Raw genomic sequence first — 72,089 nt, forward strand, 5'->3', positions numbered from 1 at the left:
CACGCGTATCACATGCTCACGCACCATATATGCTCACGCATATCACATCTGCACGTGACGTATCCGCGCGTGACGCATATCACATGCTCACGCATATCACATCTGCGCGTGGCGCATCCGCGCGTGGCGCATATCACATGCTTGTGCATATCACATCTGCGCATGAAACATCTGCGCGTGAGAATAAAGAGAAGACCTCGCGCATCCTCAGGATAGGCGCATATCACACATGCACATAATCAACCTCGTCCTTATCCAAATCAGGATAAGGACAACCTTGATTGTGCACGTCAGACAACCTTCCAGAAGGTATCTTTTTAAGGAATAAGAATATGCTGATGTTGACAGCTGCCAATGAAAGGTGGACAACTCAGCAAAACCCATGTGCAATTAATCAATGAAAAAGCACCAGGTGTCCCAAGGACACGTGGCGCAAAGCAATAGGAAGAGGCCAAAAAAGCCCTAATTGGGTCTGAGCCCAATCATTGGAAACCCTAGCACTATAAATACAACATCAACTCCACAAGGAGAGGTATGCCCTATTACATAGTATTCAGCTATATTAAGCAATACACTCCAATTTCCTTACTCTCAGATTATTATCTTCTCCTACAAATTCTTATTCTCACACCGGAGGGTTACCCCAAAGAGGACCCCTCTGTCCCTTTCTGAGGGGTAAGTTTACGGTGCTGTTCATTTTGTAGGTGGAAGAATCCAGATTCCAGAGAACCATCGGTGAAATAGCATAATCACACCCGAGGAAAGTTGATCGTCTACCAGTGAGCCGATCCACATTTCTTCATCTATAAATTAGAAGTTTAATGTTTTCTCTCTCTACGTTTTGTGTGTTCAACCACTGACTCAGTCACTCACCAAATTAAACTCTTCTATCCTTTGAGACTAATTTATAGCCAAGAGGATAAGATGACCAAGCGTGACACCCGGTAAATATCAAAAACATGGAAAAAAAATTCGTACATTATAAAATTTATAAATTATATATTTTGAGAATAATATATGATTTATAATGCGAAAAGGCTTAAATATTAATTTTCGTTTCAATTCCTTTGGAGTTTGCGTACACTGTGTGCTTACACCGGCCTTATGCCAAACTTAACGATCCAACACCTAATATAGCTAGTTTTATACCCGTCCGGTGGCCGGGTAGTTTAATATCATAATGTCATACTAAATGTAGGATTCAAATTTGTGTTCAATAAATTCTTTTGGGTTGGATCAACAACACACGGTGTTAAAATAATGCGTTCAAGGGTACAAGTTGGTGTTGGGTTTCAGTGGTGATCAGTTAAAATTTTGTTTATTAAAACCGGTTCAATAAACGTGGTTAATAATAATTAATCTTACTAATTATAGTTATACGCAGCGGAATATATATAATTAATCAGCACCGAAAACTAAACCCGACAGGATCCGGTTACGGACAATACGAGTACAAGTTAAAACATTAAATATAAACTAACAATATATTTAAGTTTACCTCAGTTAATAATTAACCGGTTGAGACATCGAAGGCTAACGAATCGAGCTAGGTGACACAACGAGATCCAACGACCAATCAGTGGCGATGCACTACGGCAACGGAAGTGGTGGTGGTATCTGGACAGCGGCGGCGGCGACTGTGAGGGGCGACGGCTGGCTTCGATGGCGCCGGTAGGCGCCGACCACAAGCGGCAGCGGTGGCTGGACAGCGCCGGTGGTCGGGCAGCGGCGGTGGTGCAGGTTGGCCGCGATGGGGTGGAGGAAGAAGGGAGATGGACTTGTTGATTAGCTTAGGGTTAAGGTTATGTCCATAACATCATGTGTTTATATAACCTATAATTAGGTTTAACTAACTTAGTTAGTTCTAAACCCAATGGGCTAACAAGTCCACTTCTTGCTCCAAAGCCCGTACCATGTAATTTCATTAATTAAAGTATCTAACCGGTTAACTAACTTAAGCGGGTCAATGGCTCGTTACCTCACGGTGTAACTCTTACGGGTCATAACCCGGTTGGCCGTATTGACTTACCTGAACCGGTCCATAATTCCAACAGTCTCCCACTTGGACGGTTTCTGGTTAAGTTACTCAATACTGATAGCTAGCGGTGCTCTAGCTACACATAGCTGCCCCCAACAGGTTATAACATTTTAAATTCATTAACCAAAATAATGGACACCAGCTGACATGACTGGTGTACCTCGAAATAAGGCAGAGCATAAACTCAAGTGTGACCCGGCTTTTATGCCAGTCATACAAAAGCGCAGCGTAATGGGGGCGGAACAAGCTAACGCGTGTAGAACCCAAGTCAAGGAACTCCTTGACGCGGGCATCGTACGCGTTAGCAGATATCAAACATGGGTTGCAAATCTCGTCATGGTACCGAAATCTAACAAACAATGGCGCATGTGTATAGATTTCAAAGACTTAAACAAAGCATGCCCCAAAGATTGTTACCCGTTACCCGAAATTGATCTTAAGGTAGATTCGTTAACAGCGTTTCGCCTTAAATGCTTCCTTGATGCGTATAAGGGGTACCATCAAATCCACATGGCCGTTGACGATCAGGACAAAACCGCATTTCGGACGCCCGATGGCACATTTTGTTATCAAATGATGCCATTCGGACTTAAGAATGCCGGGTCCACATACCAACGCCTGATGGACAAAGAGTTTCATGCCCAAATTGGGAGGAACTTGGAAGTCTACATGGATGACTTGGTCATCAAAAGCCATGAGCCAGAAGCGATGTTGAAAGACATCGAAGAAACTTTCAACACGCTCAGAAAGATAAACATGAAGCTCAATCCGAGCAAGTGTTCCTTTGGGATGGAAGAAGGGAAGTTTTTAGGAGTCATTGTTACTAAAGATGGCTTCAGAGCGAACCCTGAAAAGGTCAAAGCCATTATCAAAATGGAATCACCTACTACCATCAAGCAAGCTCAGACACTGAATGGACGACTAGTCGCACTTAACCGCTTTTTGGCAAACCATGCGGATAGATCGTTCCCATTCGTGTCAACATTGAGAAACTGTTTAAATAAAACGCACTTCCGCTGGACACCAGAAGCGGAAGCAGATTTTCAGGAAATTCGGTCACGCTTGATTGAGCTCCCAACGCTCACAGCACCAGAAGCGGGGGAGGAATTAATCCTATACCTTTCCGCCACAGATAGAGCAACCGGGGCAGTCCTGCTAGTAGAGCGAAAAGGCATCCAGATGCCAATCTACTATGTTAGCCGTGTCCTAACAGACGTAGAAACCCGGTACTCTACCCTGGAAAAATTAGTCTTAGCACTTGTACAGGCTTCACACAAGCTAAGACGATATTTCCAAGGTCACCCAATCACCATTCTCACCAACTTCAAACTTGCAAACGTTCTAGGCAAACCCGAATTGTCAGGACGCCTAGCCAAATGGGCAATAGAATTGGGAGAATACGCGATAAAGTACAAGCCAAGACCAGCCATAAAAGGCCAGGTCTTGGCCGACTTTATTGCAGAAGTCCCCGCTTCGCGGGAGAAAGAGTGCCAGGAGGAGGCTCAACCCTCTCCAGCACAGGACATCCATGATGTCTGGCGACTCTACACTGATGGAGCAGCCAGCAACGAGGGTTCAGGCGCAGGGTTGAAACTAACCAACCCAGCAGGCCAAGAATACACTTACGCTATTCGACTGGATTTTCCAAGTACGAATAACGAAGCGGAGTATGAAGCATTCTTGGCCGGGCTGAGAATTGCGCGTAAGATGAGAGTGAAAAACTTGGATGCCCACGTGGATTCCATGTTAGTAGCCAACCAAATAAACGGGACGTACACGGCCGTGAACGACACAATGGCCCTGTACCTCGCACAAGCAAAAGCCCTTATGCGCGATTTTAACGATTGTAAAGTCATATACATCAAGCGTAGCGAAAACAAATCTGCGGATGCGTTAAGCAAGCTTGCATCATTAGCCTTCACCCACTTGGGAAAGGACATCCGCATTGAACTCCTTGGAGCACAATCAGTCCCGCACAAGGAAATCTGTGTCATCCAAACCGGCAAAGAAACATGGATGAGACCAATAATAAATTACCTTGCGGCGGGTATACTACCAGAGTCAAAAACACAGGCAAGAAAAATACGCTGTAAAGCACTGAACTATCAACTCATCGATGACATCCTTTACAGACGTAATTTTCTTAGTCCACTCCTAAGATGCGTGGACAACCAAGATGCTGGCTACCTCCTAAGGGAAGTGCACGAGGGCATCTGTGGAGTACACGCAGGTCCACGCGCTGTTGTAGCTAAGCTAAACAACGCGGGATACTTTTGGCCGGGGATGCATACGGATGCGCTGGCATACATCAGAAAGTGTAGGTCTTGCCAACTCTACGCACCCAACACGCATCGCCCGAAGAATGAACTTGTTCCAGTCACCTCTTCATGGCCATTTCAGAAGTGGGCCATCGATGTGACAGGCCCGTTTCCCACAGCAGCAGGGAACGTTCAGTTTCTAGTGGTAGCCATCGACTACTTCACCAAGTGGATAGAAGCAAAACCCTTAGCCCAAACAACCGCAAAACATATCAAAAAATTTATTTGGGAATTTATTATTTGTCGTTTTGGACTTCCCCAGATTTTGGTGAGCGATAACGGCACCAACTTTGCCGACAAGAAGCTACAAAAGTGGCTGGAAGAACTTCAAATCACCCACACCTTTACCTCAGTGGCGCACCCGCAGGGTAATGGTGAGGTGGAAAGAGCAAACAAGAGCATCGTTGACGGCATAAAGAAAAGACTATTGGAACACAGATCCGGCTGGGTGGACGAAGTTCCACACGTCCTTTCGGCAAACAGAACGCTGAAAAAGGCAAGTACGGGAGAAACCCCGTTCAGCTTCACTTATGGCACTGAAGCCATGGTCCCGGTCGAAATTGGTCTACCCTCACCAAGGGTCTTGATTCAGCCAGAAGACAATGATGCAGAAAGACGGTTAGACCTTATGCTAACCGAAGAACGCAGAGACTTAGCCGCAGCGCGTGAAGAGAATTACAAGCGACAAATGCAAAAATACTACAACACGAGGGTAAAACTCTGCAACTTCAATGTAGGAGACTACATATTGCGTAACAACGAGGCTTCGAACCAAGAGCGCCCAGGAAAGCTGGTCCCGGTCTGGGAAGGACCATACATTATCAAAGAAGTTTTGGGAAAGGGCACGTACCGGCTCGAAAGGCTCGATGGCACCCCCATCCCAAGAACATGGAATGGAGCTCAATTACGCAAATGTTACATGTAGATCAATTCCAAACTTATAAAGAAAAGGCCTAGAGCCACTTCTAATGGAAATGATTCTCCTTTATCACATTGTGTTGATAGCCTTACCTTTATACTTATGAACTTTCCACACTGATATCCCGGTATTCACCGCATAAATAAGTGGGAAAGTAAGTCGTTGCGTGTGGAAGGCGGAAAAACCCGCATAAACACAAAAAAACGTAAAAATTTCTAAGGAAAAGATGAGGAAAACCTTCACGCAGGTCAGTTATAGGTGAAGTTTGGTCATCCCACTAAATGAAAGTGATGGTCCTACCCGCACAATCATGATAGAGGAAACTGAATATTAACCTATTGACAACCACGCGTCGAAAGGTTAACTTATTCAAAACACTTAGAAAATTTCCAAAAAGATGAGGAAAACCTTCACGCAGGTCAGTTATAGGTGAAGTTTGGTCATCCCACTAAATGAAAGTGACGGTCCTACTCGCACAATCATGATAGAGGAAACTGAACATTAACAACCACGCGTCGAAAGGTTAACTTATCCAAACTACTCAAGAAATTGCTAAGTTAAACTAAAATATGCGTGAAACAAAGATTCAAAAATAAGAGGGAATATACCCCCTTACCTTGGAAAGCGAGAAACTATAAGACGAGTGCGGGTACAGTGTCAAGGCAAAACTCTTCACATACTTAGCACTTACAGGGAATCGAAGCTAACAAGATACCTTGGTAACCAAGAAACCGTAAGACAAGTGCGGGTACAGTGTCAAGGCGAAACCCTTCACATACTTAGCACCTGCAGGGAATTGAAGCCAAGAATACCTTGGAAATCAAGAAACTATAAGACGAGTGCGGGTACAGTGTCAAGGCGAAACCCTTCACATACTTAGCAATTGCAGGGAATTGAAACCAAGAAGGATCTTCTGGGCCATGCTTGTGGAAAGGGAAATAACATCCCCGCATAGCGGGAACGTTGAGAACTAGATTGTTTGAAGCTCCAAGATGGAATTGGTTGTTTAACATAATTGATCACTATGTCTAAAACTACCAAAACCTCGTGGAGAATCTACACAAGTGAAACTCAACGCTCCTGACTTGCGAGGAGGTTACACACCTACCCGCATCATACCCAAAGATCAAGCAAAAAAGTCGGGAATTTCTGCACGTGACATTAGGAAAACCGCGGGAAGAATCCCCACGGAAAACCTTAAAACTAAAAACCCTTTTCAAAACCCCTTGCTTAAGTCCAAAAGTTCACCTCACTTATTAACAATTCATGAAAAGAACAATGGACTGGGGGGACTTGAAGAGGTAGGTCCCAGCAGAGCTCAGTTGAACCCGCAAGACTCACCTTGAAGAGGGACGTCTGCGCAAAGACCAACTGGATCCGCATGACCCACCATGCTCAGAGAGATGAAGACCTTACGCGCAGTACGCCAGCTGTTCCCGCAGGAAAAGCCTTCCAATGGTAAAGTACCCCGCCTGTTCCCGCAGCTACGGATACAAGCCATCAGGGAAGGCTACCTGCACTAATAGTAAGGCTACACGCACAAGGCACTAACTCTTAATAATTCAGTAATGTCACCTGAAGAAGGAATGAGCAAGGCGGGAATACTCCTGCCCAAATGAGCCAGTCCGTACGCTTCTGGAAGATCTTTTGTACTAAACCTGCCAAGGTATGGACAAAATAGACAAGATCTGACCAAAGCAGCCCATGAACCAATCACAGGGTGACAGCTCACCGACAACAGTACGAGGAGGAGCACGCTCTAGTACAAAATGTCACTATCAGCCGCTGCCTACCCACCAACTCCCATCGTGGCACGTACACAGCCCATGGTTGGTGAAAAAGGAATAGTACACAGCCGGCCATGTCACTATCAGCCTCTGCCTACTCACCAACTCCCATCGTGGCATGTGCGTAGCCTGTAGTTGGTGGAAAAGGAATATTATACAGCTGGCTATACCTGCTTGGAAACCTACCTTCGGCTATAAATACTCCAACACCTTGGAACGGTATCACATTTTATCACATATCATCTGATATTATCTTATCTAGCTATTTCTCTTAATATAAACTTATATTCAGAGCAATCTAGTCTGATTCTCACGCCGGAGGGTGGTCACAAGGAGGTACCCCCCATTCTCAGTGACGAGCTCACGGTGTCTGTTTTGCAGGTCATCAGAAGAATAACCATCTTTGCCTGACCTAACCCTCGTGGGAAACATCTACTTAACCCTAAGATTATCCTTAATCTGCCGGGGTCACTTAGTGTTTCTTCACACCTCATATTAACTCGATCTCTCTCCGGAACCACCACAAAATAATATAATGGGCAAGACATCTAGATTCTTCAAAGCATTATTTAACTTCTTTAAATCCGACCAACACAAACACCCCTCTGACACACGACCACGTCATCATCGTTACTCCGATCAAACTGCTTATGGTTGTTCAGCCGATCATGCCATAGCTGTTGCTGCCGCCACCGCTGCCGCAGCTGACGCGGCCGTTGCTGCAGCTCATGCTGCAGCCGAGGTGGTGCGTATGACCACCAGAGCCGTCGGCGGTGACTCCGATTATGGTGTTTCCGGCGAATGGGCCGCCGTTAAAATCCAGTCTTACTACCGAGGTTATCTGGTAGGTAATTAGTATATAGTATTAATAGTTTTTTTTTTTTTGGTAATAAATTTTAATATTTTGATCAGTTAGTTTTTAAAATAATATATATATGTAGAACATTTTTTTATAGATGTATATTGTTTATTGTTTTTGCCATAACGACTTTATTTATTTTCAGTGGCGGATCCAGAATTTTTTTCCGGGTGGTGCACTACTTTTAGACGTTTCTATTTCATGGAGTCGGGTATAAAAAAAACCGGGTCGGTTTAAGGTTCGGGTCGTTTCGATGGTTCGAGAAAGTTCATTACATAATAAAAATACGATAAAATAATAAAAGAGACACCGTCATTAGAAATTAAAAACTAACAAATTAAAACTAACAATCTAACAAACTAAAACTAAATTTAACAAATAACTTAACAATCAAGAGCAATTAACATTTTACAAGAAGTCAAGAATAATTAACATTTAACAATGGATTGTGAATGTAAACTTACCTTCAAAGTGGGAGGATTAGAGGATTCGAGTAAGAGTAGGCAGTGGCAAGAGGACGGCTGAGTGGCTGACAGAGTGAGGTTGCCGACGTTCCACGATGGTCGGAGTGACGAGGACGAGTGGCTGACGGAGTGAGGATGCCGGCAGTCAGGGGCTGAAGAGGGTCAGGGGCTGGGGACAAATAAACAACTTAAAGATCAATTAATTTTCAAATGACTTAGTTTTGGTATTCAAAAAGCTTTAAATTTCAATATATATATATATATATATATATATATATTATTACGAATACGCAATTCATAACAAGAAAGAACAGACTAGTTTCTATGTCATCAATCTAGTTTGATAAGTCAGATCTAGAAGCTTCAAGTTCACGACTTGTAATTTACCTATAACAAATTCCTTAGACTATTAATGAAAAAAAAGTGAATTACCAGATGAGTTATTGTTGGCTGAGAAAACAAAAGGCTTAGGCTTATTGTTATCCTGAATTCGGTCTTTGAATCCCTGGAAGTCAGCTTCGAAGTCATCTGATGGTGGTGGCCTTGAGAAGTAATAGTTTGATAAATTGGAATCACGGAGAAGATCTGCGGCGGTTAAACGACGAGACTGGGGAGGCGCTGTGTGGTGTTTTGTGGACTGGTCACTGGTTGTGTTTATTATAAAACCCTAACTAAGTAAAAAAAATGTTTCAAAAACCAGAATTGAACCTGTGACCTCCGGGTTACAAAACCAATAGGTTTCCAGCTAGACAAAGGCTTCAAATGTTTGTAAGGTGGTTCCTTTCTAATTTATAAGGTGGTTCCTTTATTATTTTCTATATATAAATACACTATTATTTCAAAACTCGGGTGGTTCCTCGGAACCACCCGTTTTCACTATAGATCCGCCCCTGTTTATTTTAGTTTTTCTTTTTCGGTTGTTAAAGCGAGTGTCGGTATAAGGCTGATACGGTAACCAACTAATACCGATACCGACCAACATCATGTCTTTTCCTCGCACGGGTTGAATACCACTATTTGTAGGTATTAAGTTCACTTTTAATTGAAATGACAATTATTAAGTAATATAAATATAATCTCTTTATAATTTACAATAATACAGGGAATATATGGTACCCTATTGTATACATAAAAATATAAATATAAGTAAATAAAACTTATATATAGATAAATTCAATCCATGTCTTCCAACACTTAAAACAAACGGGTCTCTTAATACATATTTATTTCGCACCTCTTTTTAGACGAGAACGTCAGTCTACAACAAGTAGTGAAGTGAAACTCAAGTTTACCATAAAATTTGCCAAACTATTTGTTTGTTAATCTTTCAAGGGTATTGTTGTTACTTGCGTGTTTATTTTAGTCAAACGTCAACGCACGAGGTACGTAATTAAATATTGGTCGGCCGGATGAGTTCATACGTTGTTTAAGTTACAAGATCCAATGCCTAAAGTACATGCTTGTATTTCAAACAAACAGCTCAGCTGAATGTTGGAACCTAAAACTAGAGGTGCACAAACCGGTTTTTAAAAAAACCGGTTCGGTTATTAACCGGACCGGTTTTTTTTGGCCCAGAAAAAAACCGGTTCGGTTAATAACCGGACCGGTTAATAACCGGTTTTTTGCTGTCAAAACCCTAACCGGTCTAACCGGTTAGGACCGGTTTAGAAACCGGTTAGAACCGGTTAATAAACCGGTTTTTTTATTAACCGGTTTTTTTTATTATTTTTTTTTTTTAAATTTCGCGGTTTCAAATACGAATATTTGTTTTTTATATTTTGTATATAATGAAGACCATTATTTTTTCACAGTATAAACAAACCGGTAACTACAAGGCAAAACGGACTGACCGAAGCCATTCTTTGCTTTCGTTGTTAGGGTTCTTTGCTTGGAAGATGAGTATGAGTGTGTGTTGGTGAATGTGTTTTCAACAAACCAAAGATTAAAAACACATAACTTTCATTTATAGTTTTTACATTAAAAATACAAACATTAAATCGTTATCGCATATTCGTAACTCAAAAATACAAACATTAAATCATTAACACTGAAGAAATCTCTGCCAAGAACTGTTGTTCATGATTTAACTCAAAAATACAAACATTAAATCGTGAACTAGCAGATGCTCCTGTTGTTCCCAATCGCAGTTTGTTCATGATTTGCCTCCATGTTTGCTGTTTCTTTAACTAAATTAGAAAAATCCAAATCAACAAGTAAATAAGAGCACATATTAGGAAAAAGAATGCTTAGACACGATTACATGAACAACTTACTGTTTCTTACTCATGATTTGCCTCCATGTTTGCTGTTTCTTTAACTAATTTTCTTCGCTACCCGATCCCGAGCTATTTCTTAGGTAATCGTCGTACGCGGCTTCTTCATCGGTCATTGGTTGAGTGTGTCCTTCATTGACCTCGTCTTCATACAAGCCCGCTTCATACTCCATTTCCCCCTCGAGTGAGCGTTAATGTTGTGCCCTATCTAAAGAGTCCAAGTAATCCTTGTAGCAAATCGACATCTCTATAGCTGGTGCAGTGAGTCAAGTCCTCCTAATCGATATAACCCTGCCAGAAACAGAAAAAGCAGACTCCGAAGCTACCGTGGAAGCTTGGACCGTTAGTAAATCTTTGGCCATGGCGGCGAGGATCGGAAACTCATCCTCCTTACCTCTCCACCAAGCCAGCAAATCAAGACTTCTAAATTCATCCGGAGTCATGTGTTTCACAAAGTTGGTACCACCATACCTTCCAAGTTCACTGCTTGAGGTGTTTACCTTTTGACGTTTACCGGCGTCTTCCCAAATCATGTAGTACATCCCCATTTCAAGGTCGGTTTGGGATTGGGATTGGGCAACAGCTCTTAACGAGTCATGAATTTGGGAAGACGACCCGTATTTTGTAAGGTAGACATCATACATGTTTGACAAGGTGGTGTTGAAAGCATTCTTTAAAGTTTGGCTATAATAGGGGTTTTGATCGTCGTTTAACCCTAGCTCATCACAAATTTTTTCTATTAAAGCTTCAACACCACCAACATTGATGCAAGGGTTTAACGCAGCAGCACATGTCAAAACAGCGGGTAGTTCTTGAAAATATTTTCTAAATTTTTCTTTCATTTTTACACCCATATCAAAATAAGGTGCACCCCTACAATGAAGTTCACTCAACTTTGTACACATGACAGCAATTTTTGGTAAAGCAATGGGGCTTGTTGGATAGTAAACCCCGGATAAACTAGTTGTGCAAGATTTAAAAATTTGAAGGACCTCCGTAACGATCTCAATCAATAACCAGTTTATAGGATCGTACGGTGCACATTTACCCCTACTTGACAAAATTTGATGAAACGCAATTAATGATTCTTTTTGTTGGATGGCTTTCTCAAACATATTACAAGTCGAGTTCCATCTTGTTGGACAATCCCAATTTGGCCCCAACCATTGACAATTAGCTTCTACACAAAATTTTTTGTATCTTGAAAATGTTTTATTGTTGCTAAAAACATCTCGTAACATTCTTTTAAAATTGTTTCTTTGCGTTTCGATCACGTTTAACCCATCTTGCACGGCCAAGTTGATAATATGTGCAATGCATCGGCTATGAAAAAACGCTCCATCACAAATTGGTTTATACTTTAATTTTAAATGGCCAACCGCGACCGTATTGTTGGACGCGTTATCAAACGAAATTGAAAAGATTTTATGTTCAATCTTGTATTGTCGAATGACTTTATCCAAGATTTGAAAAATATTTCTACCCGTGTGCGGGTAATCAAACAATTGAAACGCAACGGTTCGTTTCATCATTTGCCACGACTCGGGGTCAACCCAATGAGCCGTCACACAAATGTATGAGTCGGGCGAACCATGAGGTACCGACCACACATCCGTTGTTAAGTTTACACCAGTTTGTAAGTTTGAAAAGTATGAAATTAGTTCGGATTTAGCGTTTTTCCATGCTTTAAGACAATCTCTTCTAAGGGTCGAACGACTTACGTGTTGGTAGCGTGGTTGAACATAGTTTTGCATCATCTCCGTGAATTGAGGGTTGTCGAAGTGGTTGAAATGAAGTGTTTGTTGAATCACAAAGTTTGAAAACTGTTGACGTACCGCTTCAAAGTCGTACGTAAACACCGCTCCTTGATTCGTCATCTCCGGCTGCGAACTACTTCCCGATTCGTCCTTCAAGGCCTTGCAAAAGGGCCTTTGTACATGCGCTTTTAAAGTGGAGTTTGCATCTTTGCCATAAAACTTCAAACAATGTTTGCATCGAGCTTTTTGGCTACCGTTAGACATTTCGCATAGGTCGAAATGTTGCCAAACATCATGGTTTCGTTTCGTGGGGATGACCCGAACGACCGTTTCTCCCGTGTTCGAGGCACCCATGTTGACGGATGAAGCAGCACTTTGGGAGGCCATGATAATCGACTACGAAATAAGAGTGGTATACTCGAGTATGAAATAAACGACTACGAAATAAGAGCGTATGGAGTGGTAATGTGGTATAATTGAGCGTGAGATAACAAAATAATCGCGTATGAAATAAACGTTTAGAGCGTTTGGAGTTGTATAATCGAGTGTGATCTAACCAATACCCAACCTAAACTATATATAGATGTTTGTGGGGGTAAAATGGTAAAAAAAAAAAACGGTCCAAAAACAAAAAAAACGGGCATATAGCCGTTATAAACCATAACCGGTTAATAAAAAAAACCGGTTTTTTTATAAACCGGTTAACCGGTTTTTCCATAACCGGTTAATAAAAAAAACCGGTTTTTCCATTAACCGGTTCGTTAACCGGTTTTGGATCTAGAACTTGTAACCGAAAGACAAACCGGCGGTTTCTAAACCGGTCAAACCGGTTTTTAAAAAACCGGTTTTCGTAAAAACCGGTTTTCGTAAAAACCGGTTTCCGGTTTAAACCGGTAAACCGGTTCCCCAACCGGTTTTTTTGGCCATCTCTACCTAAAACCTTTTATTAATTGTGTTCACATCATGGTTCATTTATTTGTCGGTCTGGTTTTCAACTTTACATTGTTGGGGGTCCTTGGATGCAAATGTACCACCCATGTAGCGTAAAGTACAAGTATTAATATTATCATTTATTGAAAATGAAAATGTAGGCTAGGAAAGCGTTACGGGCGTTAAAGTCGTTGGTGCAGCTTCAGGCACTAGCGAGGGGTCAACTTGTAAGGAGAGAATTTGTTGATGATTTGAGACGTTGGCAGGCTGTGGTCCGAGCCCAGGCTCGAGTCCGTGCATGCCGGCTCCAGATGACTGATTCACCCTAGTCAGTTACCAAGGTTGCTTCTTAGGCTGAGGGGTGTGGGGGGCTCTAATGGGGGCTCCAGTGGGGGCTCCAACCAATAATATTATGACGTGTGGCAGAGAGAGAAACTGGATAAGGGGGGTGTTGGAGCCCTCGTTGGAGCCCCTGGCCCTGGTATGGGGGGCTTTAATGGGGTATAATTATATAGGAAAAATATTTTTTTTTTGGGTTTGGTCGGCTCCCAACGGTCAAAAAACCATCAAATCCCGTGCTTTTCTCTCTCTTCTCCCGCTAACCAGCTTGCGCCTGCATGTTTTTCCGCGCTAGCGCCCCGTTAGCGCCCCGGTGGTGTGGTGTTAGCGCCTGGGGGCGCGAGCGGAGGGGCTCTAGTGCCCCCGTTGAAGCCCCACACCCCTCAGCCTATATCCACACAACTATCATATATTGTACTATTATTGCATTTGTGCCCAGGAAGGGCTGTTAACAAGCCGAGCTCAAGTCATTAATTTTAGTGAGCTAGAGGCTAGAGCTCAAGCTCAGCTACTTAAAAGCTTGAGTGGCTTGTTGAGCATGCTTGTTATTATTATTATTATTATTATTATTATTATTATTATTATTATTTTCTTAACGTAATACATACAAAATTTATAAACAAGAGAATGTGTATGGTTTTTAAAAATTTCGGGTTTAATCAAAGTATGCCAACTAGCTGAGCCAACCCTGGCTTGCGCTCGGGTTGTTTAGAAACCAAGCACTAGGTTTTATATCTATAACATAAATTACTACTTGTAGGGGCCTCGTACACCCGAAAAGTTTGAGCACATTTATCGATCCAGGGTTATAAAACATAATCAACCATCGATACTAAAGGTGTGTCATTTGTTTTTATCCAATATTTCAAATAAATATGATACACACACATATCATTTTCGTAGGTTGTTAACATTAACAATGTGCATGCTAATCTTATGCAGAATAACCATGCAAACTTGTATGACGATCATACCGAAAAAATCCTTGAAATGGACACTGCAAAATCCCACATGAGACAAAGAAACCTCTTCCAATCGGACCAAATAAGCTACAGTCAAAGTCAAAGTCTGACCACTTCTCGCGGGTCAACGATCCACCCATTGGGCCCGAGCCCAAATGGTTCATGTGAAGTAATTTCCCTAACTGGCCCATTAACATACTTCCCTCATGATATTGATGTATGCAATACCCAAAATAGCCCTCCGTTTTATGCGAATTCTTCAAAAAATGGGTCGATGGGGATGGGGCCGTTTACCCCCGCCACGGCTAAAAGTGACAGTTCAAGAAGTTGTCTTAGTGGCTACTCGGACCACCCTAACTACATGGCGTACACAGAGTCCTCACGGGCTAAGGTTAGGTCCGTAAGTGCACCAAGACAAAGGCCGAATTTGGAGTTTTCTAACACTACAAAGAGGTACTCGGTGTATGGGTATGGTTCGAGTGGTGCTCAACGAGGCCCAAACTCGAGGGATAGTTTTGTGAGCAAGGCGTATCCGGGATCGGGCCGGCTTGATCGGCTCGGGATGCCTGTTGGAGGTATCGGGTTTCGTGAGAGTGAGTTTAGTGGTGGTTATTGGAATTAGGAAGTTATGTTTGTTGTTGCTAGTTGGGAAGTGCCATATGAAAGCTATGATGGCCATTTTGTAATTTTTGGTTTCTTTAGGGGTTGATATGAACTTTTCACTAATGTAAGGGGTAGTTTTTGAATTATGAGATGGTATGTTGTATATCATTTCCATACCCCAATCGCTATCAAACGCTAATGTTAACCACGTTCAATATCATTTCAATCTATTTTTTTTTTCTTCTCTTTTGACCACGTTTAGTTTAGTTTCGTTTCAATCTTTGTTTTTTTCTTTGTGGGTCCAGTCAATACCCTATCAACAAACATAATAAACAAACAAAAATAAATACTTTATTTCATCATAGGTTAATCAAACCAAAGTTTCAAACGGTGTTTGCAAACGGTGTCTGATCTCTCAAACAAATGAGAGATAGTCGGTGAAGACATACAGAAAAAGAACAAAGATCGAGAAATGGTGAAGAAGAGAGAGAAGTCGGAGTATAATTGGCTGGGGACAGTAGCAGGGATTTTTATATTATAAATAAATAAAAAAAGTTAGTCACTGTAGCTTAGCTACAGTAGCACCGGCCACTTCCATTTATATTATAGGTTAATTGATTGGATTTTGTCCAAAAGTAATATTAAAATATAGATCAATGAGTCTTTACAAACGGGTTAGAAAGTAGATTAACTTAAAAGGGTCATAATATTTCAGATAGAAACCCATAGAAAGTACTTGGACCGGCTTGAGACCGACCTGTGCCAATAATTAGTGTGGGTCTGAGTCCTAGAAAAATTTTATACAAACGATGTCTGGTTGTTTCATTCCAAACTTAGCAACTTCCGAGAAACCCAAAGATGAGTAAAAGAACAATCGTAAAACCAGTTATAGTGTTCAATTTATCAACAACAATCGATACCAGTTATAAATCGCTAGGCTTCTTTTGTTTGCTATACATTTATCAACAACAATCGAAACTAGTGTTCAATTTCGTTGGTTCCTACTATTGTGATTGAGTATTGAATGCATGCTTGATTATATGTATCTCATGATAGTGTTACTACACGTATGGTAACGAAATACGTATCTCGTAAATATTTTGTAATGGTTTTGCAATCTTTAAATGCTGGTATGGAAACATGGAAGGAGACTAAAACTTTGAATACCTTTTAAACAATTTCAGCCACATGAGAATTTGTTTCTTGATGATTTCTTGATATTCTTATTGTGAAATGTTGATGAAAGATTACCTTTGTGAATTGTGTTCAAATTTGAGGATTATGTTCATAGTTTTCTATTTATTTTCAACTAGTTTTTTTAGTTGGCGCGTTCCGCCGGGCAGTTTCGATCTCTTTTTGTACCTGTCGCGTTGCAGTGGTGCACTAATATGGATTCGGTTAGTATGGGTTAAGTTCGTTAAAATATCAACACTAAACTAAAAAAAATAATATGTATGTTAACGCAGAAAACAGTAGCAACTTTCGTATAGATAAAATTAATATACTAAAAAGTTCGTAACAGTAACGATACTTTCCCGCGCGTGTTGCTTGCCAAATTTGGTTGGTAAAACCCGGTCATTGCAACGACGAGTCAACACAAATTTGGCCGATACTAACTGCCTTCGTCCATAACTAAACATAAAAAATAAATTTGTCAAAATTAGCATATTGAAAATCAAACCCAAAAAAAAGTAGTGGCACTCATATAGTGTATTATAAAAAAAATAACATATTTAAAACAATGTGTATTCAGTTGGCAAAACCAGGGCGTTGGTTAAACACAAGTGTTGCGACCGCAGGTCGAGTAATACACATTTACTCGAACCGCAGGTCGAGTAATAATCAAATCATGTCAAGGTATTTCAAAAATTATCCTTATAAAAGTTTTACAGTTTCTCTCGATGATGTGTATATCATCACTCTAAACTGTGATTATATGAACTTTTAAGAGTAAAATTTTGATAAAAGTATGGCTAATTACATCTAACTTATCTCCCTTCTTATCAAAATATTTTATGATTATACCACGTTCAATCCGACTATATTAGTCCATACGTAATAAGCATAACTCCATGCATTTTTCAATCCATCGTGGATTTTTTTTCATCTTGGACAAATTATACTTGTGCATTCACTTTTTCAGGATTTTTGCTCCACAAACTTGCTCATTTAACAAATCAGTTTTTGTATCACATACCAAAAATCCATATTGTACCATAGCTTTGTTTATTGAGATATTATACTCATCATGTACATTATCTTCTATATGTATTGTGACATCTGCCCTGATCCGACCCGACCCAGGTACCCGTTTCCCTTATCCGATCTCTTTCTTTTATGATTTAATATTTATTTATACTTATATTTTACTTTAATAATAATAATATACTTTTCCTTCCCGCCTCTTTCTCTCTCTTTCTTTCCGCCGTCCCCTCCCTCTTCCTTCTCTCATTCCGCCTTCTTTTCGCCGTCCCGCCCTTAAGCCTTGTTTCCCTCAACTCTATGCTTGTCCTTTGGTTCTTTCCGCCTAAGGATGTCTGCAGCTCCACGCGCCAGACTCCTTACATGGAAGCCTGCGTGAAGACATCTTGTTCCTGCGATGCGTGAAGAGAACTCTTCTCGCAGCGCGCTAAGAATGCATGTTCTTCCCGCAATGCGCTAAGAATGTATGTTCTTCCCGCGATGCGCTTAGAATTCTAGTTCACACAGCACGCTAAGGATGTGATTCTTCCCGCAGTGCGCTAAGGATTGTTGTGCCAGCCTTCGCGCTCGCGCACTCAGCCTTCTCGCGCTTAACCCTTGTATCTTCTGTTTAAATCTAGCCGTTTGCTTTTGTGTTGTCTTATCTTTTGAGCCGTTGACCTAACCCATCTAATGTCTGAATAGTTACTTTCGGCGCAGCATGCGCACCAACCCCATTGGTTGACAGATAAAGTGACTGACATAATCTTTTGAGATCTGCTTTTGCCATGCTTGACCAGTACCTTTATCTGATCCGCCCATGCTTTTTACTGTTCCCTGTCAGCTTTATCTTGCCCCCTGCAGCTGCCATATCTTTTGATATCTTTACTTTTCAGAACTTTTTACCGTTGATATCTTTTCTTTTACTTTTTGAGATCTTTTCCCCTTTTTCTAGGGTTTATGTCTCCTAGGGTTTCTCTATAAGTAATAATAATATTTTCCTAACACTTCACACACAAAACACTTAATCTCTCTTATTATCTCTTCCTCCCTTTTTGCTCTCTGCCGTTGTCCTCCTGCCGTCTCCTCTCTTGCCTCCGTCTTCCTCCTTGTTCTTCCCTGCTTTTCCGGTACTATATATATATTATATATAATAATTTACTTATTAATTATGCTAACTTATAATCAAGACTTAAAACAGATCATTAAAACAATAATCTTACTTATAGGTTAACTTGTGCTTGTTTAAAGTTGGTTCTTGCTTTATCTTACACCGCATCGTTTATCAGGTGAGTTATCTCGTATCTAATCCCTTTTTATTTTAAATGCTTTGGGATGTTCATGTGTTCATACAAAACTTGAGTCTTAAACTGTTTATGAACTTTAGTCGCGCAGTATCCCATGTGTTGAGGACGTAGACTTGGCTGTTTATTTGTATGTGTGGATCATTAACCGTATGGACGGTCTATTCCGCAGTTTTCATGGTACCATTAGATGAACACGGGAGAACATTCGTTTATGATTTTCTCTTTTGTTACACTTGCACAGTTAGTCTTGTTTGTGAGCTCAATTGTGAGCACTGGCAGTCTTGTCTCTTAGAGTTGGTCCCGATCAGATTACACCCTTGTTGAAAACCAGACATACACATGTTGCGCGCAGATTTATTGTTATCTATGTATTGTATTAAACTTGATTCCTCACCAACACGCAAGTGTTTGACGTTTATTTTAACACATGTTCAGGTTTGCAGTAGCTGTTTTGGAGCTTGTGGACACATAGGACGTTTTTACTTTTGGACCTAGATTAAAATGTATCAAGACAAGTTAATGTTGTTTGAATGTTATAATTTAAAATATATTGATTTATGTTTGATTTATGTTCTATATTTTCCCCGCTGCGCGTGCGCGATAAAATGTGTATTAATAAATATTGACACCAATAGTGTCACGAGTAATGAAACAATATGTGGCGCCCCGATGTATAATCCGCCTTTGGTCGGGGTGTTACAGATTGGTATCAGAGCTCGTTGACTTTAGGATAGGTGGTTAGACGTAACGGCCTAGAATACCTAAGAGTCCCTTCTCGCGCATGAGAGAAATCTCATGTTTGCGCGCTTATTGTTAATTACTCGTTATTTATGAATATGCTCGCGCTTGCGCGGTATATGATTTTATGTTTTATTTCGCGATATTTCGATTTTTGTCGAATTTCGATTTTTATTGATTTTTCTTACATATTCGTTTGTTGGGTTTGAAAATCCGAAAAGTCATGGTGATACATGAATAGTTGATTTTCAATTTCCATTTACGATTATGTTCTGAGGTTGGAGACTTGAAAAGTCATGGTGATACATGAATTGTCAACCTCCAATACTCATTTTCTTGTATGTTTTATATTGAAGATTGAAAAGTCATGGTGATACATGAATCGTCAATCTCCAATACTCGTTTGCTCGTATATTTTAAATTGGGAATTCGGAAAGTCATGGTGATACATGAATTGTCGATTCTTGATTCGAATTTGTTACCTTTATTAAGTCTGCATATGGGGTCATTTATTTTACTTTAACTTTTGATAGCATCTAACTCCGTGAAACCAAGCTTTATAAAGTTATACTTTGCGATAAAACCAAGATATTAACTAAAATTAACTTTTATAGAATGCCTCCGCTATCTCGCCGATTTCAGAGAAGAGAAGCCTCGCGCATGCGTAGACAGCAACGTTCCCAGGAAATGGCCGCCGCAATAGCCCAAGCTTTGAGCCAAAACAATACCAACACCTCGAGTTATAACATTAAGTCCTTTAATGCGGGTAACCCTCCGAAGTTCACAGGTCTTGAAGGAGCCACCGTGATGCTCCAATGGCTCGAAAAGATTGAAAACACTTTCCTCCATACCCAATGTCCCTCAGAAAGACGAACCCTATATGCTTCCAGTGTCCTGGAATCCAGAGCGCTTACATGGTGGAATGGAGTAGCTCATGCGCGTGGCGCAGAGGCTGCTTCTAGCATGACATGGGAGGAATTCAAGGAGATTCTTACGCGAGAATTCTGCCCTCCCAACGAAATTAAGCGCCTGGAGGAAGAATTCTGGAACTTGAAGCAATACAGCGGTGAAGCGCGCGAGTACGCGACGCGCTTCCACGAGCTAAGCTTACTGGTCCCTCACCTTGTTACCCCTTCACGCCGAGCAATCGAGAAATTCCTTGGGGGTCTCCCCATGGAAATTCAAGATTCTGTATGGGCCAGAAACCCAGTTACCCTCTCTGACGCCATTGAGTTGGCCGCTGTGCTCAGCGACAACCATGTCAGAGCAGGAACTCTGTTCCTGCGGGGAACTGAGAAGACCAAAACCACCAAAACTGTCCCTGAACCCGCAGAAACCAAACCAGAACCCTCAAACCGTAACAACCTCAAGCGCAGGCGCAAGGCCTATGCGCTTACCAACCCGCCCATTGTCCAGCAACCCGCTTACCAACCCCCAGTTTACGCGCCTAACCCACTATCAGCCTACCCAACTCCCCCTATAGTCCACAACTATGCCTTAACCAATCCAGCACTCCCTGCCCCGCCAACTAAGAAACCTTACACAGGAAACCATCCCTTTTGCCCAACCTGTAGATCTCACCACCCAACCCAAACCCCGTGTCGACTTTGTAACCGATGTGGCCGTACTGGTCACACTGCTGAAAACTGTAGAGTCCTTCCCGCAAATCCAATTGCGCCAACACCACCAGTCTACCCGCAGAACCCACAATCAATCTACCAAAACCCACGACCCAGATCGTGCTTTAACTGCGGTGATCCCAGTCATTTCCGGAACGCGTGCCCGAGACTGCAAGTGCAAATCACACAAGCGAATCCGGTGAACCAGATTTCGAACCAAGTGACGCGCGGACGAGCTTTTAACATAACCGCGCACCAAGCGCAAGCGAATAATGACGTAGTTAATGGTACATTTTTGCTTAACGGATTTTATGCTTCTGTACTTTTTGATACTGGCGCCGATCGAAGTTTTATTTCTCGCGCCTTCGAGCAGAAGCTTGCGCGACCGCGCAACGATTTAAAAGAAGATTTTTCAGTTGAATTGGCTAACGGTGAAACTGTTTTAATTAACTCGGTGATTAAAGATTGTACGCTTAACCTTAACGAAAACGATTTTCTGATTGACCTCATCCCTATGCCTCTTGGAAGCTTTGATGTTATCATTGGTATGGACTGGCTCTCGCATAATCGCGCCGAAGTTATTTGCGCCAAGAAATTGATTCGCCTACCTCGAGAAAATGGTGATCTTTACATCTACGGCGAAAAACCCTCCCGCGGTCTTAAACTTATGTCTTGCGCCGAAGCCCAAAGACTCATGCGGAAGAAGTGTATTGCATTTCTAGCCCATGTGGTTAAACCTGTTGAAGAGAAGAAGCTTCGCGATATCCCTGTTGTGCGTGATTTCCCTGAAGTTTTTCCTGATGATCTTCCTGGTATCCCTCCCGCTCGTGAAGTCGAGTTCCGTATTGATCTTGTCCCTGGTGCTTCCCCCGTGGCTAAATCTCCTTACCGTCTTGCACCCGCTGAGATGCAAGAATTGGCCAGCCAACTTCAAGAGTTGACTGCTAAAGGATTCATTCGCCCTAGCTCTTCGCCCTGGGGTGCTCCGGTGTTGTTCGTTAAAAAGAAAGATGGATCGTTTCGCATGTGTATTGATTACCGCGAGTTGAACAAACTCACCATTAAAAATCGGTATCCCTTACCGCGTATTGACGACCTCTTTGATCAACTCCAAGGTGCCTCTTGTTTCTCGAAGATTGATCTCCGCTCTGGCTATCACCAGTTGCGCATCCGCGATGAAGATGTTCCGAAGACTGCTTTTCGAACTCGTTATGGCCATTTTGAATTCTTGGTCATGTCCTTCGGTCTAACCAACGCACCCGCCGTTTTCATGGATCTTATGAATCGGGTGTGTAGGCCTTTCTTGGATAAATTCGTGATCGTGTTTATCGATGATGTTCTGGTGTATTCTAAGACCAAGGCCGAGCACGAGCAACATCTTCGGTTAGTGTTGCAGAAGCTTCGAACCGAGCAGCTCTATGCTAAGCTTTCCAAGTGTGAATTCTGGTCTGATGAAGTACAGTTTCTTGGTCATGTTGTCAACAAGATGGGTATCCATGTCGACCCATCCAAAATTGAGGCAATCGAGAACTGGATTACGCCATCCTCTCCTTCTGAGATCCGTTCCTTTCTAGGCTTAGCTGGTTATTACCGGCGCTTTATTTCGAACTTCTCGAAGATCGCTTTGCCTTTAACAGCTCTGACGCACAAAGGTAAACCGTATATTTGGGGCTCGAAGCAAGAAGAAGCCTTTCTGACGCTCAAGCGTTTGTTGTGTAAAGCTCCTGTTCTTGCGCTACCTGAGGGTAATGATGATTTTGTCGTGTATTGCGATGCATCCAACCAAGGTCTCGGTTGTGTTCTTATGCAACGAGGCAAGGTTATCGCTTACGCATCAAGGCAACTTAAGGTTCATGAAAAGAATTATACAACTCACGACCTCGAGCTTGGTGCAGTAGTTTTTGCCTTGAAGATCTGGAGACACTACCTTTATGGTACTAAGTGCATCCTCTACACTGACCATAAAAGCCTTCAGCATATCTTTGATCAAAAGGAACTTAACATGAGGCAACGCCGATGGAACGAACTCATCAGCGATTACGATTGTGAGATCCGGTATCATCCTGGTAAGGCTAATGTGGTAGCCGATGCGCTCAGCCGAAAACCCTGCCAACTTAACTGTATCTTGCCGCGCACCCAGCTTCACTTCGCGCCGATTCAAAGCAACCTTGAATCGCGTATTCGTGACGCGCAGCGCGCATCCATCAGTAATGGTAACCTTCGCGCCGAGTTAGCGTGTGGCGCGGAAGCACTCTTTGTCCCTAATCTGAGTGGAATTCTCTGCTATCTCAGTCGCATCTGGATCCCTTGTGATGAGAATCTTCGCGCTGATATCCTGAGTGAAGCGCACAAATCTCGGTATTCTATTCATCCCGGCGCTGATAAGATGTACAAGGATTTGCGCATAAATTATTGGTGGCCCGGTATGAAAAAGGATATTGCTGTGTTCGTAGCTAAGTGCCTGACTTGTTCTAAAGTTAAAGCTGAACACCAACGTCCATCTGGTTTGCTCGAACAACCAGAAATTCCTACGTGGAAATGGGAAGGTATAGCGATGGACTTTATTACCAAGTTACCTTTGACAGCAAGCAAACATGATAGCATTTGGGTAATAGTGGATCGATTGACTAAATCTGCTCACTTTCTGCCCATTCGTGAAAACTACCGTGTTGAGCAACTCGCGCAGCTTTATGTCAAGGAAATTGTCTGCCGCCATGGTACTCCTTTGAGCATCATATCCGATCGCGATGGCCGTTTTATATCTCGCTTTTGGAAATCTCTCCAATCTGCGCTAGGAACTCGCTTGGACATGAGTACGGCATATCATCCTCAGACTGACGGTCAGTCTGAGCGAACTATTCAAACTCTTGAGGATATGCTCCGATCTTGTGTTCTTGATTTTGGGGGTAATTGGGATTCGCACCTGCCTTTGATCGAGTTCTCTTATAATAACAGCTATCATTCCAGTATTGGTATGGCCCCATTTGAAGCACTTTACGGTCGTAAGTGCCGCTCCCCGATTTGTTGGAGCGAGGTGGGAGAAGCTCAAATCACAGGACCCGAACTTGTTCAAGAGACAACCGATAAAATCGCCAAGATCCGTGATCATCTGCTGACTGCCAGAAGCCGACAGAAGAGTTACGCAGATCGTAGGCGAAAGCCTCTCGAATTTCAAGTTAGTGATCTTGTTCTCCTCAAAGTGTCGCCTTGGAAAGGTGTTGTCCGCTTTGGGAAGAAGGGTAAGCTTGCTCCTCGTTATGTTGGTCCATTCAAGATTCTCGCGCGTGTGGGAAAAGTTGCCTACAGACTTGACCTGCCGCCCGCGCTCAGTAATGTGCATCCAACGTTCCATGTATCCAATCTCAAGAAGTGTTTAGCTGACGAGAACCTTCACATTTCACTCGATGAAGTTCAAGTTGATGAATCTATGCATTTCGTTGAGAAGCCTGTTGAGATTATGGATCGCGAGGTTAAGCAAACCAAGCGCAGTCGTATCCCTATCGTGAAAGTTCGTTGGGAGTCCAAGCGCGGAGCCGAGTTTACATGGGAAAGGGAAGATCAAATGAAGATCAAGTACCCGCACCTGTTCTCTGCGCAACCTACTTCGAGATAAATTTCGGGACGAAATTTCTTAAAGTAGGGGAGACTGTGACATCTGCCCTGATCCGACCCGACCCAGGTACCCGTTTCCCTTATCCGATCTCTTTCTTTTATGATTTAATATTTATTTATACTTATATTTTACTTTAATAATAATAATATACTTTTCCTTCCCGCCTCTTTCTCTCTCTTTCTTTCCGCCGTCCCCTCCCTCTTCCTTCTCTCATTCCGCCTTCTTTTCGCCGTCCCGCCCTTAAGCCTTGTTTCCCTCAACTCTATGCTTGTCCTTTGGTTCTTTCCGCCTAAGGATGTCTGCAGCTCCACGCGCCAGACTCCTTACATGGAAGCCTGCGTGAAGACATCTTGTTCCTGCGATGCGTGAAGAGAACTCTTCTCGCAGCGCGCTAAGAATGCATGTTCTTCCCGCAATGCGCTAAGAATGTATGTTCTTCCCGCGATGCGCTTAGAATTCTAGTTCACACAGCACGCTAAGGATGTGATTCTTCCCGCAGTGCGCTAAGGATTGTTGTGCCAGCCTTCGCGCTCGCGCACTCAGCCTTCTCGCGCTTAACCCTTGTATCTTCTGTTTAAATCTAGCCGTTTGCTTTTGTGTTGTCTTATCTTTTGAGCCGTTGACCTAACCCATCTAATGTCTGAATAGTTACTTTCGGCGCAGCATGCGCACCAACCCCATTGGTTGACAGATAAAGTGACTGACATAATCTTTTGAGATCTGCTTTTGCCATGCTTGACCAGTACCTTTATCTGATCCGCCCATGCTTTTTACTGTTCCCTGTCAGCTTTATCTTGCCCCCTGCAGCTGCCATATCTTTTGATATCTTTACTTTTCAGAACTTTTTACCGTTGATATCTTTTCTTTTACTTTTTGAGATCTTTTCCCCTTTTTCTAGGGTTTATGTCTCCTAGGGTTTCTCTATAAGTAATAATAATATTTTCCTAACACTTCACACACAAAACACTTAATCTCTCTTATTATCTCTTCCTCCCTTTTTGCTCTCTGCCGTTGTCCTCCTGCCGTCTCCTCTCTTGCCTCCGTCTTCCTCCTTGTTCTTCCCTGCTTTTCCGGTACTATATATATATTATATATAATAATTTACTTATTAATTATGCTAACTTATAATCAAGACTTAAAACAGATCATTAAAACAATAATCTTACTTATAGGTTAACTTGTGCTTGTTTAAAGTTGGTTCTTGCTTTATCTTACACCGCATCGTTTATCAGGTGAGTTATCTCGTATCTAATCCCTTTTTATTTTAAATGCTTTGGGATGTTCATGTGTTCATACAAAACTTGAGTCTTAAACTGTTTATGAACTTTAGTCGCGCAGTATCCCATGTGTTGAGGACGTAGACTTGGCTGTTTATTTGTATGTGTGGATCATTAACCGTATGGACGGTCTATTCCGCAGTTTTCATGGTACCATTAGATGAACACGGGAGAACATTCGTTTATGATTTTCTCTTTTGTTACACTTGCACAGTTAGTCTTGTTTGTGAGCTCAATTGTGAGCACTGGCAGTCTTGTCTCTTAGAGTTGGTCCCGATCAGATTACACCCTTGTTGAAAACCAGACATACACATGTTGCGCGCAGATTTATTGTTATCTATGTATTGTATTAAACTTGATTCCTCACCAACACGCAAGTGTTTGACGTTTATTTTAACACATGTTCAGGTTTGCAGTAGCTGTTTTGGAGCTTGTGGACACATAGGACGTTTTTACTTTTGGACCTAGATTAAAATGTATCAAGACAAGTTAATGTTGTTTGAATGTTATAATTTAAAATATATTGATTTATGTTTGATTTATGTTCTATATTTTCCCCGCTGCGCGTGCGCGATAAAATGTGTATTAATAAATATTGACACCAATAGTGTCACGAGTAATGAAACAATATGTGGCGCCCCGATGTATAATCCGCCTTTGGTCGGGGTGTTACATGTATGCTTATTGAAGCACAAGAATTACATCATCAAGATGTATCATATAACCTTTCAAGTATTCAACTACATTGGGAAACTCTTCAGGACTTCTGTTTATGTTTAACATATTCAATGATTGTAACGTATTCAAACATGACTCTATACACAACAGTCATTGTGTTCTCGAGAACTTGCTTTACATGATTTGATAACTCAAATCCTTAAGAGACTTTCTTGTAAACTTTCAGTAGCAACTGAATCACAATATTTATCAGACGCTAATCAATTCTCTCTTTGTATTATCAGACTATTTAGGTATCGGAAAGTCGTTGCTTCCACCATTGGAGAATGTGTCTCCTCATAATCAATCATGGATCTTTGCAAAATCCTTGTGCCCACAATTTTGTCTTATATAACTTACTTCATAATTCACATAAAAGACCCTTTTGTATGGACTACTAGTCCAAAAAACCTTATGTTATATTAGAGAATACGACTCTGCCTTATTTGCTTCTTTTGGCAGAGTTGCATTCTCGAATCGTAAATGTTATTTCAGGAGGCTCGGATATTTGCGGAGCAACCTACTCGGCAGCTAAAAGCCGGAGGGACCAACAAAGACGATAACCTTGCCCAAGGAAGTCGGCGTCCTATTCGATGATGTAGATCGAAATAACATTCAGAATCCTCATCACGAGGGTTTGGTTATAACCCTATGTGTTGCTAATTGTTTTATGGGTAGGATCTTGGTAGACAATGGAAGTTCGGTGAATATCATACATCTAGAGACCCTGAAGAGGATGAACATTCCGGAATCCAAGATTGTCACGAAATCCCCGGTCTTAGTGGGATTCAGCGGTGAAGCCAAGAGTACCGTAGGAGAAATCCGAAGAGGATGAACATCTGGAGACCCTGAAGAGGATGAACATTCCGGAATCCGAGATTGTCACGAAATCCCCGGTCTTAGTGGGATTCAGCGGTGAAGCCAAGAGTACCGTAGGAGAAATCAAACTTCCTGTTTACGTCAAGGGAGTAAATTTTATTCATAAATTTTGTGTTATTGATGCGTTAGCATCTTTTAACATTATCTTAGGCAGACCCTGGATCCATGATATGAAAGCGGACCCCTCAACCTATCACAAATGCATCAAGATGCCGCCGCCTTGGTGGATCGTTAAGATTCAAGGTGATCAAAAAGAAGCTAAACACTCTTATGCTTCGTCAATGAAACCAACAGCTAAACCGACTCAGGCATAGCAATCAAAGAACAAAACAGTTATTATCTTGGAAGTAGCCGAGCAAGATATCAAAGAAGTATAACTAGATGATCAGGATTCCGATATCAAAGTGTTGATAGGAACCAGGATTACCAAAGAAATTGAAGATTAGTTGGTCGAGTTCCTCAGAAGCAGAATCTCCACATTTGCATGGAAATATGAGGATATGACAGGTATTTCTAAAAGTATTATTACTCACAAATTAGGTCTGGATAAAATTTTTCTGGTCAATCCAACAAAAGAGAAGGAAGTTCACACCTAAAAGAAACGTTATCATCCACGAAGAGGTTGAAAGATTGTTGAACGCGTGATGATTAGGGAAGTAAAATTCCCAAGATGGTTAGCTAACGTGGTGGTGGTCCAAAAGAAGAATGGCAAATGGAGAGTTTGTGTCGACTACATAGACCTCAACAAAGTTTGCCCCATAGATCCTTTTCCATTGCCGCAATGACTGCATAGTGGATGTAACTGTTGGGAAATGAAATGCTGACCTTTATGGACACCTCTTCGGGATTCCAGCAAATCCAAACGGAACCCTTAGATCAAGAAGACATGACATTCATGACCCTGGCAGGCATATATTGTTACACTGCCATGCCTTTTGGTTTGAAAAATGCAGGTGCAACCTATCAAAGATCGATTAATATGATGTTCAAAGAGAAACTAGGGGACACCATGGAGGTCTACATCGATGATACGGTGGCGAAATCGAAGAAATCTGGGGATCACCTCCGGGATCTTCAAGAAGCATTTAACATTCTTGACAAGTACAACATGAAACTGAACTCCTCCAAGTGCCACTTGGGAGTGGGGGCAGGAAAGTTTTTGGGATACGTGGTTACTAAAAAGGGGGGTAGAAGCAAGTCCAGAGCAGATCAAAGCCATCGTAAACCCGAAAGCACCGGCCAACGTGAAGGATGCTCAGAGGTTAACCTGCAGGATCTCATCCTTGAACAGATTTATCTCAAGATCCTCAGAAAGGTGCAAAGAGTTCTACGATATCCTGAAAAAGAACAAGATGTTTGAATGGGGTCAAAACATGAGAAGACGCTTGAAGACTTAAAAGTATATCTCTCATTAACACCTTTGCTCATGAGGCCTGAATATGGTGAACCACTATTCCTCTATTTGGCGGTATCCCGGGACATGATGAGTGCTGTGCTAGTCAAGAATCTTGAAGGACAACAACACCCTATCTACTATGTAAGTAAAAGTCTACTTGATTGTGAAACCAGGTATTCTCATTTAGAAAAAATAATTTTAGCTTTAGTTATGGCATCTACCAAGTTAAGACATTATTTTGAGAGACATAGTAGTTTTGTTAAAACTAATTATTCTATTAAAAATGTTTTGAGAAAACTTGAAATGTCTAATAGGATGGCTAAGTGGTCTGCTAAACTGAGTGCTTATGATCTTATTTATGAGCCTAGGCAGAAATTAAATCCCAAGCTCTAGCAGACTTTGTGGCTGATTTTAGTAATGATATCCAGCATGAAGCTGACTGAAAATTTCAACAACTAAACCAGGATAAAGGTTGTTGTGAGAGAAACAAGGTTAAAGGTTGAAGTTAACCGTTGATATGGAAACAAACGAAGGGGTAAGTTCATATACCTTTTGTTGGTTTAATATTCAGATTTTAGTATAAGTGATTGTAGAATAGCCCGACTATTCATCCCCATAATTTATGATATGTGATCCGACTCCAAAAACATCTCGTGCTGATAACGTGTTTTGAAACTAGCCAATTAGCAAAACAATAAGAGAAAGAGATGTAGGGATAAAGAGATTTCATTAACCATGTATATTATATGATGAGGTACAATAAGACGTATATATAGGAAAATATAACTTGAAAAAGAACCTGATATATATTATGTATTGATAACCACAATAATAAGTATACATAATAAAATTGAATATATAAAGTTAATGCAAAGGCATGTTGGAATTTGAAAACAAGTATCAAGTATTTTAGGCTACCAAAAGTATATTGGGCTGGAATATGTTCAAATTGGTAATTAGGCTAGATTATGTATAGGACTAAACTCTACAAAAGAAACCAGAGTATGCAAAACCTGTAAATATAATTCTTTAGACCTCATATAAAATATAAATTAATAATTCCTTATATATAGCATATTACATAAATGATTTATGAATGTTTCTTGAAAAATGACTCAATTGTCTTTTGTTTTTTGTTGAAATCAATTTCCCTTTGAATCTCGTCTATAATTTAACCCTCAAAAGCCCTACTACCTACAGTAGAAACTCAATAAATTAATACTTGACTATTTAATAAACTCTCTAAGATAATATTTTTTGCCGGTCCCGACTCGGGGATAAGGTGCTAAATTAATAATTCGCTAAAATTATAAGATAAAACATTTTTGATAATTTCTTTAGACCCCATATAAATATAAATTAATAATTCCTTATATATAGCATATTACATGAATGATTTATGAAGGTTTCTTGAAAAATGACTCAATTGTCTTTTGTTTTTTGTTGAAATCAATTTCCCCTTGAATCTCGTCTCTAATTTTCCTTAGCATGGTAAGAACTTCTGGTGTTGTTTTCTCATAGCTCAACAAGAAATTGTTCAATGTGATTGCCGCTTTAATAGCTTCGTTTCGCGAAGGGGGCTCCATTGTAGAACTTTCATCATCTTCTTCATCGATATCATCTTTATTAATTCCAATAACGCTTTCAATAATTTCTTCATCAGTCAACAACTACGCAACTACATTTTCTTCTGGGTGAGTCAGAACATTCTACTATAAATTAATAAAATATTAATTAATATATAAATTAATAATTATTAATTTATCGATTAATTAATAACTCTTTTAATTAATAAATTTTGGTGGTCCCAAGTGTATTATTTTATAGAGTTTCTACTGTGATCATGCCATTTGAATTCCTCATTTTGGTCGATCAGCTTTAGAATCTTTTACTAGAGGAGATGCTCATCAGCCACTCATAGTCTAATAGATAATATAAACCTTATAAGTTCTGATATATATGAAATACAGTTTTAGTTTCATAATCAAATACAAACACTTCTTAATATGAAAACAGTGATAACTAACTTGCTATTATTATTAGGTTTATTTTTATAAGTGTTTTCTGTTTTTTTCGTATTTGTTGGTTTACGATTATGCAACACTATAAGTATTTATTGATTTATATTTTGTTGTTATTAGTAGTTCTTTTTCTTTTTGTTGTTATAAATATTTGTTGTTGATTCTGATTATCTTGTTGTTATTATTAGGTTTTTTTTTTATTATTACAAAATATTGTTTATGTGACTTGGTATTGTAGTTGGTATTGTTTTCTACATTATATTTTGGGTAGATTGGTATTATTTGTTACGCTTCCCACGTTAATATTATTTTGCATATGAACCCTCCACATAAAATATATTAGTAAAAAATAAAAGGTACTTGAAAATTCTATCGTGTACACCTGACACCCAAAGGGTAATTATCCAAAACACGCATTAGGCTGGGTATGTGACATGATTTAACATTGGATATGAGCTTGCCCGAAGCCGACTTGTTGCCATCCCATCAGAATCCGTCAAAAGCATATGAAAGTGTAAAAATAAAGTCAACTCCTCCTCCATAAAAGCGATAGGGATACATACATCATCATCGCCATGGATATGGATGAAGATGAGACGACGAAGACGAAGTTAAATCTCAAATTCATTTCGTGCAGTTTCAATCTTACGAATGAAGTAACTCATCGGTTGAAGTCAGTATCCGAGCTCTAAACTTAAACCCTAAACTTCAGATTGGGGATGAATTTGTATGTATCAAATTCTTCGCTTCTCATCTTTATTCATTTTCTTCTGTCTGATTATTCAACACTTACTATTGGTTTTACTGCAATTTTACAACAATTAGGTTTTTTTTGTCCTGAAATTAAACTTATTAGTGGGTGATAATTATGCTATGAAATACTTGTATATAGCAATCATATCATAGTGGCGTACATTTCATCTTCATGTTTGAGCACACCTGCTCATGCTTTCCATGTGTATAGTGTTTAAAGGATTCCATATCATGTTATGATACACGTTAGGAGACGATAGGCACTGGCTTTCATTGATGCTCAACACCGCTATGTACACACCTTGATAGGCCTGTAAATGAACACGAACGAGGGCTTGCATTCATTTAACTTTAACCAAACACAAACAGGAACATTTAATCGAACACATATTTTGTTCATGTTCGTTCATTAAAAAAATGGGCATGTTTGTGTACGTTTAAGTTCGTTCGTTTAAAACCTAAACGAACACAAATGAACATAAACAAACTTAAAATGAGCATAAATGAACACAAATGAACAAAAGTTAGCATTAATGAATGAACACAAACGAAAAAGTCTAGTGCATCACAGGTTAATGAGTTATCCAAAAATACATCTAAATTAGTTGTTCAAGTTTACATGATTTATTCAAAATGTACTTCTTGATTAGTGGTTTAATGAGCACGTAGTGTGTTTATATTTACGTAAGTGTAACTACTTATGTATTTATTAAATATTAAACGAACATAGAGGAACGTAAATTAGCGGACATAAATAAACATTAATGGACGAACAAAACGTGTGTTCATGCTCGTTTAACTAAATAAACAAACTTCACGCCGAACAGTTCATGAACATATAACGAATCGTTAACAGGCCTACACCTTGATACCATTCTACGATGCAACAAGCCCTTTGGTGGTTTTGTTTTGTTAATTTGGTTATTTATACACATATAACGAACTATGATTTCGCTTATAAAAAGTCATAACCGACTCACCGGTTTCTCACTTGTTCGGGGTTTCTACCCATATCAATTTATTCGTGATAAGTTTGTAGTTTTTAGGCTAACTCTTCATACAGTTAATGCTAATTAATATCTCCAAATTCTATATAAGACCTACCCGAATTGCCGCTCGGTGGCTGTTTCTACTTCCAAAACCCTAAAATCACAGCCGCTAGACTCAGCCGCATCACCATCACATACAATGGCAGCTGGTGACCGATCCTTGGTTGTTCTCCCAAGAGACAATCTGGAAGGTATTCTTACCGAATTGCCATTGCCATCTCTCCTTTCTTGCTGCGCCGTGTCCAAATCACTATTGAAGCTCATAAAAGAGGATTCCGAATTTGCACGCTTACATCTTGCAAAATCGGAACCTCATCTAATGATTCAATCTTCGTGTATTCGCTTGATTGATTTGGATACGGATGCTGCTTCACGGGTTGAAGTTAAGCCCAATCTCAGCAACCCGTTAGATGTCTTTCAAATAACACATTCTTGTAACGGGCTAGTTCTTTTGGAGTATATGAGCGAGCTTGATAATGTTCACCGTTGTATGATATACAATCCTGTTACAGGTGAATACACATTGCTACCTGAACTTGTAGCTCGTTATAGAACTGTTTCTGGTTTCTTTTACTGCCCACAAACAAATCGGTTTGAAGTTTTATGCACGTTTTACCGGGTGAAACCCATTTCAGATTCAGATTCAGATTCTGAAATGGAATTGTATCAATCTTCAGATTCAGACTCTGATATGGAACTGTATCTTGTTTCAGCTCATGATACCAATTCAGAGGGTTCAGATCTTGATATCGGGTCAGAGGATCAAGAACCTTGTTCAGATTCTGATTCGGATTATGTGTATTCAGAAAGTGATGCAGTGGGGGAGATCTATATAAAGGGTTCTCGCTCATGGGAGTCCCTTGGCATTTTACCCTTCTGTCCCCTTAATATTTACGGTAGATGCCACTTGGAAAAAGCTGTTCATTGGATGTGCTCGGACAAGGCTGTCCCAAATCTCATAGTACTCTATAACTTCGAGACCCATGAATTTGGGGAAATTTCGGGCCCGCCCCATCTGGTGAAGAATGATGCACTTGCATATACTGATCTAGTTATGGTTGTTATTGGTAATCGTCTTTCAATCATTGATCGCTTTACAAACTGGTTAAAGTTTAGTGTTTGGATAATGAAGGAATATGGAGTGAAAGATTCATGGAGTAGAGAATTTGTGGTGGACACCAACGGTTGGCTTTTACACGCCCGCTACTGTCTTATGCCCATAATATGCAGAAACAATGGGGAGATAGTAATGGTGAGTGATTTTGGTTTTATATTGTTATATGATATGAATAAGAAGAAAGGTAGAGTTGTAAATCATCCCCCACTTGAACTTGACTGGAGGCTGTTGATGCATACTCCTAGCTTCATTTCATTGAAAGATGTTGTGAGTGGTACCAACTTGGAAGTGCTAAAGGTTGCACCAAGGTATGAATATCTTTTTTGTTTTACTCTTAATTTTGTGCTGGTCGGGTTGTGTGATGGGTCAAATAGGTTGGGTTAAAATGGGTTCTGAGCAAAAGAAGTAGTTTGAGTCAAAATGCAGCCTTTTAAAATACTATCAGTTTGATGGTGGATGTGTAGGCGACGAGCAGGTTATGATAATATAAACATTGGTCATGGATGGTGCTAACCTGTTTGAATTTCTTTTAATTAACAAGCTTTATAAGAGGGACCTGTTTTGACCCGTTGTTTGATTTGAGTTAACCTAAATGAACTCGCATGCGTATCTTTTTTTCTAAATCAGTGGCGAAGGTTAATGGGGACCCGTGTCCCCGGTCACCCCCGTTTTTTCGCTTAGTAGGGTAATTTTTGGTGATTTTGTCCAAGAATTTTTATAGGTATTGTGCTCGGTCACCCCTGAGTATATTTTCCAAAAAGCTATTGGTCCCTCCAATTCAACTTACAGTTACTTGCAATCATTTGAGTTTGTGTTAGATGGGTTTTTCTTCCGATCGACGGCCGCCCCATCTCTACAACAAAAGAATGGTTTCGGAAACGTGAAGAAGATGACATAGCTTATAATATTGGGCCTTTTTAAAATTTAATCCATGACCCATAGTCTTTAACCAACTCGTTTTTCAATTGAAGAGGGTAAAATCTAAAATAAAAATAAAAAGGAAAAGCCTATATAGTCATTTCTTTATTATTTATTATTCTGAATATTAATAAAAGTTAAGATTTCAATTTTATTTTGTCTTTAGTATCTTTGTTCATACTTTTATTTAGTAAGCTCGCATATGATTCTGAATGAAAAAACAAAAAAAACTCGAACCCTCCACTTAAAATTTTCTGGTTCGATCATCACTTGGTACAATTTTTTTCAAAAAAATTATATATATTTAAAAGGTTATATTTGTATAAGGGCTTGATTTTATGTAAGAGTCTAAAAACTATCTAAAAAGTCGACATATATAAACAAAATAATGGAAATATCCTTGATCTTTGGGAAACAAATAATATAAGGCCCATTTTTTATTTTTGTCTTGGGCACTCGAAAACTCGGAGACGGCCCTGCATTTAATGAAGTGTTGGGAAGAACTGAAAACTTTCTCAACAACTGAAACACTCGCATTAGATCAGAACCGAATCACCGACCAAAAAGTTTTTGAGTCTGTAACTTTGGTCACCCCTATTACTTAGCCCAAGCTTCGCCATTGGTCTAAATTAACCCATTTTTGTAGAACGTTTCATAATTACTATCCATAATTGTTGATTTATTTTATAAAAACTATATTCTTTTTCATCTTACAGGCTTGATGATCCAAGGTTGATCCAAAATAACCATCTGGAGCTATCAGCAACTTTCTCAGATGAGGCTGAGACTGCAAGTTGAACCATGGGATGTTAACCTAGCCATTGCCAGCTGATCTGACTAGTTTCATAGAGTCTTGATCATGCAGTCAAGTGGTTCAGTCCTAGTAGTTTAGTTTTGTACCAACATTATGTGGCCTTATACGTTGTGGTAGTAATCTAGTTTTAAAGTGTTTGATTCCTGTGCTAGTTTTCATTAATTATTAGTAGTTTGGTTTTCTAGTTTACATTTTGTTTTGTGTTGTTATTTGTTAGTGTTTTCATAATTTCATTGATATACTTTGTATTCGGTTTAGTTGGGTCTCATGTATTTGTTGTTAACTGGTTTCATATAGTTAGATATATGAATGGTCTGGTTCTGTCGGTTTCATACACTTCATGTATGTTTTGGATTGGTTTTGAGTTCTTCAAATGTTGGTATGGATACGTGGGAAGAGGCTAAAACTTTGAATATCTTCTGAACCATTTCGACCCGATGAGGATTTGTTTCTTAATAATAATTTTTTTTGATAGGGTTGATAATCACTGTGAGTTGTGTTTATAGTTTTCTCTTTACTTTCAATTTTAGGATTTTAAACAATGTTTTCTGATATTTTTTAATATTTTAAATTTTGAAACGTGAATTATGGATCAAGTATTTTGGCCCGCGAAAGCGTATTGGGCTGAAGGAAACATGATTTGGTAATCACTTCTAGCAAAACCCGAATTGCAGCCCGGCCAATCCATCCGAGTAATCTAAGTCCTGAGATAAAGAACAAATAGGGTTTTAATAATACCCAGTTCCTAGTAAGGAACCGGTTCGAGTATGACCGGGTATTAAAAAATCATGTTCCGGTATTTTGTATTACCGGGTACAAATCAGGTCCGGTTTCAGGTATAGGTTTTGATACTGAAATGCATACTCTACTGGTAGGGTCGGGTATAGGTAGTAAAAACCAGGGTATAAAAAAACCGGTTCCAGCTTTTTTTTTGAGTCCGGTTCTGGGTTTGGGTTTCTTGTGCACCTCTAATCTGAGATCAACACGCTCTTAAACTAATGTTGACACTATATAGAAATGTTTAACAAATTCTTTTAAAAGAGTCGTATCTAATTGTATTTTTAAATTATTACACATTTTTTTAATAACAACAGGACGTGAACCCTCCTCGGCTAATGAAAATGTAATTTCGTATCTAACGCCTTGGTATCACCAAGCCAAAGGCTATTAAACGTTTTAACTTTTAACAATTACATTTTACTAAGAAGAAAAACAAAATATATTGTTATGTGAAGGTCAACATTTTTACTAACCGAAAGCCAACTAAAAACTATTACTTATGGGGTGTTTGAGATTCCTTATTTTACGTCATTATAACTTTTCATTAAATTAAAAAGTTACAAGAATGTAATTTATGGAACTTTTTCTCAAATAATATAAACAATTCAAACACCTTATTATTAACATAGTCTCTGTCTCTCGGTTCAAGCCATACGGATCCAACCCTATCTATCTGTAAGTAACATCATATTCAATTCGCATCTAATTGATATTGTTGGATAAATTACAATTTTAGAAACATACTGCCCTTCTATGATTTTAATAGTTGCTCATCACTATCCTAACAGGATTATGATCAATTTATCATTCAGAAAGATGTAGGCAGGCCTGACGAATTAGGCATGCTCCTGCTTGTTTATGTCTTCCTTTTAAACCTAACCTAAACAACCAGTTCACAAAGGTAAAAGAACATAGCATAATTGACCAACACATAAATGAACTAATCTAATGCATCACACTTTATCCAGAAAATACATCTAGATTAGTTGTTCAAATTTACATGATTTATTCAAAATGTACATCATGATTAGTGGTTTAACTTTTGTATTTATTACATTTTAAACGAACATAATAAACAAACATAAATGAACGAACGAGCAAAATGTGTGTTCATGTTCGTTTAGTTAAATGAACAAAAAAAAATGTTCATGTTCGTTCACTTAACTAAATAAACGAACCATAAGCGAATTTCCCACGGAACAGTTCATGAACGTTAGGTTCGTTTACTTGATACCACCCTACAATGCAACAAGCCCTTTGGTGTTTTTGTTTTGTTAATTCGGGTATTTATACACATAAACGAACTATGATCCCGTTTATAAAAAAAAATCATAACCGAATCACCGGTTTCTCACTTATTCGGGTTTTCTACCCGTATCAATTTATTCATGATAAGTTTGTAGTTTTTAGGCTGACTCATCATACAGTTAATGCTAGTTAACCGATCCTTGATTGAGCTCCCAAGAGTCCATCTGGAAGGTATTCTTACCGAATTGCCATTGCCATCTCTCCTTGCTTGCTGCGCCGTGTCCAAGTCACTGTTGAAACTCATAAAAGAGGATTCCGAATTTGCACGAATACATCTTGCAAAATCAGAACCCAACTACTGATGCAATCTTCTTGTATTTGCTTGATTGATTTGGATACGGATGCTTCTTCGGGGGTTGAAGTTAAGCCCAATCTCAGCAACCCGTTAGATGGCTTTCGAATAAAACATTCTTGTAACGGGCTAGTTCTTTTGGAGTCTATGGGCGTGCTTGGTAACGTTCACCGTTGTATGATATACAATCCTGTTACAGGTGAATACACATTGCTCCCCGAAATTGTAGCTTGTTACAGAACTGTTACGGTCCGGTTTCTTTTACTGCCCCAAAACAAATCGATTTAAAGTTATGTGCACATATATCCCAGTGGAACCCGTTTCAGATGTTCGTCCTGTTCGTCTATGGATTTGTATCTAATTTCAGATTCAGGTTCTGATACCGATATGGAACTGGATCTTGTTTCGGTTCATGATACCAATTCAGAGGGTTCAGATCTTGATATCGGGTCAGAGGATCAAGCGCCTTATTCATATTCACTGTATTCAAAAAATGGTGCAGTTGGGGAGATCTATTCAAAGGGTTGTGGCTCATGGCAGTCCCTTGGCACTTTACCCTTCTCTCCTACAACTCTTTACAATCCATGCCACTTTGAAAAAGCCGTTCATTGGTTGTGCTTGGATAAGGCTATTCCAAATCTCATAGTTTTTTTTCAATTTTGACAACTATGAATTTGGGGAAATTTCGGGCCCGGCCCATGTGGCGAGGGATTGCAGAATTGCAGAAAAAGATCTAGCCTTGATTGTTGTTGGTAACCGTCTTTCAATCTTTGATGCTTTTTCAGAGTGCTCAACGATTAGTGTTTGGGTGATGAAGGAATACGGCGTGGAAGATTCATGGAGTAGAGAATATGTGATAGACGATGCCGCTTGGACTTTACACAACGAGGACGATCTTAGCCCTCTAACGTGCAGAAACAATGGGGAATTGGTAATGGTGTCTGATGATCAAGGGTATATCTTGTTTTATGACTTGAATAAAAAGGAAGGTAGAGTCGTAAGTCTTCCGCCACTTGAACTTAAATGTAGGACAATGATCTAGCTTTATTTCGTTGAGAGATGTGGTGAGAGGTAGCAGATTAGAAGTGGTAGATGGTGTGAGTAGTAGCAAGTTGAATGTGGTAAAGGTTGCACCAAGGTATGAATATTTTCATTGCTTACTCTTAATTTTCTGCGGGTCGGGTTGGGGGATGGGTCAACTAGGTTGACTCAAAAACGAGTTTTAAGCAAAATGAGTTTTGAGTCAAAGCATAGTGTTTAAAAAGGTATCAGTTTGGATCCGTGTTAATAACTAGATTTATAAGAGTGGCCCGTTTTGACCCGTTATTTGATTTGAGTTAATCCAAATGAATTCACATGCAATTTTTTTTATTTGTAATAATTAACCCACTTATTTTTCGTAGAATGGGTCATAATTACCATCCCTAATTGTTGTTTTATGTTATAAAAAGTTTTTTATTATTATTATTATTATTATTATTATTATTATTATTATTATTATTATTATTATTATTATTATTATTATTATTATTATTATTATTATTATTATTATTATCATACAGGCTTGCTGATCCATGGTTGATCCCCAATAATATCTGGAGCTAGCAACAACTGATCTGGATAGTTTAATAGAGGATCCGCAAATTTTCTGTTAATGCTAAAATATAGATAAAAAAATAGAGGATTGATGATGGGGTCAAGTGGTTCAATCCTATTAGTTTAGTTTTGTTCCAAATGTGTAACCTTATATGTTGTGGTACTAATTTAATCTTAAAAGTGTTTGATGACTTGTGTTTGGTTCCTGTGCTAGTTCATTTTTTAGTAATACTATTGCTTATTACTTTACATTTTGTTCTGTGCTGTTATTTCTAAGTGTTTCCGTTGATATAATTTGCATTGGGTTATGTCGTGTCGTGTGTACGTGTTGTTAATCAGTTTCATATGGTTCGCTGTGTTAATGGTCTGGTTCTATCGCTTTCGTATACTTATCTCATGAATATTTTGGAATGATTTTAAAAGCTATAAATGCTGGTATGGATACATGGCAGGAGGCTAAAACCTTGAACATCTTTCGAACCATTTCGACCTGATGAGGATTTCTTTCTTGATTTTTTGACAGGGGTGATAATCACTGTTTTTGAATCGTGAACTATGTTCATAGTTTTCTGATTACCTTCAGTTTTGGGGATTTTTGAACAATGCTTTCTGATATTTTTTAGTTTTTTAGAATTATGAAGAAATGTGAATTATAAATCAACTATTTTGGCCTGCGAAACTGTATTGGGCTAGAGCATCCAAGTCGCCAAGTTGGTAATTTAGCTTAGTGGTGCACAAGTCGGTTCTTGGGCCGGACCCAGAGCCAGTACAGCTCAATCAGGTACAACTGGAATCGGGTTTTTCCAGGAAATTGGTAGGAACCTGACCTAGGTATGAGCCCGGAGTATTGGTTAATGCCCGTTGGAACTGATTCGGGTGGGCTTGGTCCAAACCGAGTACAAATTGGGTCTTTTTATACAAAATATATTTGACAATTCGCAACTAGGGGTGTTCAGAGAAACCGAAAACTGAATTGTATCCGCAATAAAAAACCAAATCCGAATTCAAAATTTGATTTCCGATTTGATTATAACCGAAAACCGAATTTCGAATTCGATTTACAATTCAATTTTTGGTTATGTTTTTTTTTCTTTTAAGAGATTAGTTCGATTTACTTGGTTAACCGAATTAATCGATTAAAATATGAACTATATTAATTATTTTCGGATATGGCCAAATATTTTCGAAGCCCATGTCTAATATGTAGTCCAATAACCTATATTTCGATTTTCCTTTTTTGGATGCTTTAGGATGGTTATTTTATGGTTGACTAGTTGTATTTTAAAATCATTTATTGGTTCGTTGATTTGGATGCTTTATTATGGTCTTTAACTTTTGGTTTTAGGATGTATATATTTGCATGTTTTGATGTAGTACGGAACCCAAACGGTTGTCCGAATCCGAAACACAAACAAAATAAATTGTTACTGTGGATGAATTCGATTAAAACGGTTTAAATCGATTTATTCATTTTTAACCGAAACCGAACCGAATGGAATTCGGATCAATTACGGTTCGATTAGTCCATTTCTGAATTCAATTAGGTTTGATTTTCGATTAGGGGTAAAAAAATCTCATAACCGAACAAATCAAATAAATCGACAACCGAACCGATGAACACCCTTATTCGCAATGGCTATAAAATTGATCATTGTGGATTTTTCTTTAAAAAGAAATTAACAAAATAAATAACCTATAAGTACAATTCAAAATAAACCAGTTTTTACAACAAAAAAGTGTATTTCTTTCTACTCAAAAAAAAAAAAAAAAAGACCGTTCTCGAAAAAAATGAACGTTTGAACCGAAGACGGCTCCTTGGCCTATGTGGTGGTACACGTTAGGGTCGAAGGTACAAGTGTTCAAGACTCGGCTCCTGTTTATTGAGATCGCGTTAAGAATAGATTTGATGAAGAAATGGGCTTTTTCAACCGAGTGTGCAAGAAATTAAATATTGCTAATTCGGAGGAGTTTATAGGTAGTGTTTGAAAGGATTCAGACAATCTACCATAGACGGGTGGAAAATTTGGGAACACAAGTTCATAGAAGGTTGTTTGCGAAGTTTTTTAATCGACTGTTAATTTTAAGAATTTCATATTTTGAATTTGTTTAATTTTAAGTTAGAAGTTGTTTATTATTTGTTAGAATTTGTTTCCTTTTAAGTTCGTTAGAAATTGTTTAATTTCAAGTTTGAATTTGTTTACGATCAAGTTAAAAAGAGTGTTTAATTTTGTGGTTAAAATAAATAGACGTATAATTCATTAGAAATTTATTCTTAATACTTTACCCACACACACACACACACACACACACACACATATATATATAGGGTAAGGTTAAAATGAAAACCCATTTGAGTTGTGAAAACCCGCGAAAACCCTTTGTAACATCGGTTTTTTTTTTGTTACATGTAATATATATTGTAACATTTAATACAAAACATCGAAACATAAAAAAAATGTTTTGCTATTTTTTAACATTTTTTACTAATTTTTATATATGTTTTTAGGAGAGAGAAAAATTTATATTTACATTTTTTATTTATTTTAATTGTGGACTACAAGATTTAAACATTAATTAAAAACATTTGTTGATAATGAGTTTCTAGAGTTTTCACAAATCAAGTGGGTTTTCATTTTATACTTAGCATATATATATATATATATATATATATATATATATAGGGGAGGGATATTTTGAGAACTATGTTTAGTTTTAAGAACTTAAGAACTCAATTCTAGGCCACACATTTAATTAAATGGATTGGAATATGTGGTTCAGATTAAATATGGCAAAAAAGTCAAAGTAGGAGAGAGAATAAATATGTAAGTGGTTACAATAACTTTTACGTCCGTTACACATGTGTAAAAAGTCGACTCGGTGGTAAAAAATTCTATAATTTTTTTATGTGTATGTAACTTATATATATTACGCATGTGTAAAAAAAATTCGAAAAAAAACTTGTTACATTAAGTTCTTTCGAGTTCTTAAAACTCAAAGGGGTTCTTAATTGAAATCTCCCCTATATATATATATAAGCGAAAACCCTAAAATCTAATGTGTCGCGATGTGGTCGCTCCCCCTTTTATGAAAGCCACCAGATTGCTTGATTTTTAAATGGAGGACTCTCATTGATTTAACCCAAATTCATGGGTATGGGTCTTACCAAAACCAGATAGCTCTTAAACGGGTTATAACATCTCATTAAATTAAAAATTAATCTTACCAATTATTTGATATGAAAATCCTATAAAATAGGGATATACTAAAATTTAATATCCAATTTAAAAAGAAAAAGATATTATTTATAATTAATAAACAATTTTATAGTAAAAAACATAAGCGGGTCATGGGTTACTAAATCCAAATAGCTTTTAAACGGGTTATAAAATATCATTTATTTATGAAATCCTTTCATCATCAACCCCTAAGTATATTATTAACTTTCTTACAATAAAGAAAATTAAAATCCAAAAAATAAATATTAAAAAACGAAAAATGTAAAACAACCATTCTCTCAAGCCATCAGATTGTTTTATTTGTAAATGAAGGTTTTTCACGCATTTGACTCGAATTCACGGGTAAAGGTCTCACCAAACCCAGATAGCTCTTAAACGGGTTATAACATCTCATTATATTAAAAATTAATCTCATAAAATATTTGATATTAAAATCCTATAAAATAGGGATATACTAAAAATGAATATCCTATTTTATTTAAAAAAAGATATTATTTATAATTAAGAAACAATTTTATAAATAAAGAAAATAAATGGGTAATAGGTATCACCAAACCCAGATAGCTTTTAAACCGGGTTATAACATATCATTTATTTGTGAAACCATTTTATCATTGAACCTCAAGTATATTAATTATTAACTTTCTTACAATAAATAAAATTAAAATCCAAATATACATATATAACTATTAAAAACGAATAATGTAAAACAACCCCATAATACGGGGGATAAAATCTAGTATATATATATACATATATATATATATATACATACATACATATATATATATGTGTATATATATATATGGGATGGGTCAGGAGAAAAATGAAATTACTGCGAGAAATGAATATGGGCCACTAGTTTTATTTTAGGTTTTAAATACTTAAATATAAATAAAGAAAATATTAATGCATGTTCTCTATTCAATTAATATAACTAATAAATATATAGTTATCTATTCAATTAATATAACTAATTAAATTATTATAATTTGAAAATATTAATAATTCATTTATTTTTATAACTTATTTTTTCTTTCTTAAATTTTTATTCTACACAAATTTATTCATACATTAAAATATCTTTCTATGCAAAACCAATTTCTTCCAACTTAATATATTAATATCCATCAACACGTAGTTACATTGTGATGAGTAGTACAAAAAACTATCTTACACTTGTTTTCATTAAATATCAACAAAAAAGTACACAACCTACAGAAAAACATATAACATACACTTGTTCTAAGAATAAGAAAATATATAACCTACACACGAAAAACATATAACCGACACACAAAATTCAGCATCGATAAACTACACACGTACACAAAAACGTATAACCTACACAGGAAAAACATATAACCTACACTCGAAAATTTCATCCTACACAAATACAATTTATTCATACATTAAATTTTTTTTCTATCCAAAATCAATTTCTTCCAACTCAAATATATCAATATCCATCAACACATAGGTACATTGTGATGAAAAATACAAAAAAACTATCTTACATATGTTAGCATTAAATGTCAATAAAAAATATACAACCTACACAAAAACATATAACATACACTTGTTCTAAAATAAGAAAACATATTACATATACACGAAAAACATATAACCTACACACGTATAGGATATGTGTATCTTTGTTTAGTTTATATAATTGTTGATGTCAAATTACATATGTAAGTTCTATACTTTTTTGTATGTTATGCGTTTCAAAACAAGTGTAGGCTATATAATTTTGTGTAGGTCGAATATTTATTGTTTATATTTAATGTACACATTTGTATGATATTTTTATTATTATTATTATTATTATTATTATTATTATTTATCACAGTAATTTTATCAAAGTATATCAATTGAAAAAAATATTATGTTTTGATATTTATTAATTAGAGAGAAAATTTATTATGGTTATATTAGTTGTATTAATTGAAAAGAGAGGGATTTATTATGGTTATATTAGATGTATTAATTGAAGAGAGAGAATACATTTATTGTTGCATTTACATTTTTTTCATTTATTTTTAAACATTTAAAATGTAAAATAAAACTAGTGGCCCATATTCATTTCTCGCAGTAATCTCATTTCTCTTCTGAACTTAATCCTATATATATATAAATATATATATATATATATATATATATATATATATATATATATATATATATACACGTGTGTTTGTGTATGCTAATAGATAGTATATATTAAATGTAGAATATAAAAATGCGTGTATATATGTATGCTAATAGATAGTATATATTAAATGTAGAATATAAAAATGCGTGTGTATATATACACACACACACACACACGTATTTTTATACTATCTATTAGCGCGCGCGCGCACACACACACACACATATATATATTATTTTATATATTATTATTATTTATAAGAAGGAAAATACAAAAGCCAACATATATATTATATTATATGTTGGTTGGTCTTCAGATGTACGGTTCTCGATCGTAGTATTTCCAGGTAATGCTTTCTCCAATATCTCGTGTCGGTTTCCAATCTCCACCATCTTTGCTCCATATTGGCGCAGTTCCGCCATATTTTCTAGTATCATGTTCAGGTAATTGGAGATTTCAGCTTGGAATGGTGCATAAGGGTTATTCATCATAGTCTGGAATTGCCAATCGCTGGTCGACCATTCTTCCGACTGGGCTTGATTTGACTTTTGGGAGAATTGCAGCTTCATGGTTTTCGACTGATGGTTGTAGGTTGGAGGGTTTATGGATATCCCTGCATTGATTTCATTGATTATGGGCTGGAAGATCTCATATTTTCCTAAGCATCTACCCAGTCTATCCCATAGTGGTATGCATTTTCCTATGGTTGTGGTTATGATGTTTCTGTGATAACAATTCTTTTTCCTTTCTTTCCTCTCTTTCCACCTTTCCATTATAGATATCTTCGTTTCTTTCATGCTGGGTTTGTTGATGCATTCGCTTGTAATATCATGGGTTCATCTGTGTTTCCTCCATCTTCACCTGTAGGGTTTACTATTTCTATATTCGTGTGGGTAATGGATATTTTTTAAAATGCTTCTAACAAATCACTCACACTGTTAATCAAAAACAATAAAAACAACGAACTCCAAAAGATATTATATATTTATATTTATGTAGAGTTAGGATCTTATCCAAATAAATAACACGGAAGTTAATACGTTTATTTCTTAACTCTTATGTTTAATACTATGTATTATCAATACCTATTTTGCTTAAACAAGTGGCTTTGATACCACTTCCAATCACAACCCCGTACCCCGAACGGGTTCGTGAACATGAGCAGTGGTACTGGTGTTTATTAAAATATTTAACAGCGGAAAACTTCATCAGGACTTTAGTTAGAAAAAATATCAGAGTGCAAAACATCATGATTTTTATTTCATAATCTGGGAATAAAACCCACATTTAGATAGACAAAAGTTTTATAGGGATAAACCCTAATTTATAAAAAGAACATATTTCTTTATTCTGGTGAAAAACCACTTATTTAAGTTGGAGTGCCTTGTAGCAATTGTTTCTATTTATTCACAACAAGTCACTTGAAACATGTTTAAAAATATTTAATTAGAAGGTGTAAGGCCTCGTTCCTGGGAGCCCTACTTTGGCGTTGGATTTACTCATAAACACAGTTCTAAAATCTGAGTTAATTAAAACTTTTGCGGAATACATAAAACATCAACCAATATATTACAAAACATAGATCTTGTCTTAACATAATTTAACTTGTCTTAAAACATAACATGAATGACACGTGAATCTTCTTTATTCGATGCCAGTCTTCACTTTATTGCCACGTGCCTCCCCCCTTTAGCAACCTGTCGCGTTCTATTAATCTGCGTGCATACTAAAAGTCAGTTATGCTGAGTGAGTTCTAGTTTAACAAGTTATAGGATTATTCTTACAGATTCGTTCATTTACGTACAAATATTATTTAGTACTATTCTTACATTATTCTTACATTTCCTTACATAGCATACAACTTATTCTTACGTTCTTGCACAGATATTATAAGGGTTTGTCACCCAACATCTTGCACAGATATTATAAGGGTCTGCCACCCGACCTCTTACACCGATATTATAGAGTCGGACACTCTATTCTTTCCCAGGTATTAGAAGGGTCTGCCTCCCTGACTCTTTCATTATATTGTATTTGACTCTTACAATTACATTTATTTATCAAACTAAGCACATATAAATTCTTACCACATTCTTTCGTTCTTGCATTAGTTATTCTGATTCAACATATATGTATATAAATGTATACTTCTAGTCTTACAAGTATGCACACAGCCCCAAAAACATTTCAAAGAGAAATGGGGCTAGAACTCACCTGTAGTCGGTCTCTCTGAGTTAATGGTAGTGTCATTCCTTAGTTGTGCACGGCTAACTGTATAACAAGTCACGAGCATCAATTATCTATTACTAGTACTTCATACATCTACATTAATGAACCCTTCAACTAACGAGGGTTCGGGGGCAGCGCCCCTAGTAGTGGGCTCTAGGGGTGCAGCCCCTAGCAGGGTCCAAGGGGCAGAGCCCCTGGTTGGGGTCGAGCTGCCACGTCAGCTTGGACAAATTTTATTTTCGTTAATAGGCCCTTTATCAAAAATGTATTAGAAAATGAATCGGGTCACGTTTTACAACAATCTGAAAGAATTTGTAGGGAAGAATTCGCATGGAACAATTCACATGCAAGAATTCGCTTCCCATGGACCATTCGCTTCGCATGGACCATTCACTTCGCATGGGCCATTCGCTTCGCATGGCATGCGATGCGATTCCTTTTTGTGCGAATAGAATCTCCTTTTCTTAATTTTTACCATTTTAAAGCCATATTATTCCGTGACTCTTCCTTAGGACCGATTCTACCCTTTTTATGGGTTTTGGGTAATACCAACTTTGTATACCCGTGTTTTACATAGTCCGAACATCACCTTTTGTCCTAAAACGAAACCGTTAACACTCGGCACAACAAGTTCATATTTTTATCACTTCTTACAGCCTGATCTATCATTATATCATATTGTATGTCGAATTCAACCTTAAAAACTTAACCTTTTTGCCGAACTCACCTTTTTGATCTCGGGTTTGGATTTGGACCACTCGTGGATCTGGACGTGCTCTTTGTTGTTTTATGGTGTTTACACTGGAGATTCGTTCTTCCTTGGTTCGGATTTGGATCTGGGTATTAGAGAGAGAAAGAGTGTGTGTGTGTGTGAGGAGGAAAGAGAGAAATGGGAAAATAAGGAGTTGGTGTACAAGGTTGGGGTTTAGATATCCATTTTCTCAAGCCCATTCATAAGTCCTAGGCCCATCACTCAATCTCTTTGTACTAAACGAAATTAAATAACGACACAGATAGTACTGAACTTCTCTTTTATTTATAATTCTTAATTTACGGATGTTACAAGTCTACTCTCCTTAAAAGAGGTTTCGTCCCCGAAACCTAACTATCCCTTAAACAGATCTGGGTAAAACTTGCGCATCTCTTCTTCCACTTCTCAAGTAGCACCCGATCCCTTGCGGTGCTTCCATATTACTTTTACCAGGGGAATAACCTTACGACAAAGCTACTTTTCCTTACGGTCAACTATCTCAATAGGCTTCTCAACGTAATTCAGCTGCTCGTCTACCTCAATGTCTAGAAGAGGTACGTGAGACGTATCATCTGCTAGGCATTTTCTTAGATGGGAAACATGGAAGGTAGAATGGATCCCTTCCAGTTCCTTAGGTAGATCCAACTTATAAGCCACTTCTCCCATGCGAGCTAGAATCCTGAACGGTCCGATGTACCTAGGACTCAGCTTCCCTCTTTTTCTGAAACGAATAATCCCCTTCCAAGGGGAAACCTTAAGCATCACGTGGTCCGCAACATTAAACTCAATCGGTCGTCGTCGCTTATCGACATATGCCTTCTGACGGTCTTGAGCAGCTTTCATTCTTGCCTTGATCTGATCAAATCTTGAAGAGGTTTATTGCACAACTTCCAGGCTACCAATCTCCTTTTGACCAATTTCTCCCCAACAAACAGGAGTTCTACAACATCTACCATTCAACATCTCGAAAGGAGGCATACCAATACTTGAATGGTAGTTGTTATTGTAAGAGAATTCTGCCAAGTGCAAATAATCATCCCAACTTCCTCCAAAATCTAACACACAAGCACGTTGCATATCCTCCAGGATTTGGATAGTCCACTCGGACTGCCCATCTGTTTGAGGATGATACGCCGTGCTGATGTTTAGTCTCGTTCCCATCGCTTCATGGAAATTCTTCTAGAAACTTGAAGTAAAGCGGGTATCTCTGTCAGATACGATCGAAATCGGCACCCCATGCTTTGTCACCACTTCCTTAATGAACACGTTTGCTAACGTTCTGACGAGATAGCCTCTTGTATAGGCAGAAAGTGAGCACTATTAGTCAAACGATCCACAATCACCCATATGGTATCATGATTTTTAGCTGTACGCGGTAGCTTAGTTATGAAATCCATGGTGATGTGTTCCCATTTCCATTCGGGTATCTCCAAAGGTTGTATCTTTCCATACGGTTTTTGGTGCTCTTCCTTGACTTGCAAGCAAGTTAAGCACTTACTGACATAATCTACTACTTCGTTCTTCATGCCCAGCCACCAATATTCTTTCTTCAAGTCTTGATACATCTTGGTAGATCCTGGGTGAATCGAGTACCAAGACTTATGGGCCTCGTCTAGGACTCAATCTCTAAGGTTCCCATGACGTGGAATTCACATCCGGTCAAACCTGGTCTTTACACCATGAATATTATCTATCAACTCGTTCTGCTGCCCAAAGATCCTTTCTTTTTTCATCAACCCTTCGTCCGCTAGCACCTCTTATTGGACCTTGCTAATCTCTTCAAAGAAATCTGAGTTGATTATCAACTTATAAGACTTCACTGTCGCGATGACTTCTACATTTTTCCGGCTTAAGGTGTCAGTAACCACATTAGCCTTTCCCGAGTAATACTTGATATCACAGTCATAGTCCTTTATCAGTTCTAACCACCTTCTCTGCCTCATATTTAGCTCTTTTTGCTCGAAGAATTATTTCAAACTCTTATGATCTGTATAGATGGTGCACTAAGTACCATACAAGTAATGTCTCCAGATCTTGAGAGCATGCACTACAGCTGCTAACTGTAGGTCATGTGTCGGGTATGTGCTTTCGTGAACTTTCAACTGTCTAGACGCATAGGCTATGACCTTCCCTCGTTGCATGACTTGCATCAACACACAACCTAACCCTTGATGTGAAGCATCAGTACAAACTACCAAATCCTCTTCACCATCGGGCATAACAAGGATTAGATCCTGTGTGAGTCTTCTCTTCAATTCTTTGAATGCTTCTTCTTGATATTTACCCCAACTGAATACTACAATTTTCCGGGTCATGCCGGTCAACGGTGTGGCTATCTTGGAGAATCCCAGGATGAATCTCCTATAATAGCCATCTTACCCTACTGCGTATCTCAGTCGGGTTTCGCGGAGTCTTCCAATTCTTTATCGCTTCAATCTTAGCTGGGTCCACAGTAATTCCCTCGGGATTGATTATGTGACCTAAAAACTGTACATCTCGTAACCAAAATGCACACTTCGAGAACTTAGCATACAACTTCTCCTTCTTCAAAACTTCTAATACTTCCCTCAGATGCTCAGCATGGTCAGACTCGCTCTTTGAATAAATTAGTATATCGTCGATGAAAACGATAACCGACTTGTCTAGCATCGGCCGACATACCCTATTCATCATGTCCATAAATGCTACGGGAGCATCTGTTAGACGAAACGACATCATGAGGAATTCGTAGTGTCCATACCGCGTCCGAAATGCTGTCTTGGGGATGCATGCTTCCTTCACCTTCAACTGATGATAACCTGATCTGAGGTCTATCTGCGAGAACCAGCTTGCACCTTGTAACTGATCACACAAGTCATCAATCCGTGGCAACATTTATCTATTCTTCATGGTAAGCTTATTCAACTCCCTATAGTCGATACACATTCTCATACTCCCATCCTTCTTCTTAACGAATAACACCGGCGCGCCCCACGGAGAAACACTCAGCCTTATGAAACTTTGTCGAGGAGTTCTTGCAGTTGGGACATTAGTTCCTTCATCTCGGACGTCACCAAACGATAAGGTGATTTCGTGACGGGCTGTGCTCCCGGTATTAACTCTATCTGAAATTCTACCTCACGTTCCGGTGGCAATCCCGGAAGGTCCTCAGGGAACACTTCGGGGTAGTCACACACTACGGGAACATCTTTCACTTCCATCGTCTCGGCCATAGCTTTGACAACATACGCCAGGTAGGCACTGCACCCTCGCCTTAACAAACCTTCGGCTTTGATCATCGAAATGACATTAATCCCTGAACTTTCTTTATCACCATAAACCGTCACTGTAACACCATCCGAAGACTTCAGTCTTATCAATCTACTCTTGCACACTATTTGAGCTTCGAATTTAGACAGCCAATCCATCCCCAATATTACATCGAATCCTCCTAACGTCACTAAATACAGGGTAGCAGGGAATTCGTGTCCCTCCAACTCATTTTACAATTCTTAACCATTCTCATAATTTTAACTGAAGTCTCACTAGCGGTCTCTACCATAAAAGTGTCAGGCACCCGAAAACACACCATCTTAGCTGTTTTACAAAACGAGGTAGCTACAAAACTCCTAGTCGCACCTGAATCAAACAACACTGAAGCGGAAATACCGTTTACTAGAAATGGACCTGCCACGACATCGGAGATCTTCTTGGCTTGTTCTTGGGTAAGCATGTAGTCTCTAGTCTTTAGCCTATTCTGGTCAGCCCTTTTCTTACCGCTTCCCCCAGCTTCATTTGCAGTGCACTCTCTTGCCATATGGCCAGTCTTTCCACACTTGTAACAGACAGGCTCGCTGTTACAATCATGAGAGTAGTGCCATGTCTTCCCACACTTGAAGCAAGTGTTCATCCCTATGCCCCACTTACACTCTCCCCCGTGCATCTTTCCACAAGTCTTACACGGCTTATTTTCCCACACCTTCTGCTTCTTCTCCTTAGAATTCCAAAACTGAGTACCTGGTCGCTTAATAGGAGCAACCCACTTCTTCTCTTTCTTCTCTTCCACCACCACCACATCATCCACAGCCAAGTCATCATAAACCATCTCTACGAGTTCGACAGCAGAATCAAAAGTGGCAGGTTTACTAGCCCGGACTAAGGTGCGGACATTTTGTGGTAGTCCCCTCAAGTAGCACTTGATCCTCTTTGCCTCAGTGTTCACCATGTCAGGGACAAGTCTGGACATGCGATTGAACCTAGTGGTGTACTCGCGGTGTGTCATTTTCCCCGCCCTCAAAATTTAGGAACTTCATCTCCGCCCTCTCAAGTTCAGCATCCACACAGAATTTCTTCATGACCATCTCTTTCAAATCTTCCCACTTCACAGCCTTAATCTCAGCAGGGGTCTTTCTTTGCTCAACATTTTCCCACCAGAATATCGCTTCTTCCCCAAAAGACTGAGTAGCATAACCCACGGTTTGGTTGGGGCGGCACTCGCTAATTCAGATAACCTTGTCCATTGTAGTTATCCATTGGAGAGTAGCGATTGCATCCCCCGTACTAGACAGCTTTGGTGGTCGCATCCTTTGAACAATCTGTAGCTGCACCCACCTCGTCCCCTCTTACCATCATTGACCTTCACAGACCGATCTTCACTCGATTCCTCTCTTTCAGTCTCTTCATCTTTCTTGCTACTTTCCCCTGTCCTCTCAGCGGTTCCTGCACGGCTCTCAGTTGACTTTTTTTGTTGAAGATTCTACACTGCAGCAACTGCATGGGTAATGGTAGCTTGGATAGCAAGGTCAAGCTGATGCCCTTCATCTCGCACTGTCATGCTTCTATCTTCCTCGGACTCGAGGATCGGTTCCTCGGAGGGTACTTGGGTAATATGAGGCCTACCACGACGTCCCGTGCGCCCTCCTCGTTGAGCAGTCTTCTTTGCACCAGCCATTCGAATTCTATAGGAAAACACAAACGTCATCACTTCAGGAATTATGTGGTACAAGGATAGTAAGGCTAACAGGTAATAACAGTGGCCAGTTGTGATTAGATGATCACATTACTCTCCATGTCCTACACACTTCCCTTTGTAAGTCCGCTTGTGCTAGTTTCTACGTATAATAGTTAGTCGATCATACGTTTCACATCTTCCTACATAAACAAGCATTTCTATATCTAGCTATTAAGTTAGCTTTCTTACTCATTCTTTACTTTACGCAAGATCAACTTACACAAGATGATCACTTTCTAAGCTTGCTTGGGAGACACATGGCATGCTCGGACTGGCATTTTTGTTCTTTCCTTCACTTGGTCCCATTCTTTGCTCGAGTCTAAGAATGTTGGATGCTTATTCTCTCGAACTTATACTCTGATACTAACTTGTAAGGCCCCGTTCCCGGAAGCCCTACTTTGGCGTTGAATTTACTCATAAACACAGTTCTAAAATCAAAGTTAATTAAAACTTTTGCGGAATACATAAAACATCAACCAATATATTACAAAACATAGATCTTGTCTTAACATAATTTAACCTGTCTTAAAACATAACATAAATGACACGCGAATCTTCTTTCTTCGATGCTAGTCTTCACTTTATTGCCACGTGCCTCCCCCTTAAGCAACCCGCCGCGTTCTATTCACCTGCGTGCATACTAAAAGTCAGCTATGCTGAGTGAGTTCTAGTTTAACAAGTTATAGGATTATTCTTACAGATTCGTTCATTTACGTACAAATATTATTTGGTACTATTCTTACATTATTCTTACATTTCCTTACATAGAATACAACTTATTCTTAGATTCTTGCATAGATATTATAAGGTCTGCCACCCAACCTCTTGCACAGATATTATAATGGTCTGCCACCCGATCTCTTACACCGATATCATAGAGTCGACCACTCTATTCTTGCCCAGGTATTAGAAGGGCCTGCCACCCGGACTCTTTCATTATATTATATTTGACTCTTACAATCACATTTAGTTATCAAACTAAGTACATACAAATTCTTACCACATTCTTTCGTTCTTGCATTAGTTATTCTCCTTCAACATATATGCATATAAATGTATACTTCTAGTCTTACAAGTACACACACAGCCCCAAAAACATTTCAAAGAGAAATGGGGCTAGAACTCACCTGTAGTCGGTTTCTCTCTGAGTTAATGGTAATGCCCTTCCTTAAATGTGCACGGCTAACTGTGTAACAAGTCACGAGTATCAATTAACTATTACTACTACTTCATACATCTACATTAATGAACCCTTCAACTAATGGGGGTCCGGGGGCAGCATCCCTGGTAGCGGGGTCTAGGGGCGGCAGCCCCTAGCAGGGTCCAAGGGGCAGAGCTAAAAGAATTAGCAGGGAAGAATTCGCATGGAACAATTCGCATGCAAGAATTCGCATGGAAGAATTCGCTTCTCATGGACCATTCGCTTCACATGGGCCATTCACTTCGCATGGCCATTCGCTTCCCATGGACCATTCTCTTCGCACGCGCTATTCGCTTCCTATGGCATGCGATGCGATTCCTTTTTGTGCGAATAGAATCTCCTTTTCTTCATTTTTACCATTTTAAAGCCATATTACTCCGTGACTCTTCCTTATGACCCCATTCTACCCTGGGTTTTGGGTAATACCAACTTTTTATACCTGTGTTTTAAATAGTTCGAACATCACCTTTTTGTCCTAAAACGAAACCGTTAACACTCGGCACAACAAGTTCATATTTTTATCACTTTTTATTCATTTTTCATGTTTAAACAATTGCACAATATATTTTTTATGAAGAGTCTTGATTCTACATCAGTTCTTGCTGCCCTACATACCCTCCATGAAAAACCCTAAGGTAACAACCCATTTTCATCCATTTTGAGCTTTTGATTAACATGAGTTTTTGCATAAAAATTGATCTTTAATTGACAAAAATTACTTATAGCCATGCAAAACCATAAAATGATCAAAAAATATCTTTTGATCATACACATGGTTAACAACCTGTTTTGACTAGTTTTTTGGCCATAAACATAGATTACGGGGTTTAAATCGCCTTTTTACGGTTCAAAAGTTCGGCTTAAAGCCTTAACCGCAACCCTGAGTTTCAAGGCTGGTCTCTTGATGATACATGCTTATTTTTGTGATATAGGACCTGCACCTACCTTACTTAGAAGCAAAAGAACCTTAAATTTGAATAAGAGAGCAAAAACGAACAAAAACCGCAAAGGTAATACCGAATTGCTCGGTTTTGGGCTGTTTAGGGTTAGATTGTGATGTGCATATTTTTAGATTGTAAAGTTTGGTAGTGACATAAGCGACCATATTAATGAGTCCCTGTCCGAATTTGGTAATTTTTCGACGATCCGAGAATATTTGGCGAATTTATTATCGAATATGGATGTTTATTTAGAAAAAAATACTTAAAATGCTTGAAAAATTATGAAATTTTGTGGGGAACTCAGATGTGGTTTAATATTATCACATATGAAATTTTGGTTCATTTGAAAAACCCTAGCTATGTTTTATGGATTCGCGTTTATTCGAGTTTTTATAGTCATTTTTAGCTCAAAAAGGTAATTTGTCAAAAGTGTCAGGTTTTGGGAATTTTTCAGGATGTTTTTTAAAGTATTTGGATCACTCATGAATTTTATCGGATTTTTGGAAAATCGTTTGGTATAAACGAACAATTTTCGGGCTAAATATAGCATATATAATGAATTTCTATAAATTAATAAATCAGTAAATAATTTCAAAAATATTTTTATGAACATCTATATATTTTAAATGATAAATTTCTAAGTTTTCATAATTTAATGACAAACGGATAATTAATTATGCTAAATTGAAAATTAAACCAATTCATTTATGATAAGAACCAACGAGTTCGTGATTAACGAACCTTCTGCAATATCAAAACATCAAAAGAGATCAAAAATCATATTTTTGGGTAAATTATGTAAAAAAAACTTTTTGTGAGAGATACGAACAATTTGGATGGATTGTGCGCGTTTTTCTCCAAACCAGATCGAATAAACGGAAACGAGCTCTAGAGCGAATCCAGACCACTAATTTGTGGTCTTTCTTTATAACTTAATCATTTTATCAACCAACACATTTACCTATGTTTACATACTCTTACCTCTTTTCTAAACGCGTAAACAATCAACTTGGCCCAGCTGGTAAAACGGGGAAACTCAGCCAAGTTCGGTTTTAAATATTAGACATTGAACAACATCACAATCTAAGCCTATTGACACTTTTTGGACGTGACAGCTATGCCCAGACTAGCTATACAGCCCAGTTTAGTACGAGGATTACAATAATACTAAAATATTAATATTATTATAATATTGATTATAGGGACTAAGTGATAGCAATGGAAACGAACCCCGAGCTAAAATTGCACCGAGTACCTACTAAACAGTGAGTTTCATGACACCTATTTTCAAACTGTTTACGAACTTTGGGGTGAAAAGCATGTTTATATACATTTATATATCTGAAAACGGTTCAAGATATGAATTATCTAAATGTTCATATATGAAAAGTCCCCACAAACATAATGATTGACTACGTGCTGATGAAAAGTGATTAGTATCGTTGATTGATGAATTAGATGGAGATAGTGTGAATGCCAAACCATTATGAAATTACACGTGACTATATGTTTATACAAACAGGCTATGAAATGTTAAACATAACAAATTGGGGAATAACGTGGTCTATGAAGGCCATGGGTATAACGTGGTATGTGAAGGCCATGAGGCTATTGTGGGCGGAAGGGTGGCTATAATAGTAATAAACAAAAGTTGAGTATAGCCTATGTGCCAAGTTCTGCTGCAACTTAACAGACAAAAGTTGAGTATGGCCTATGTGCAAAATTTTGCTGCAACTTAATAAACAAAGTTGAGTGTGACCTATGTGCCAAATTCTGCCGCAACTTAAAAAATAAAGTTGAGTATGGCCTATGAGCCAACATCTGCTGCAACTAAACAAACTAAAGTTGAGTATGGCCTATGAGCCAAGCTGCAACTAAACAAATTAACTTGATTATGGCATAAATGCCAAGAAAATACTGTGATTATACATTTATGGGTGGAAGGGGGGCCACATTGATTGATTGTACGTGGGAAATACTACATATATATATATATATATATATATATATATATATATATATATATATATATATATATATATATATATATATATATATATATATATATTCGTGCACATACTATGTAGATGAGCGTATGAAATACCATGTGTATATATATATATGATCTATATATACATACTATTTAGTACTTGATTTAGTTACTTGGAACTGTTGTGGGTGGAAGGGAGGCCACAGTGGATGATTTTACGTGGCAAATGGAGGCACGTAGTACGAACAAACGATCACGATATCCTCGTAATTTTTTTTATACTTATATCATAAACATACAAATATACATATGTACGTACAAGCATACAGATGTACATGCAAACAAACGTAAATACATTTTTACACACGCGCGTACATACAAACTATGACTATGTGGTACGCAGAACTGATTTCGTTAAAACTTATAAAACTCACAAACTATTCGTAGTTAACCTGTTTTTATCATGCTCTTCAGGAATTCAGAAAAGTAGAGTAGATTGCTTATGTGCTACGTGTTTGGATTGTGATCGATGTTGTGTAAATTGGTATAAGCATTCGAGTTAGGAGTAAAATAGCTTATCATGCTGGATTGTTTGTATTACCTTGTTTGTAAACGAAGTTAGTTCGATGTAATGTATTGTAAATTCGTTAGTAAAGTTTCTTTATAAACAATGTGTTTGATACCAGTTGTGTCTATTACATTACCGTTTTACGCTTCCGCAAATCGCTTAACGGGGTGTGACAGAAGGTGGTATCAGAGCCATTGGTTATAAAGGATTGGGTTATCCTTTAGGATACCTAAAATAAAACCGTAGGCTCGATTATCTCTAGGAAAATTGATAATAAGTAACAATATACTTATGGTTACCGGGATGAACTCAAAGGGCAAGTGAGTTATTATGGTCCGGAACATAATGACATACTTGCTTGTACGAGGGAAGTTGGGGAGAAATCGCGGAACATACCGATAGGTAAAAATGGCAACTTACGAGTATAAAGGTGATGTAGAGTATATATGTAACATGCACATGTGACTATTTGGTATAATGTGGACACTACGTGTACGTACTGTACCAACAGTAATAATAATCCTATTGCAATAAATCTCATATCCGATTATAACAAATATTAAACTTTATTATAATTAATATTATATTCTATTTTAAATAATATTATATTTGATCATAATATACATAATAGCTTATTTTTGCCCTAATTAATAATATTCATTACTCTGATCAATTCTATTGAAAAATGTTATTTTATGACTAACCGTTGCACCGAAAAATATCAAGCTCGGGTAGCTTTATGTCAGATGAAGAACCGGTGTTGATTGTAAACGAGAATACGAGAATGCTCCAATGAGTTCAAAACTGAATCTTGCGATATGACGGAACCACAAATGGGCTTAATATTCAAGGCCCAGGAAAGAACTGTGGGAGGTGTGATTTACATACAATCCTTTTAAGAAGATATACATAACACTTCTCAGTTTGGGCCTAATCCTTATCCTATATACTCGTTTTCTAGCAGTAAACCAAAATGCTTTCTGGTTGTTTCTCCACTTCTGTTTTTCAAGAACAAACACTATTCCTAGGAGAATGCCTAGTGGCGAGCCCGGTTTATTAAATTATGAATGTAATAATTACCATACTGTGTCTTCAATTATAACATAACAGACTGTGACTACCAGTACATATCATGTACTAACTGTATTTCAAAGAGAAATACTAATAGTATTAGTTTCCTTTACATATCACCAGTACAACCAATCCTGATGAACTTCCTTAACTAGCAAACTCATTAAACCATTTATGTAAGAGTAACTCCAACCACTTCTATATTTTACCCACTCCGATCGGTTTATTATAGAAGAGAGATCCCATGCTCATGAATTGATGATTTGCCCTGGCTGGTATGGGATATACTCACTCTTAACTGATAAATTACTATTTTTAGTAAACCCAGCATGCTTGCGGGTACTGAATGACCCGGTGAAAGAATAATCTATAGTTATATTTAATAATATCCAAAGGTCAAGTGGAGTATACAAGTGCATTCCGATTATGACACACTGTTTAAACTCATAAAGGGTAGATGTCTACTTACGGGAGAGGCAGGACAAAAACAGTTGCCCAATGTGGATTGTATCGGAATAATTACTGTGTTAGTTGTGTCATGTACGTGATTGTTATAATGTGTGCTCGGATAGACAAGGATAGTATGGTACTGTTATGTATAGCATCCTTTTGATACTCCATGCAAGCATCTAATAGTGTGCTATGCTGCTATGGAAGACAATTTGGACCTTTCGTTACAATACCCACCCTTACTGGGTTAATGTTTCTTGTCACTTGGTGACAACTTTTGATATATACATGCAAACCATGGCCTCTATTAAGCAAACTCTATGTACTATCCTTGGTATATAGACACATGAACAGAGATGTTTGATACATATGTGCTATTTGAAACTCCTAATTACTTTCTAATGTGATTCCTTTTGTGATGAGTTAAGTAGCGAATTATTATTAATTGTGGTATGATTGGTTAACGTTATAGAATGGCCCCGAAGAAAACAAACACATTATCTGAGGAAGTTTTGGTCGAGATAATTGCTCGGCAACTGCAGACATTAATTCCGACAATAGTAGCACGATTCGTTGCTGGCATTATCACGGTGATGAATACAAATTAAATGCCGAACACTAATGCGGTCAGGAATATTAATCCCATGAAAAATACTAATACAACTACAAATGCTCCCTTGATAAATACTAACACGGTCACAACTAATACTCTCCCGTTGAATAATAATGCTACTCTCAATAATGATAAACCCCCACCGAACTTAAACAATGGTCGTAACAACCCAAATCCCCCACAACAGGGATATCAACTTAAGAACTTCATGTTATGCAAACCTATGTATTCTAGTGATACTAAAGGATCAAATGAGTTAATAAAATGGAGTGCAACGATAGAGTCTGGTATCAATACAGGTAGTTTCCCATCAGATTGTATTGTTAGATATATTACTTGCACATTTCTTGACCACACTCTTATGTGGTAGAAAACTATTGTACGAATTCGGGAACAAGAGGCAATTACCGTCATGACTTGGGCAAAACTTAAAACCTTTATATTGAAACATTTTTGTTCAATGAATGAAATATTAGATTACGAACCCGGGAAATTGAAAACGAAAAGTGCAGACCAATTGGAATACACAAACCGATTTAACAACCTGGCTCGACTGGTGCCATGGTTAGTAGCCTAGAAGAAAGGACTTTAGTTAATTCAGTTAACCACTAAACCTTTGAGAATGCCGTGACACAAGCTGGTGTGATAGCTTTTGATTTGGTCAGAAATAGTGTGTTGAGTATGCACGGGGAATCATCTAGTATAAAACAAACCAATCACGAAACATGGGTACAAGAGGTACAACCAATTAAACGTGCATGCCCTACAACTCAAACCGTTACTACGATCAGCTCTAGTTCCAAACGAACAATATACAATGAACCTTTTCCAAGGTGTGGGAAATGTAATTATTATGGTATAATGGGTTGTTTAACAAAGGTATGTCATAAAAGTGGGAAGTTTGTACACTATGCCTATTGTTGTGATACCTTTATGAGCACTGTAGACCGACTATACTAACCTCATCATTCGCAGTTACCCCAACTGTAACCAATTCGCTCATAACCTATGACAAACCATCATGCTTGCTATGAGTGTGCCAGTATAAGACGGTCCAAAAAGAACTGTCCCAGGTTAAACTAAGAGCAAACATTGACGACTAACTCGGCTAGAGGCCGCGTTCAGTGATTGGATCAGACAAAACACGACATGACCTAAATATGGTGAAGGATACAACCATAAATGCTTCCGTTTTGTTGTTATAAGTACCGATAGAGGTCCTATTCCATCTAACTTCTTACCCTTTGGAAAATATATAACAGTTAGTAAATTAATAGATCCCTATACTACACGAACCACTCAGGATAAGATTATAACTGTTAACCATACTGTTCAGAAACTACCCTCTCAATCTGAACGACTAATTATTCCTTATCGATCCACACCCAATGGAATTGGGGAGTTGTTATGTAATAGTCGATATGGACTACTTATTTAAATTTGGAACAAAAGTCGTATGTAAGGACATAACTGTCAGAATACCACTCCCAGATAAAGAAGTGATCCATGGATAAAAACCTGGTACCATAATGCCTTTCATATCTCATCTTAAAGTATATATTAAACAGTTACACCAAGGAATTCATGCAGGCCCAAACAAGATGAAAACATTTCCAGTATTACCCAATCTTTAATCCTCTTTACTTAAAAAGACCAAAGTTATAAATGGGAAGAATAACAAGTAATGATCTCTCCATTTGCTAATGCAAGGATTGTGTCAACCTCAAAGGCTGAGTCTTCTAAAAGGACCGATGAACTTGTAAGTTACTGTGATGCATCTCGAAAGGATTTTAGGATGCGTGCTAATGCAAATAAATAAATAATGGCATATACTCTCCAATGACTAGAAGTGGAGGAGAAGAAATTGAACATGAAGTAATGGAGATGGAGGGAATTGTTAAACCATTATAACTGTGAAAACTGACGAATACCTTATTGCAAGAACCGGAACTTGAACTTCATACCTTTATAACCACAGTAACCGGGTCATGGACGAGGAAAAACCAGTTCAGATATTCTGTTAGTCCAGGGACTAGCAAAAGGTGTAAGGATGTAAGGGGAATTTATGGATGATCTGATATGAAAAATATTATAGTGGCATGTGTTGTAAAGATGTAGCCTGTACTAAGTTAAGGTTGAGTACAAGAACATTCGGGAATGTTACAACAGCCTGAAAGACCCCAATGGAAGTGGGCACACATTACAATAGACTTCATAACACACGTTCCTAGAACATCCCGAGAAAGCGATGTAACCTGGATAATAGTACGCTGACTGAACCAATATGCATACTTCCTTCCGAATTGTAATAACTACACAACTGACAATCTCGCCTTATGTTAACGAAACCGTATCTCGACATAGTGAGCTTATTTCATCTATTTTAGGTCGAGATAATCATTTCACCTCTTATCTTTGGCGAGTTGTGCATGAAGCTTTAGAACCCGAATAGACCTGAGCACGTTCTGCCGTGCTCTAACAAACAATCGAACCAAATAAACTATTCAAACATTAGAGGAAAGTGGGACCGGTACCTTCCACTAGTTTAATCCTCGTACACTAACAGTTATCATAATAGTATATAAGTGGCTATATCCTTTATTATACGAGCAAGAATATAAATCATCACTTTATTAGACTAAAAGTTGGCTTCACTCAAAACACAAAATCTGATCTGATTTCGAAACCACAGGTAAAGCTCCTAATATTAAAAACAAAGCGAATGCCGCTTGAGATTGACAAAAGAACTATACCGATATACGTGGAGGTTGTTGATCTTTAAAGGGTTAGTTGAGTTGATGAAAACGATGAGTTAACTCTAAAATACATGGAACCGAACAAAATTGCCTCGAAGGTTAATCATGTAGCATATTAACCAAAACTATTTCACTCACGATATTTTATATATATCGAATCTAAACAAGTGCCTTACTGACAAGACGGAATTAGTATCACTTGAAAACTTTCATCCAACTAAACTTTGTAAAGAAACCCGTGGAAATATTGGACGGGTAAATTGAACAGTTATGGTATTACAAAATTTCATTGATTAAAGTTTGTTAGAATCCATAATGAGGAAACAAATACATTCAGAAACGAAAGAAAGAATTTCGAAACAAATACTCATATCTTTTCCCGAATGTAACGTCCGTTAATTTCCGATAAAAGGTTTAACCTTGTAGTGTTGTGTGCACCTCCCGGGCTTGACCTGACATTCTCCCGAGAGCTCCTTGCCACCCTCGTAAGCTTGTCATACATAACTTTCTTACAAGTTCAACCAGTAGTAAAGTGGAGCGGCCAGAATGTATATTGTTAATATATTATTTGTAAAAAAAAAATAAATAAATAAACCCTAGCCTTACCCTAAATCCTGATCGGCGCCTAACAGCCCCCTCCTCGTTTTGCGTGCAATCAGCCACCGTCCAGCCATCCAATTCTAGGTCGGTATTAAATGTCTACAGCTCTTTTTCACCTTAATTCATCCATATGGCTCGTTTATTCGTCGAAAAACGGTTGTTTTTAGGCTTACCGGGTGGCTGTCCAATTGAGCAATTTCGGGACTTTTTTGGTTGAGGTTTTTGCACTAAAATCTTCCTAGGTATGTCTAGTATTACATACTTAAAAACCATGTTCATTGGTGTTCGTTAGATTGGTCAACTAGTTGTAGTTTGAATGTTAGTGTTCGGATGGCTAGAATTGTAGTTTGATGCGTTTAACGCGAGGGTTGAAGTGATAAACGACCAATTCAGCTCGGGGAAACTTGGTTTGATGTACGGGCTGTTGAAAAATCATTTTTATAAGTTATGGGGTTGAATTGGTTGTCGGTTACTCAAACGGGTCGGTACAACACGCAATTGCGTTTATTGAATAGTTGGTGCGTTGTACTTGTGAGTTACTGAGCCATTGGACTCGTGTAGCGTCGTGTGGACTTGTTGGCTGTGAAATTATCATATTGGGTCCACACGGGGCTGAGTTGGATGTTAATTTCCTAAGAGACCCTTAAACGCGCGTGTTAGTGTCACCTAGTGCTTCTGTGACATTCGTGACAAAACCGAGTACACCTTGGTATTCACAGACCGAATAATCGATTAATCGCTTATTGCGTAGCGAACAAACGATTAACCAAACGGGTCTGGTTATGACCCAGGTACCCGGGGGGCCATCTATAAGTGATATACGTTTAATATAAGCCAATATGTTAATATTATGGCCTTAGTACGATAGCAAACCAGTTAAACGAAAACATGCTTGTTTAACTACCCGCTATGGATTTAAATGCGAAAGAGAGTTACAAAACAAGCATTGTATCATCCGTTAAGCCAAAAAAGATTTACAAAACACTTAGTGAGAATTTTTTAAGCAATCCATGAAAATATTTTCGATTTTTACAAAAGAATAGTATGTTTTTATAAATTAACAAAAAAATACTCGTTTTAGCACTGTTTGTTATACCCGATATATTTTTTGCGCCAAAAACTGAACCTGAAATAAATTTGGACTTGGCTTTTCACGTTTGGACACGCATAACTAGGCATTTGGGCCAAATGAGGCCCAAGAGGGCCCTTTTTTGACTTCCGATCGGAAATAAGGGGAAACTTCCCCATTAAGGTTTTCTTTTGTTTATTAGCCAACTTCAAAGATATTTTTGCCACAAGTTCTTATACTTTCTGGATCCTTACAACCTGCTCCATCAAAGTCTAGCTAATCTAAGGTAATATTCATAATTTTGATCATTAATCCATGGTTTAAACATGTTTAATCATTCCTAAACATAGTTTGATTACTAAAAATCATTCCTAACCATGTAAAAATCCTAAAAAAAGTCCAAAAACATTTTTTGATCATATACATGGTTAGGAACCTGGTTTGATAGTTTTTTTGGCCATAAACATGGATTAAAGGGTTTATACGGACTAAAGGGTTTAAACGATGTTTATACGGATTAAAGGGTTTAAACGATGTTTATACGGTTTAAACGATTAAAGGGTTTAAACGATGATTAAAGGGTTTAAACGATGTTTATACGGTTTAAACGATATATATATTTTAATTGACAAGTGACTAAATTTTTATAATTTAATGATTAACAGATAATTAATTGTGCTAATTTAATGATTAAACAAATTCAATTCTGATAAAAACCGGCAAGTTCGTGATTAACGAACCTGCGGGAATATCATAACACCAAGAGTGATCAAAAATCATATTTTTGGATTAATTATGTAAAAACGAACCTTTTTATGAGAAACCTGGACAATCTGGATAGATTGTGCGCGTTTCTCCTCAAATCAAACTGAATAAACGGAAACGGGCCCGTAGCGAATCCGGAACCCCAATGTGTGATCTTTCTTTATAACTTAATCATTTTATCGACCAACACATTTACCCAAGCTTACATCCCCATAACTGTTTTCTGAACGCATAAACGAACAACTTGGCCTAGCTGGGAAAACGGGAAACTGAGCCAAGTTCGGTTTTAAGTATTAGACATTGAACAAACATCACAATTTAAGCCTACTGACACTTTCTGGGTGTAACAGCTATACCCAGATTAGTTATACAGCCCAGTTTAGTATGAAGATTATAATAATATTAAAATATTAATATTATTATAATATTAATTATAGGGACTAGTGATAGCGAGTTGAACCGGCTACGAGCTGACACTGTACCAGACCTCTACTAAACAGTGAGTTTCATGACCCCACTTTTAAACTGTTTTTATAAACTTTTGGGGTGAAAAACATGTTGATACATATCTGTACACTATGAATTGTTTGATGATGGGAATTATCTAAGTGCTAACACACGAAAGTCCCCACGAACATAGTGATTAACTTCAAGTCGGTGGCTTGTGAATAGTACTATTGGTTTGACAAACCCAAACGGAATCGGCCTGGTTGCCGTGTCACATAGCGCCGTTTGCACATGACTATACTTATACAAACAGGCTATGTATTGTTAGACATAGCTACCGGGGCATGTTGTGGGCGGAAGGGGAGCCACAGTGGTTGATTGGGCGTGGGAAATGGATGCACGCAGCACAGACAGTCAAGGCTTCACTGTAGCTTAGCATAATTACATCATAAACATATAAACAAATGTATTTGTGAAGGTCGTACATACATACTTGCGTATTTACAAATTATGATTGTTATACGCAAAACTGATTTCTTGAAACTCGTGAAACTCACCAACTATTTATAGTTGACCCGTTTTAACATGTTTTTCAGGTATGCCAGACTTGGACTAGAAAGTCAATGTGCTACGTGTTTGACTTGCGATCAATACTGGGTGAATTGATGCAAGTGTGCTAGTAAGAAGTAAAGTCGTTTAACGGGCTGGATTTAGTTTGTATCATCTAGTTGTAAACAAAGTTAGATCGATGTAAAATATTGTAAACTAGTTTTTGTATTGTTCTTTATAAACAATGTGGTTGATACCAGAGGTGTCTGTTAAATTTCCGTTTACGCTTCCGCAAATCGCTTAACGGTGTGTGACAGCTTCTGGGGGTAAATTGGGAATGTTTTATTCCCGGGTGAATGTAAGGCCTCGGGGGCTGTTGTGATTGAGTTTGATGAGGTCGAGGCTTTAGGTAACTCCAACCATGTTAGAACGTCTCGTAGGATAAACGAGTCATCTCGATGTCAATAGTATTGATTGTATGTAAACCGACAGGAGTTTGAGTTGTGGGGCTACGTAGGGATCCTCTAGCTTGTGGTGAAATCATACCTTGTGTCAGGTGAGTTCATGATGCCCTTTTAAATCTTTTTAAGTTTTGGGCTAGCATACACACCGTAATACAATTTTACACGATTTTACTCGTTACAACTAATTGGATGGTATTACATAGCCTTATTTGTATTTGTGCATTTATAAAACTATGAGTGGATTATATTCTATGCCTTAAGACATTTTAGAATCGTTTGGTCATAAATTCCTTAAGGTTATATACCTGGTTATGGTCTAGACTCGAGGATGTTAATAGGCTGGGTAGTAATTGAATAGGAGTAGAACTTTTTACTTAGTTCATGTATTGAACTGATTATTATATATTACCTTATGGCCCATAGGCTTGCTTGTAATATGGTATGTTTTGGGATGATATTTACATACATACATATATATATATATATGTATGTATGTGCATGTGTTACCCTATGGCCTATGATTAGTGATGTTTGTTAGCCATTCGTGACTAAGGATGGCTTACTTACGATGTGGTCTATTTTGGGATCATATATATGTATAAGTATGTGTTACCTTATAGCCTACGGTTGTGTGATGACATTTAGTTCCTTGTGACTAATAATGATGTGAGTAGGCTTATTGATGTGTGTGTGCATGCTGATTACGGCCGGGTCAAATATATTACTCGGGTTTTCAAATCCCGTGGTGGAGAGGCCCGTGTGGCGTGATCATCATTTTGCCGGGTCAAATATATTACTCGGGATTTTAAAATCCCGTGGTGAAGAGGCCCGTTGTATGTTAAAACGTGATCGGGTCAAATATATTACTCGGGTTGTACTCGTGGTGGAGAGGCCCGTATCACGTGTTTGGATGTGTAAGCTGTGACCGAGTCAAATATATTACTCGGGTTTAACTTGCGGTGGAGAGGCTCGTGTCACGTGCATAGGTCTTACCGCTTCCGGGTCAAATATATTACTCAAGTCTTGACTCGTGGTGGAGAGGCCCGTGTACGTGTGTTCGACGATGAATGTATTATTTGGTGAACTATATTTATTTATTTTATTATTATCCTCTCTGCTGTTTAGAACTATAACTTTGAAATAAAGTATGAATTATTGTTTATGAAAACTTGAACTCACTCAGCTCTAGCTGACTTTGTGTGTATGTTAGATTGACTTTCAGGTTAAGGAGTGGATGTTACCGCTTGGACGTGCTGGATGCTACTCGGAGTTAATGGCATTTCTAGAAGAGGACTTTAAAATAAAACCAACACTTAACTTTATATTAAATTTTGGGATTTTAGATACTTCACTTTTCCCACTGTTTATCATTTGGTATTTTCCGGTTTTGGGAATTTTTGATGCTTGTGAATTTCCGCTGTTAAATTACTCTGAACTGGTTTTAAATAAAATGAAAGTTTGGTTTTAAATTTTTGGGGAAATTGTGGATGTGATTACCAACCGTAGGATTCCCGGGATTTGGGGTCTTACAAGTTGGTATCAGAGCCATGGTTCAAGGGATCCGAGTATTCTTGAATGCTTGGACTCGAGCTGTAAAAGAAGGGACTAGAAATGCCAACCTCGAGTAGCTGCACGCCAGGAGGTAAATTTTAAATTATCTAGTCATTCTTACAAGTTTAAGATTTCATTTCGTGAATAACTGCTTAAGTGTTAGATGGAATACTAATATGGTTAGGGGCAGGGGTGCTTAGGATGGGCGGGTAAAGTAAACCATTAATAACACTTGATCAACGTTATTAGCAGTTTACCATTACCTACCATGTTCTGAATACTACTTGTGTCTGCCCGTGTCAGGGTTCTGTCCTTGTAGGAATAGGATATGGCCAATACCCGTACGACGAAGAGTGGTCGTCCTAGTGGTCGTGGTCGTAGGCCACGTGCCGAGACTGAGAGAGGGGACCCCGATTTAGGGAATAACCCCGCCTTAGGCCCCGCTATACGCGCGGCCATCGCAGATGAGGTTTATCAGGTTCTTCAGAGCGTTATTCCGGAGATTGTTGCTGAGGCGGTTAGGGTTGCAAAAGAGTCAATGATTGGTAAGAGTGTGGATAAGCAGGGAAAGGGTCAAGAGACTCAGGTAGAAGACGAGGTGATGGTGTCAAGTGAGGAGGAGGAAGAAGTTCGTGCGTTTAGTGTATCTTCTAGAGGTTGTTCGTATGGGGATTTCAAGAAGTGCGACCCTCCCGCTTTCGATGGTACTAAAGATGCGTTGGCAGCTCATCAGTGGGTTAGAGGGATTGAAGCCGTATTGAGGGTTAGTAACTGCAAAGAGGAGGACATGGTGACTTATGCTACTGCCTCGTTTCATTCCGAGGCGCTGTGTTGGTGGGATAATCTAGCTCAGGCTATGGGTAATCGTTCTATTAGGAGGATGGCTTGGGAAGAGTTGAAGCAGTTGGTTATCGATCATTTTTTCCCTCCGCATGAATTAGATAAGATAGAGCAGGAGTTCTTAGTTTTAGAAGTGGGTGATATGTCACATCGAGAATATACTACAAAATTCAATCAAATGGCTCATTTATGTCCCGATCTGGTTACACCTGAAAGTAAACGAATCAAAAAGTACGTGAAGGGTCTTCCGGCAGATGTTCGTAGGGGTGTGGTGACCACCGGCATGAGCTCTTTCCATTCGGTGGTTACCCTGGCAGGTATATTGTATGAACAGAGAGAGATGGTGAGCCCAACTGAATCTGGAAAAGATTGGAAACTGAGCTCTAACTCCAATGGCAAACATTATGGGGGCAATGATTCTGTGTCGGCTGGGAAGAAAGCGAGGACGGAGACGTCGGATCGTAAAATTAAGGGGTATAACGATGGATGTAGGAAGTGCGGGAAACCGCATAGGGGGAATGCAGGCCTGGGGCTATGCCCTGTTTTCGTTGTGGGAAGACTGGACACGCCAGCTATGAGTGCCAGACTTTGATTTGTTTCCGATGTAGGGGGTCTGGACATTTAGCGTCAAATTGCCATACCAATAGGGCGGGGGAATCCGAGCAGGGGACTTCCTCGATGGGGAAAATGGAAGAAAGACCGAAGATTAAGGCGAGTGCCTTTAGTGTCTCGACGAAGGAGGCAAAGGAGGATGCGGACACCATTTCAAGTAACCCATTGTAAACGTTTTATTTGTTAAAATTGCACTGTCCATTTATCTCCCTCTCGAATGCTTTCGTGTGTAATTTCTTGGCTAGGAAGTAGTATGATATCATTAGTAGGGGTGCTATTTATACCCGTTCTGTGTATGATGTGCTGTTTTGAATTGTCTCAATCCGTGCTGGTTCCAGTGTGGCGGGATTCGGGGACGAATCCCATTTTTAGGGGGGTAGACTTGTAACGTCCGTTAATTTCCGATAAAAGTTTTAACCTTGTAGTTTTGTGTGCACCTCTCGGGCTTGACCCGGCATTCTCCCGAGAGCTCCTTGCTACCCTCGTAAGCTTGTCATACATAACTTTCTTACAAGTTCAACCAGTAGTAAAGTGGAGGGGCCAGAATGTATATTTTTAATATATTATTTATATATAAAAAAAACCCTAGGCTTACCCTAAATCCCGATCGGCGCCCAACAGCCCCCTTCCTCGTTTTTCGTGCAATCAGCCACTGTCTAGCCATCCAAATTTCAATTCCAGGTCAGTATTAATTGTCTACAACTCTTTTTCACCTTAATTCATCCATATGGCTCGTTTATTTGTCGAAAAACTGTTCTTTTTAGGTTTACCGGGTGGCTGTCCAATTGAGGAATTTCAGGACTGTTTTGGTAGAGGTTTTTGTACCAAAATCTTCTTAGGTATGTCTAGTATAACATACTTAAAAACCATGTTCATTGGTCTTCGTTAGATTGGTCAACTAGTTGTAGTTTGAATGTTAGTGTTTGGATGGCTAGAATTGTAGTTTGATGTGTTTAATGCGAGGGTTGAAGTGATTAACGACCAATTCAGCTCGGGGGAACTTGGTTTGATGTATGGGCTGTTGAAAAATCATTTTTATAAGTTATGGGGCTGAATTGGTTGTCGGTTACTCAAATGGGTCGGTACAACACACAATTGCGTTTATTGAATAGTTGGTGCGTTGTACTTGCGAGTTACTGACCCATTGGACTTGTGTAGCGTCGTGTGGACTTGTTGGCTGTGAAATTATCATATTGGGTCCACACGGGGCTGAGTTGGATGTTAATTTCCTAAGCGACCCTTAAACGCGCGTGTTAGTGTCACCTAGTGCTTCCGGTAGCTTGTGGTGAAATCATACCTTGTGTCAGGTGTGTTCATGATGCCCTTTTAAATCTTTTTAAGTTTTGGGCTAGCATACACACCGTAATACAATTTTACACGATTTTACTCGTTACAACTAATTGGATGGTATTACATAGCCTTATTTGTATTTGTGCATTTATAAAACTATGAGTGGATTATATTCTATGCCATAGGACATTTTAGAATCGTTTGGTCATAAATTCTTTAAGGTTATATACCTGGTTATGGTCTAGACTCGAGGATGTTAATAGGCTGGGTAGTAATTGAATACGAGTAGAACTTTTTACTTAGTTCATGTATTGAACTGATTATTATATATTACCTTATGGCCCATAGGCTTGCTTGTAATATGGTATGTTTTGGGATGATACATACATACATACATACATACATATATATATATATGTATGTATGTGCATGTGTTACCCTATGGCCTATGATTAGTGATGTTTGTTAGCCATTCGTGACTAAGGATGGCTTACTTAAGATGTGGTGTATTTTGGGATCATATATATGTATGAGTATGTGTTACCTTATAGCCTACGGTTGTGTGATGACATTTAGTTCCTTGTGACTAATAATGATGTGAGTAGGCTTATTGATGTGTGTGTGCATGCTGATTACGGCCGGGTCAAATATATTACTCGGGTTTTCAAATCCCGTGATGGAGAGGCCCGTGTGGCGTGATCATCATTTTGCTGGGTCAAATATATTGCTCGGGATTTTAAAATCCCGTGGTGAAGAGGCCCGTTGTATGTTAAAACGTGATTGGTTCAAATATATTACTCGGGTTGTACTCGTGGTGGAGAGGCCCGTATCACGTGTTTGGATGTGTAAGCTGTGACCGAGTCAAATATATTACTCGGGTTTGACTCGCGGTGGAGAGGCTCGTGTCACGTGCATAGGTCTTACCGCTTCCGGGTCAAATATATTACTCGAGTCTTGACTCGTGGTGGAGAGGCCCGTGTACGTGTGTTCGACGATGAATGTATTATTTGGTGAACTATATTTATTTATTTTATTATTATCCTCTCTGCTGTTTAGAACTATAACTTTGAAATAAAGTATGAATTATTGTTATGAAAACTTGAACTCACTCAGCTCTAGCTGACTTTGTGTGTATGTTAGATTGACTTTCAGGTTAAGGAGTGGATGTTACCGCTTGGACGTGCTGGATGCTACTCGGAGTTGATGGCATTTCTAAACGAGGACTTTAAAATAAAACCAACACTTCACTTTATATTACATTTTGGGATTTTAGATACTTCACTTTTCCCACTGTTTATCATTTGGTATTTTCCGGTTTTGGGAATTT

The 72,089-nt window shown here is 38.5% G+C and overlaps 2 protein-coding genes and 1 pseudogene across 3 annotated transcripts; all 3 read left to right on the forward strand.

The window, feature by feature from the left end:
• Positions 1 to 7,597: 7,597 nt before the first annotated feature.
• On the forward strand, positions 7,598 to 15,289 carry LOC143537584 (protein IQ-DOMAIN 22-like; annotated as a pseudogene). The gene is made up of 4 exons (XR_013136087.1): positions 7,598 to 7,906; positions 13,507 to 13,686; positions 14,445 to 14,522; positions 14,627 to 15,289. The product of XR_013136087.1 is annotated as a protein IQ-DOMAIN 22-like (transcript).
• A 17,591-nt stretch (positions 15,290 to 32,880) lies between these two features.
• On the forward strand, positions 32,881 to 35,791 carry LOC143537593 (F-box protein At3g07870-like). Its single transcript, XM_077031328.1, has 2 exons — positions 32,881 to 34,224; positions 35,551 to 35,791. The coding sequence occupies exons 1-2, from the start codon at positions 32,939 to 32,941 to the stop codon at positions 35,630 to 35,632; spliced, it is 1,368 nt and encodes a 455-aa protein (XP_076887443.1). The 5' UTR covers positions 32,881 to 32,938; the 3' UTR covers positions 35,633 to 35,791.
• Positions 35,792 to 38,037: 2,246 nt separating this feature from the next.
• LOC143537585 (uncharacterized) lies at positions 38,038 to 39,070 on the forward strand. Its single transcript, XM_077031321.1, has 3 exons — positions 38,038 to 38,227; positions 38,396 to 38,631; positions 38,675 to 39,070. Exons 1-3 carry the CDS (start codon positions 38,038 to 38,040, stop codon positions 39,068 to 39,070), a joined length of 822 nt encoding a protein of 273 aa, XP_076887436.1.
• The last annotated feature ends 33,019 nt before the right edge of the window (positions 39,071 to 72,089 follow it).

The sequence above is a fragment of the Bidens hawaiensis genome, unplaced genomic scaffold (assembly GCF_021521415.1).
Source record: "Bidens hawaiensis isolate Kalapana, Puna unplaced genomic scaffold, B.hawaiensis_p1.1 tig00011229_1, whole genome shotgun sequence".
Classification (NCBI taxonomy): Eukaryota; Viridiplantae; Streptophyta; class Magnoliopsida; order Asterales; family Asteraceae; genus Bidens; species Bidens hawaiensis.

Bases quoted from the DNA above. Each gene is read 5' to 3' on its own strand.
- LOC143537585 (XM_077031321.1), top strand. From the start codon at position 38,038: ATGCAATCTTCTTGTATTTGCTTGATTGATTTGGATACGGATGCTTCT. The intron at 38,228-38,395 runs GTGAATACACAT...ATCTAATTTCAG, and splicing joins GATATACAATCCTGTTACAG to ATTCAGGTTCTGATACCGAT. The intron at 38,632-38,674 runs GTTCATTGGTTG...CAAATCTCATAG, and splicing joins CATGCCACTTTGAAAAAGCC to TTTTTTTTCAATTTTGACAA.
- LOC143537593 (XM_077031328.1), top strand. From the start codon at position 32,939: ATGGCAGCTGGTGACCGATCCTTGGTTGTTCTCCCAAGAGACAATCTG. The intron at 34,225-35,550 runs GTATGAATATCT...TTCATCTTACAG, and splicing joins GTGCTAAAGGTTGCACCAAG to GCTTGATGATCCAAGGTTGA.